Below are 72,089 nucleotides of genomic sequence, written 5' to 3'. Positions count from 1 at the left end.
GGAAACTTAGCTCAAATGAAAACAGGTTTAGCTTTTTAGGGTCCTTGAACTCAGATTTGGGATTCAACAAGGTATGCTTATATTTGACCGGAACCAAAGCTAGTTAAGGCCTGAGGGATGTTAGGGGAGTGACCAGGGTGAATATGGGGTGGTTTGGTGTAGATCTAGGTTTGTCTCGAATCTTCAAATGAAGATTCGAGAAGGTGGGAGAGGATTTGAGGCTAGGGGGTAACAGATTTGGGTTCGAGGTGGTGAGATGCTTCAGGGGTGTGAAGGGGGTGGTCACCGGCGTTCATGCCGCCGGGTTCTGGTGAAAGGAAAATCAGGGCGGCTGCTAGGGTTTCGGGGGGGTTCAGTGTTTGGTGAAGAAGATGAGTAGAGGGGGGTTCAGATAGGGGGGCGTGGGGTACGACATAAGGCTTATATACGATCTAGGGGTTTAGATCCTGGCCGTTGGATAAAATGAGATCTATGGACAGGATCTATTCACTTAGGGAAGACGATGTCGTTTGGGTGTGATAGTGGGTGAGACCGGGTAAGGCTGGATCGGGTCAAGATTTGACGGGTTTAGGAGGAAGGCCTGGGTCCGTTGGATCAAAAGGGTTAGACGGCTCAGATCAACTTGCCTGAAACGGCATCATTGAGGTGAAATGAGCAACCTGATCAGGACCGTTTGTTTGAGTCCGATCAACGGCTCCAATAAGGACGCTGATACGGCGTCGTTTGAATCAGTGTTTGGGTAGGCCTGACTTGGACTGGACTTGTGTGCCGGTTTTGGGCCTACTGTTTTAAATTTTGGCCCAATCCGAGTATCCTCATTTTCTTTTGCTTTTTCTATTTTAATTTAAACACAAAATTCTTAAATAAGACAAAGTAAATTATATACCCACAGATTAACATTTAATAAAAATCAACCAATGATAAGAAACATTTATGCATATATTTTTGATTTTCTTTTCTTTTGGAGTAATTCCCGTGAAGCAAAAATCACGTGCTTACAATTGTAAATGAAAATTATAGTCATCTCACATTTGTGAGTAAACCCACTTGCTACCTACAATGCAAAATGCCTCATTCTATAATCTAGTTGTTACATCCAACGAAAATAAGTAGTCAGTTTCAGTGCCTTGTACAAGTCAATAAGGTTACACTAGCTCAAACTAATAAGAATGTAGACACACCACAATACATACGTTACAAGAAGGAATCACAACCTAAGTCGAAAATGTATAGCATTTTACAACAAGTCTGGACACCTATGATCTCCACTCACTAGAATCATACATTTTATTGTCATAGCCATTGGTACCACCTTCTCTGCCTAGCGGTTGTTTCTTTCTTTGGAGCTAAAGTATGTTTGACTCAAAAGATATTAAAACCTTTTTGAATAAATCAATCAAAGAAAGTGAAGGGGTAAATTTTAGCTAAGTATAATAATCTCTAGGACAAAAGATATACAAGGTGACTATAAAGGGTAATACTTCTTGACCTTATCAAGATGAATGATCGAACAATAATGATATCAATTGTTTATGTAAACAAGTGCTACAACGAGTGTTCTTAGTTGGAAGAATGTCCCCAAAACCCCTACAATGTTGTTTTTACACTATATATATATATAAGGGACAAACCCCTTCTAAGCCCTAAAAGACAAATCATAGAGAATATTCGAAAGAATATTCCTAATGCTCCCTAATGGACCTACACTACTGCAAAAGTCATGCGGCCTCTTGTTCGATCGTCTGTCGTTTCCTACAGGATGTCGAGCTATGAGGATCTCGTCGTTTGTTGTACTCATCAAAAGTCGTGGTCGTCCAAATTTGGACCCATACAATTAGTCCCTCCGCTTGTCGAGGTTGAAACTTGGTGCGTCCTCGATGAACGGACACCACTCGCTCTTATGGAGAAATTTGGTCTTACGAGGCGTTACGTCTTGGCCAATAATGGGCGGTCAGCGTGCTCAGCAAGAAACCGGATAGTGTATTTTATCGGGAAATGGTGTCATCTCCACGTGCATCATCATTATGCGTGTTTTCGAGGCAGGGGTTGATGGCTTGTTGCTTCAATTTCGGTGCCACTCTGCAACCTTCCACTTCGATTCTGGCGCCACCCAATCCTATAAATAAGTGGAGGGTTTGTTTTTTCAAAAACTCTTGGCCATTTCATTTCCGGTTAGCCTTTCTCATCCCTCCCAAGTTCGTTCTAACAACCTTCTGCTTCTTCTTTTCCCATTCTTCGTTCACAACCTTCTCTGCTGTTCTAACACCTTTTTCATCAAAAGAAATGCCAAGAACACATCGATCTCGTGAGGGGGTTTCTGAGGCCGCCCCGTTGTCTGTGGTTCCCCCCTCCGGCGGTGAGGATATGATGGTGGAATATGGGGATAGTTTTCCCACGGTGGAGGAGTTGCTGCCGAGACACCCCATGTCTCGAAGCGACTTCCTCAAGGATCCTCCTCCTCCTCCTACCCCCGTGCTCTCTGAAACGGAACAAGTTCATATTAACGCTCTCCGTACAAAGTATAACATCCCCGCTCATGTTGACATGGTTCCAACGGGAAGGGATTTCGTGGAAGTCCATAGACCTGGGTACTGCACTTTTTACGGGTACCTTTTCACGATTGGTCATTCTTTCCCCCTCCTTCCATCAGCGGAGGAGTTCTGTAGATTCTACCAAGTTTTCCCGACGCAACTTTCACTATACACACTTAAGATACTCCTGCTGTTGACAAAGTATGCGGAGTTGGCGGGATGCGAGGTTACTATCCACCACTTGTTGCACCTGTTCTCGCCTAGCTTCCACTGGGGCACTATGGTGCATTTGAGGCACTGTGGAACAAAAAGGCTGGTGGTTGGGACCGACGACCGAGCAAGTCGCAAGTTTTGGAATAAGTACTTCTTTGTCAAAACTGAACACATTGTCTCTGACCCCGCCAGGTTCCCGAAGCAATGGAACGAGACTCGTAAGTGTCGTCACTTATTTTACTCTTTCTTTTCCTCTTCATTTATTATAGGATTTGTTTGCTTCTCGTTTGCAGCTATGGGACATCCACCCCGCCCTATTGCGGGTATAAGGGATTGGGTAGCCCGTCTGTTGTCCCATGTAGCGGAGACCCGAGAGCCCGCCTTCGTAAAACATTACGGCCCGAGAGTTTCATGTGGTAAATGTTCTCCCTTATATCACTTCGTCGGTTATACATCGTTGTCTATTGATATGACTTTTCATGATGACAGGTCGAGTAGCTTCCAGGCGGAGGGCAGCAGTCCTTGCATTCCGACAGGCTGTCGCTACTATAGGAATGCAGTTTATTTTGACTGAGTCTGTTCGAGGGGGTTGTCCTCAACCTATTCAAATGGAAGGTTCCTTGCGGGATATAGTCGTGAGAGAGGAGGCTTCTTCCGTACTGACCCCTCACCTCTTGGACGAATCCTTTTATGGGGATGAGTCGTTACTGAGAAAAAGGAGAAGAGTGGATCTTGGGAAGGACGTGGTCGTAGACGCCGGTAGAAGTAGGGTGTCGCAGACGGCACCTGTGCCCACATTTATGGCTGACGCCATCTTAACGGGGAGGTCTCCCCAAACGGAAGGGATTTACTCAGGAGCCAGCTCCGTGCACTCCGTTGAGGGTAGCGCGTCATCCAGCATTGGGGAGGCCTGCACGTCGAAGGCGAAGGCTCAGGTTCAGATGTCGACCCAGAGGACGTTTGTGAGTTTGTAGGGTGCCATACTCACGTGGAGGTCAGAGTGGAAGTATCTGATCGTCATATAGTTGTCCTGGGGGACTACAACCTGTTGTCGAACTGCGATCACGTGGTGTCTGCTTTAGCCCCTCTATGTGCTGCCCCTGAGAGCGAGGTGCTTAGAGCGATGAGCGACATGGAGTTGTCTCAGAACATCGCCGGCATGGCCTTGCGGGTAGGTGTCTTTCTTTTACTTTTCGTCGTTGGGCTTGCGTTGTTATTGTCAACTTGTCTTTTTGTCTTAACTTCTTTCTTTTTTTGTGCTAGACCCTTATCATGGAGACCGAGCGCGAGCGCCGGCAAAGAAAGAGGACGGCCATCTACGGGAAGATGTCTTCCAAATATCAATAATATCATGCTAAGCATCATGCAATGGCCGACATTTATAATCAGGACCCTGATTTTCAATTGTTCCGTAAGGGACTTAAATAGAGAGAGGACCAACTGGCGTGCAAGGTCGAGGAGCTAAGAGAGCAAGATGAGGAGCTTATGAAGGTTGTCGCCCGCAACAGTGAACTTGAGGCCTCCCTTAAGGTGAAGGAGGATGAGCTTGAGTTAAGTAGGGGGTGATGGCCGAGAATGTCGACTTGCAAGCAAAGGTGGCCAGTTTGACCGCTGAATTGGGTACGAAGGCGGTGGAGATTGAGGGGCTTAAGGGCGAGCTGAGAGTCCGTGTCGATAAGTTGGCGACTACTATTTCTAAAATGACAGCCTTGGAAAATACCCTTCGTGTATGTAGGTCGGAGCTGACCGAGGAGAAGGAGGCATCCGAGCTTAAGGTAGCGGGGCTTGAGGGGCGTGTTAAGGAGTTAGAGGCGGAGCTATCTATGTTGACTGGGCAAGTGGCCCCACTGAGAACGGAGGATGCGAGTTGACGCTCACAACCTTCTACATCTCGTGCCTCGGCCGATCTGGTCGTGCCTCGTCGCTTATATGAGTTGTGGGTTCATGCTGAGGCCCAGCTTGACGTGTACAAGGATCTTCATGATTAAGGGAGGCATCTGAAGCAGAACTTCAGGGCGTGCATGCCGAAGCTCGTACAACTCGTGAGGCATACGGGTATGACCCTCTTACACCTGACGGGGATGACATCAACTCTGATGATGCAAACCATCTTGCTTCTGACTCTTGGTATGAAGATGCGTATCCAACCGGGGATGATGTGTAACTTTTTGTTTGTACTTACTTTTTGCTTTGGGATTTTTCTAAGGGCATGCTTGAGCCCGTTGTAAAGATAGGTGTAAGTAATATTTTGTTGTAATGAAGAATTTGTTTTGTCGATTTGGTGATGATCTTTGGCAATGGTTTAAGCCTTTGGGATGCTACTTTTGAACTGTCATCGAAGTAGGATCCCGCCGTAGTTCGAGTGAGATCGAACTCATATTTTCGTTGATGGCCTTGGCCATTGGGATGTTACCTTCAAATTGTCGTCGAAGTAGGATCCCGTCTTAGTTCGAATGAGGTCGAACTCATATTTTCGTCAATGGCCTTGGCCATTGGGATGTTACCTTTGAACTGTCGTCGAAGTAGGATCCCGTCGTAGTTTGAATAAGTTCGAACTCATATTTTTGTCGATGGCCTTGGCCATTGGGATGTTACCTTCGAACTGTCGTCGAAGTAGGATCTCGTCATAGTTCGAATGAGGTCGAACTCATATTTTCGTTGATGGCCTTGACCATTGGGATGTTACTTTCGAACTAGCGTCGAAGTAGGATCTCGTCGTAGTTTGAATGAGGTCGAACTCATATTTTAGTCTATGGCCTTGGCCATTGGGATGTTACCTTCGAACTGTCATCGAAGTAGGATCCCGTCGTAGTTCGAATGAGGTCGAACTCATATTTTCGTTGATGGCCTTGGCCATTGGGATATTACCTTCGAACTGTAATCGAAGTAGTATCCCGTCGTAGTTCGAATGAGATCGAACTCATATTTTCGTCGATGGCCTTGGACATTGGGATGTTACCTTCGAACTGTCGTTGAAGTAGGATCCCGTCGTAGTTCGAATGAGGTCGAACTCATATTTTTGTCGATGGCCTTGGCCATTGGGATTTTCGTTCATACATTGGAGGTTTGATTATATTCCTGTAGGAAATACATGTTGACTTTGTACATACAAAGGAGATTTGGTTATATTCTTGTAGGAAACACATGTCGACTTTGTACATACAATGGAGATTTGATTATATTCTTGTAGGAAACACATGTCGACTTTGTACATACAGTGGAGATTTGCTTATCTATATCCAGTCCCTTCATTACATGGCCTGGAGATCATGTCAACGGGCGGGGTAATGAACAATACTTCGGACCTCGAGACGTCCCCTTTGGCGCCTCATTAAAACCTCACTGAGAAAACCCGATTGGGACAAAATCCGGATGAGGGAAAAAGAGTACGACTTAGGTAGCGCCTCCTTTCAGAAGTGGAAGTATTTGAGATAGACGACATTCCAATTGTTTGGAGTAGTTTTCCTTCCATTGTTTCTAACTGGAATGCTCCTTTGTTTGCTGTCGCCGTGATTTTATATGGTCCGTCCCAGTTTGTTCCCAGTTTTCCCTCATTAGGGTCTTTCGCTGCTTGTGTTTTAGCTTTGAGGATGTAGTCTCCGACCTTGAGCGGTCGTACTTTGGCCTTCTTGTTATAGTACCTTTCTACTTGTTGCTTTTGGTCTACCATTCTTACATGGGCCATATCTCTTCGTTGTTCGACTTCATCCAGATCTTGTAGCCTACTTTCGTCGTTGCTTGGTCCACTTTCGTTGCAGTATCTCAAGCTAGGTTCTCCGATTTTGACGGGTATAACCGCGCCAGTCACATAGACTAGTGAATATGGCATCTCGCCTGTGCTAGTTGTTGGCGTAGTGCAGTATGCCCATAGTACTTCTGGCAGCAGTTCAGGCCATAGCCCTTTTGGCGTCCTCGAGCTTCTTTTTCAATATGTTCAGTATCATTTTATTGGAGGATTCAGCTTGACCTTTGCCGATGGGGTAGTATGATGTGGAGAGTATTCGCTTGATGCGCCATTTTTTCGGAAAACTCGGTCGTTTTCTTTCCAACGAACTGAGGTCCGTTGTCACAACTGATTTCTTTGGGAATGCCGAAGTGGTATATTATATTTTTCCACATGAACGTGATAACTTGTTGCTCACGTACTTGAGTGTATGCACCCGCTTCCACCCATTTAGAGAAATAGTCAGTTAAAACCAAAAGGAAGCGTACCTTACCTCGTCCTGCCGGGAGGGATCCGATAATATCCATCCACTACTTTATGAATGGCCATGGTGAAGTGACAGAATGCAGGAGTTCTCCTGCTTGGTATATCATAGGGGCGTACTTTTGACACTGTTCACACTTCCTAATGTAATCCGCAACCTCTTTTTTCATGGTAGGCCAGTAGTATTAGGCGCAAATGAGGCATCGGACGAAGGCGCGGTTTCCCGTATGGGCGCCACAGTGCCTTCGTGTACTTTTTCTAGTACTCGCCGTGTTTGATTTGGTCCGAGACACTTGGCCAAGGGGCCACCGAACGTTCTCTTATAAAGATCACAGTTTACGAGGCTGTATATGGCTGCCTGTATGCGAAGCTTTTTGGCTTTTTTCTTATCTTGTGGGAGCGTTCCGTCCTGAAAATATGTTATGATACGATTGTGCCAGTACCAAGTTAGGTTTACAGAATGTACCTCGACCTGGTCTATTGAGGAATGGAGAAGAGTGACCACATTTTCCTTGTTGATATTTCTGGTGGCTGCCGCTAGCTTGGCGAGACCATCCGCTTCGATATTCTATGCCTTAGGTATCTGATCGAGGCAGCATTTATCGAATTCTAGCAGCAGTTTATGAATTTATGACTGGTACTTTTGCAGTCTCTGTTCTTTGATTTGGAAAGTCCCAGTGACTTGGTTCACCACGAGTTGAGAATCGCAGTGGAGAACGAGTCGTCGAGCACCATATTTGAGGGCTAATTTCAATACTGCAGTCACAGCCTCATACTCGGCCTCGTTGTTAGTCATCTCAGGCATCGTATAGACTGACGAATTACTTCGGCCGTAGGAACCTCGAGGACGAATCCCAGTCCTGATCCCGATGTATTAGATGCGCCAACGGTGTAGAGAACCTAGAGGTCGGAATGTGCGGAAGCGCGGAGCGCCTCCTGCTCTACTTTAGGCAATATTTCCATGCTGAATCGACGACGAAATCGGCGAGCACTTGCGACTTTATAGCAGTTTGCGGTTGGTATGTTATATCATGCTCGCTTAATTCTATGGCCCATTTGGCCAACCTACCCGATAGCTCGGGTTTGTGTAGGATTCCCCTGAGGGGAAGGTTATCACCACCTTTATGGCGTGACATTGAAAGTATGGTCCAAGCTTTCGTGAAGCTTCGACTAATGCCAGGGCTAGTTTCTCAAGGTGAGGGTACCTTGTTTCGGCATCAATTAAGGTTTTGCTGATATAGTAAATCGAAGATTGCGTATCTTTGTTTTCGCGGACCAAGACTGCACTTACCGCGACTTCGGAGACTGCTAGGTACACCAGCAGGCATTTGCTCGGGTCTGCCTTGATGAGTAGTGGCAGCGAGGACAGATACGCTTTCAGTTTTCTCAAGGCGTCAACGCATTCTGAATTCCACTATAGCTTGTGGTCTTTCCTTAGTACATTGAAGAATTTTTGGCATATGTCTGATGATCGTGAAATGAACCTCGACAGGGCAGCTATTCGTCCTGTTAATTTCTGCACCTATTTCTTGTGGCAATGTCACTTGGGATTCTTGGCATGTCTGAATGGGAAAAGGAAAACAAATCGTCATTGTTAGTTAAGAACTCATGTTACTTACCTTGTTCTGAGAGGTTGTGTCCGATATAAGCCTTTTTCGTGCTATCAGTGTTGTCCAATTGATCAGAGTCGAGGTTTTCTACGGTTGCCTTGCAGGCTTCTACGATATCCGGGTCTTTGATGGCCTCTATTTGTATGTCGGGTTTGGTTCCTGATATGGCTGATTGATATGCTTCCGCACTTGCCCCCTTTAGTTGTTGGGTGTGTGCGCAATCTTGGGCGATTCGGTAGCATTCTTGGTCGGTGCGCTGCTCGCCTCGGATGCTGAATATCCCCCATAGGGTAGGAAATTTGAGTACTTGGTAGAAACTTGACGGGACGGCTCGCATGACGTGTATCCATGGACGCCCTATGATGGTGTTGTAGGTTGTTTCCTGGTTCATGACGTGGAACGTTGTTTCCAGTGTGACTCCCCCTGCTAGAACGGGTAGCACTATCTCTCCAGAGGTTCGTTCCACTGCATTATTAAAACTCGTTAGTGTTATGCAATGCGGTAATATTTTATCCTCGAGCCTCATCTGTATGAGGACTCATGGGTGAATAATACACGCGTTGCTTCCGTCATCCACCATTATTCTCTTTACATCGGTATCCGTGATGCATAAAGTTATAACCAAAGCATTATAGTGAGGGAAAGACAAACCGTTGGTATCCGACTTATCGAAGATGATACTATCTTCAAGGTCGTCATACCGTTCGTGGGTGTCATGCCCCAACCTCGGGAGGTGCGACCGGCGCTCAATCGAGTAAACCCTAACTGAGCAAGCCTTATTCATACATTTCTACCCAACTCACTACGGTTAAGGGAACCATGCTTTCTTTTATTTAGACAATAGCAAAATCGAACATTCACGATATTAGTCCATTTTCATGTCACAAACCAAAAACCATGGTTAAATTTAAAGATTTTATACGGTTATAGTCTAGAAGAAATAGAGTACAAAGTTACCACATAGTTCATTGACCCATCTAACACCCTTACCTTACCCACACAAACGTCTACGGAGCCTCTAAGGATACAAAAGACAATAATGACAACGCCGACAACAAGGCCCCGACTATACCTCAAAAGTGGATATCTATAACAAAAGATGTACAACATAACCCCTTGAAGGAGAAAGGGGCTCACCAAGACTTTGAGAGGAGGAAGCCCCACTACGCGCAATCGACACTATCCGCTATGAAGCCACCTACATTCATTTAAAAATATAGCGCCCCCGGCAAAAGGGACGTTAGTACCATGGAATAGTACTAGTATGTATAACTAAACACCATCCAATTAGAAAGAACAACCATACAAGAGTACAAAGAAATCATAAGAAACACAAAGCTTCAAATAAGCACCACGTCAACAATTTAAGAGGTTCACATAGTTTTAACATGATTTCTGAAATTTGTAGATTGAAGCATTCCATATCGTTGCATCATCATCCACATTACCACCGCTTCCTTGGGCGGAGTCCGATCACGGCCCGATCGGCTAAGCCATCTTACCAAGATGTTACCCTTATTTCATTCTCACTTACCAATTTCAATTGTAAACATATTACCACCATGTGTGTATAACATGGCGTCCAATCATGGCCCGATCGGCTAAGCCGTCTTACCAAGACGTTACCCTTTTCCGTTAATCATCTCATTTCAATCTTTGGTTTTACATGTATTAGTTCCTTGGCACTTGGGGCCACAATTACCACATTCCGTAACTCACATTTCACATTATTCCCATTTTCAACATTGGCCTTGCCAATTAAGATCATAGGCACATACAAAAGCAATTTAAGTTATAAGCATAGAGAGCAATTCATCTAGTTCGGCATATTTACCATAATGTAACCTTGACTTGACATTTAGGCATTTAGCACATAGCTCATGTTTTCCACACATCCTCAATTTACAAAGAATAACACATTAAACACATGGAGAAGCACCTTTCACATACATCAATTCATTTGACATAACAAGTACCACATCAATCAAATTTCGGACTTACAACATTTGCACGGGCACCATGGAGGCTCAATTTCAAAGAGTAAAAAGACGGGGTTTTAGCCATACATACCTGAAATTTGCCCCTTAATGATACTACAATGATCCAATACACTTAAGCAACTTCAATCTACAATACAACATTCAATAGGGCCAATATTAGTAATAAATTCCATAACTTATGTCATTTAGGCATATTATCAAACACCTTGTAGATATAGATCTTTACATCTCATAACCGTAGTATTAGTTCATCCAACTATCACTATTAACCAACAATTTATTCCACCATCGTTCCTAACCAATTTATAACTTCAAACAACATATGTATGACCATCCATTCACACCCAACCATCAACCTTATTAATTAACCCATTTCACAATCTCTACAACACCAACACAACCTAGGTTAGGCACTTATGGCTTCCAATCACCATCCCATGTGTTCTAACGTATATATCATACATAAATAATCACCATAGAGTAGTTAGAGATGATAGACATACCTCTTGTAGTAAGAATCTTGAGAATCCCCACTTGTAGTGTTCTTGATCAATTTAGGGATTTCAATGGGAATCTATGGATTTTCAAGATCAATACTTGTTAATATAAGTGTTTAGGAGTAGTAATCAACTCAAAATACTCCAAAAACATTACCTTGGATCATAGGAGGGAAGTATGGGACGGATTCCCCTTGATAGAGCAAGCCCTAGCTTTAAAAAATGACTTAGAGACTCTCCATACCCGGTATTGGGGTATTTACAGGGCTGCTAGGCGCGCGACCATGGTCAAACCGTGCCCGAGATGTGGTAGCCGCGCTCGTACTGCGCTTGGGCAGCGCTGGGGAGGCAGAAACTCTAAATTTTCCTACGGTCGCGCCGCGGACGTGTATCTGACACAGGTCCGGTAAAATGGTCATAACTTTCTGTATACACCTCCAAATGACGAACAGTTTAATGCGTTGGAAACTAGACTCAAAGGGCTTTAATTTTATAGGTTGTACATCATACAATACCTTATATAAATGTATATATGCTTGTCCAAAGTGAGGTCTTGTGCGTACTCTTTTACAACTTCAGTCTATTATGAAATTTCCAACTTGGCTTAGACTTAGGCCTCTCCTTAGACCCCAAATAACTTATAATATGACTTATACACTTATTAAAATATCCAATTGATATCCATTATATCATGAACCCTCATTTGCACACAAAATAAAATAATTAGCCTACATTGGCACCACGAAATCTTAAATTACTTAGCAAAATTTTCTGGGGCTTTACATTCTCCCCCGCTTAGGATCATTCGTCCTCGAATGATAATTGGAGTCAATCCGCAAATACTTAGTATAACTTATCTCCTTTCTCACACATCTTTAACTCCCAAAGTTTGACTAACTCCCAAATGTTTTAGAAATTTTAGTAGAGTTTCCCTTGTAACTGGGCCTATCCACCTGTCAGAGAATCCCAGAAACACATCCTATCAACATATACATAATCCAAAGATGCAACATAATATAAAATGATGCCAACCGTGGCCCCATAAGCAATGCATTTCTAGAAAAGAAACACTATTATCATCAACTAACCATGTGATACATAATTCATAGAAGGTAAGCTTTCAACATCTTCATAGGATACAAATACTTAATTACATAGCTATCCAAACAAGTGAGGTTACTTCTTCTTCATTTCTTCCTCGGCTTCCCAAGTGGCTTCCTCACTTTGCTGGTTTCGCCATAACACTTTCATGGAGGCAATTTCTTTATTTCTTAACTTTCGGACTTGCCTATCAAGGATGGCAACTGGAATTTCTTCGTACGATAATTCTTCATTAACCTCAATAGTCTCAACTGGCACAATAGTGGACGGATCTCCCACTACCTTCTTTAACATAGACACATGGAAGACTGGGTGTACCAATGACATCTCGGGTGGCAGCTCGAGCTTGTATGCCACCTGACCAAACCTCTGAATGATTTTGTACGGTTCGACATACCTCAGACTCAATTTTCCCTTCTTTCCAAACCGCATGATACCCTTCATGGGGAAAACCTTCAAAAATACCCAATCATCTTCCTTGAACTCCACGTCTTTGCGACGAACGTCCGAATACGACTTTTGGCGACTCTGAGCAGTTTTCAACCTCTTTAATAATCTTGACTTTCTCCATAGCCTGATACACGAGGTACGGCCGTATCAATTTAGCTTCTCCAACCTCGAACCACCCAATGAGAGATCTAGATCTCTTACCATACAATGCCTCAAATGGTGCCATCTGGATACTAGCATGGAAGTTGTTGTTGTAAGCAATTTCTATGAGTGGCAAATGGTCATCCCAACTACCTTTGAAATCAAGAGTACAAGCACGCAAAATGTCCTCAATTGTATGAATAGTCCGCTCTGCTTGCCCGTCGATTTGAGGATGGAAAGTTGTGCTAAGATTTACCTATGTACCCAAACCTTGCTGAAATTTCTTCCAAAAGTTGGTAGTGAACTGAGCCCCTCGATCTGAAATGATTGAGACTGGAGTGCCATGCAACCTGACTATTTCTTTGATATACAACTGAGCATACTATTCCGCTATGTCGGTAGATTTAACTAGCAAGAAGCGCGCTGATTTCGTGAGTCAGTCCACAATCACCCAAATTGAGTCAAACTTGCGCAGAGTGCATGACAACCCTACCACAAAATCCATGTTGATCATCTCCCATTTCCACATTGGAATCTCTATGCTTTGGGCCAATCCACCGGGCCTATGATTTTCGGCCTTCACTTGCTGGCAGTTCGGACATTTTGCCACAAAGTCCGCCACATCATTTTTCATGTTGTTCTACCAATAAATTTCCCTGAGATCATGATACATTTTCATAGAACCTGGGTGCACGGAATACCTGGAAGTGTGAGCTTCTACCATGATCCTCTCCCGAAGACCGTTAACATCCGAAACACATAGGCGGCCTTGGTACCGTAGGGTACCATCATCCATGCTAAAGGAAACAACTGTGGTCTTGTGTTTATGAATCCCCTCTTTCAGTTGTGCTAACAATGGATCGTTGAATTGCTTCTCTTTCACTTCCTCCACAAGCGATGATTCAACCCTATTCTGCTCAATTACTCCTCCTTCATTACAGTCCGCAAGGCGAACTCCCAAGCTAGCCAACTGGTGAACCTCCCTGGACAATGGCCTCTGATATGCCTCAAAATGAGCCAAGCTCCCCATAGATTTTCGACTAAGAGCATCCTCTACAACATTAGCCTTTCCCGGGTGATAGAGAATATCAATGTCATAGTCCTTAAGTAACTTTAGCCATCTTCTTTGTCTCAGATTCAACTCCTTCTATTTGAAAATATATTGAAGGCCTTTGTGGTCCGTAAATACATCCACATGCACCCCATACAAATAATGTCGCCAAATCTTTAGTGCAAACACCACTGCCGCAAGCTCTAAGTCATGGGTTGGATAGTTCCTTTCATGATTCTTGAGTTGCCTAGAAGAATAGGCTATAACCTTGTCGTGTTACATTAACACATACCCAAGCCCGATCCTTGAAGCATCGCAATATTCCACAAATCCCTCGGCACCCTCTGGTAGGGCTAACTTTGTGTTGTAGTCAATCTTGATTTCAATTCTAGGAAACCCCTTTCACAAGCATCGGACCATTGGAATTTAACTGCTTTCTGCGTCAATTTAGTCAATGGAGAGGCAAGAGTAGAAAAGCCCTCCACAAATCTCCTGTAGTACCCAGCCAAACCCAAAAAACTGCGAATCTCTATTGGAGTGGTAGGTCTGGGCCAATTCCTCACTGCTGCAATCTTTTGAGGATCAACCATAATTCCTTCCCTGTAGACGACATGACCCAAGAACGCGACAGATTCAAGCCAGAGTTCGCATTTCGAAATTTTTGCATACAGTTGATATTGCTGAAGAGTCTGAAGAACTGCCCTGAGATGGTTAGCATGATCTTCTTGACTTCGGGAATATACAAGAATATCGTCAATGAATACTATCAAAAAGGAGTCTAGAAAAAGGCTTGAAGACTCGATTCATAAGATCCATGAAAGTTTTCGGGGCATTTGTTAGCCCAAAAGACATCACCATAAATTCAAAGTGTCCATACCGAGTCCTGAAAGTTGTTTTTGGAATATCCTGCTCCCTTATCTTCAATTGATGATACCCAGACCACAAGTCAATTTTTGAGAAACACGTAGCACCTTGCAATTTATCAAACAAGTCATCTATCCTTGGTAAAGGATATTTATTTTTGATTGTGACCTTGTTGAGTTATCGGTAGTCAGTACACATCCGTAGCGACCCATCTTTCTTCCTTACAAACAAGACCAGTGCACCTCATGGTGACACTTGGACGGATGAAACCTCTTTCTAGAAAATCCTTCAATTGTTCCTTTAGCTCTTTCAATTCTGCCGGTGTCATTCTGTAAGGTGGAATTGATATAGGCTCCGTGCCTGGCATCACATCGATCCCAAAATCAATCTCCCTGTCTGGAGGAATTCCAGGGAGTTCATCTGGAAAGACATCCGGAAATTTATTCACAACTAGCACGGACTCAAGGCTAGGCGCCTCAGCAATGGTGTCTGTAACTCGAACTAAATGATAGATACACCTTTTCTTGATCATCTTCGCGGTCTTAAGGTAAGAAATAAACCGACCTTTAGGCACTACATTATCTCTCTTCCATTCAACAACAGGCCCATTAGGAAATTCAAGCCTCATGGTTCTAGTCCGACAATCAAGTTTGGCAAAGCATGAATAAAGCCAATCCATTCCCATTATTACATCAAAATCAACCATCCCTAATTCAATAAGATCGGCCGTGGTATCCCTACCCCGTACCGCAACAACACAACCTTTATAAACTCGAGCAACCGTAATAGACTCACCTACCAGAGTAGACACCAAAAATGGCTCATGAAGTTGATCCGGTTCTATCCCAAATTTCATAGCAACAAAAAGGGTAACATATGACAAGGTGGAACCGGGGTCAATAAGTGCATACACATCATGAGATTGGACAGTCAGAATACCTGTAACAACATCTGGAGAAGCCTCTGCATTCTGGCGACCACTCATAGCATAAAACCGGCTGGGTGCTCCTGAACTCTACACACCACCCCTACCTGCACCACGCCCCGCAGGTGCTGGGGTACCTCGAGCTGGAGAGGGGGCTGAAGATGCAACAGCTGCTAGACTAGATGGCTGTGTTGTGCCCCTACCCGCTCCCTAGTAGGATGTATGACAATGCCTCTAAATGTGATCCCTCATCCCGCATCCATAGCATACGGGTAACTCCAAGTAGCAAATCCCTGAGTGCATCTTCCAGCACTTGGGGAACGGGGACCTCTGCTGCTGCTGGGATCTCTCTCCTGACTGACCCCACTGATAGGATCCTCTGTTGCCCTGACTAGGCCTGAAACGACTCCACTGTTGCAGCTGGCTGGGCCCTGATGGCGGTACACTGGCTGAAGATTGTGCAACAGACTGGGACGACCCTGATGATCCTCCCCTGAAAGCTGATCTTCCCCCACCGAGTGACTCACATATGTTGCCCATAGATCGGGTCTTTCTATTACCCTCTCTCTCCATTCTGTTCTTCAGTTTACGGTTTCTTGTGTCCTGAGCAAATGCTACCATCTTCCCATAATTCATGTTAGAATTCAATGCAGCCTTAAAAGCCTCATTATTAGTCAAAGGATTTAGGCCCTGAACAAACCGATGCACCCTGACCTCCATTATAGGCAACATATGGATGGCATACTTGGACAGGCGAGTAAACTCCATGTGATACTCCCACACACTCCTACTATCTTGCTTCAGATTTTCAAACTCTGCTGCACGGGCTGCCCTTGTCTCAGAAGGTAGGAAATGATCTATAAAGGCATCGGCAATCTCGCTCCACCTTGCCGGAGGGCTCCCCTCCTCGCAGGAATCTTCCCATAACTCAAACCATTCATAGGCCACCCCTTTCAGACGGTAGGCAGCCAACTCTACTCCCTCTGTCTTAGTTGCAAACCCTGAGGGTCTTGTGCATCTCATTAATAAAATCCTGAGGGTCTTCTTCTGGATTGGCACCCGTAAATACTGGAGGGTCTAACTAAAAGAAATCTGTTCACTCTGGAACTGGTGGAATCCCCCTGCTGGCTAGATGAATTGGGCGCAACATTCGACCTTTGGGCCTGAGAGGCCACTAGCTGAGTTAACATCTGAATAGCTCCCCTAAGATCCCCATCAGAAATATCAGAACCGGAAGCTGGGGCTGGAGGCGGAATAGGAGTATAGATGGGAGGGATAGTAGTACCCTCCGCAGGTGTAGGAGTTGGGGTAGTCTGCTTTGGAATAGGAGAACCAGGCAAGGTGATAGCAGGGCGCCTACCCTTACCCGCAGTACCAAGCAGTGATTCATCTGCCACTCCTGTGGTGGCATTGGCTTCTTGGCCAATTCTCGCTTTCTTCTTAGGTGTCATTTACTGAAAGATAGAACAATGCACTAATTAGGGAGGGAATAGTTTCATAACAAGTTGTCGCACGATCCAGAATATCAAAGAAGGGTGTTATTCCTAAATGCCCAAGTAGCCTCCAACTTATAGATGTGGTCGACTACACACCGATAAAAATGACTCTACTAGACACGGCTCCGAGACATCCTAGGACACTTCAAAACCTTAGGCTCTGATACCAATTTTGTCACGCCCCAACCTCGGGAGGCGCGACCGACGCTCAATCGAGCAGCCCCCAACTGAGCAAACCTTATCAAGATTTCTACCCAACTCACTACGGTTAAGGGAACCATGCTTTCTTTTATTTAGACAATAGCAAAATCGAACATTCACGATATTAGTCCATTTTCATGTCACAAACCAAAAACCATGGTTAAATTTAAAGATTTTATACGGTTATAGTCTAGAAGAACTAGAGTACAAAGTTACAACATAGTTCATTGACCCATCCAACACCCTTACCTTACCTACACAAACGTCTACAGAGCCTCTAAGGATACAAAAGACAATAATGATTGATAACTAGGGATTTTAACGTGTTTCATGCTCCTTCTTGCTTATGCTTTGATTATAAATTATTACAAAATAGTCCCAAAAGGCGCATAAGTTGTGCTTGATTGCAGGTTTGATCGACAAAGTGACGAAATGTCCAAGATCGGCTCAAAAGGAGTGAAACCTGCTCAAGTATCAAAGACAAGGCAATTTGAGAGCAAAAAAATCCTAGTGCGGTCGCATTCGACTTTGTGCGGTCTGCACTAGGTGGTTCAGAGAGTTGGCAAAAATGGGCTTCAGGTAACGCGACCGCAGTACACATTTCACGGTGAAGGCTCCGCAGCCGTGCTATCATTATGTGCAGTCCGTGGGAGAGAGATTCAGAGAGGTGAAATTTGCCATTGTTCAAGCTGCGCGGGCCGCAGTCATACTTGTGCGGACCGCATTAGAGATCTCCGCGGCCGCGGTCCATTTTATGCGGCCCGCGCTGACCTCGCAGGGGTATTTTTGTCCAGTTTTTCCAGCCTAGTATAAATAGAATATTTTGCCATTTTTAGGTCATCAGTTATTTCCAGAACGTAGCTGCGCTCGTGAGAAGCTATTGTGTAGCCATTTTTGGCATCTTAACTTAGATTTTACGATAGATTCTCTGTATTTACATTAGCTTTTAAATTAATATGACTTGCTCTTCATCTATTTCTTTATTTTCTCCTTCAAGCATGAGTAGTTAAACCCATTAGCTAGGGTTGTGGTTCAACCCTAATGTGGGTAATTGATGGGTGTTGCCATCTATTGTTAGATTGACTATGGGTGTTTGTTATTTGGGTCAATTTTATGGTTTAATCTATGAATTGGTGGTTGCAAACACTGGTGTGTGCTAAGTTGACTTGACTCTTCTTGAGAAAGAGAGCTTAAGTCTCCAAATTTGACCCAACAAGGAATTGGGATGGACTTAAGAGAATTGATAGTCCCAATTAAAGGGTTAAACCTTGAGAGAGTAATTACCCAACTTGAATCCTAGTTGCTTGAGCTAATTTGCCTACCTATTTGGTCTCGAGAGAGTCAATTGGGCAAAACCACTCTCTCTACCGAGAGGTGTGAGAGTGGGTAAATTGTGCAACGGTTATAGCATATTTCCCCAATCATGTCAATCAAACCTTAGAAGTATTTACCCGTCAATTAGCCACCTAGGTGAAAGTCACTACCTTAGTGTCTTTCTACCCATTAGATTCAACTCTAGCAATTTTCTTATTAGCATAATTTAGTTCTAATTAGTAATTGATAATATTAGTTTGCTAAAGAAAATTCAAAAGATGTTTGGAAGTGACATTTGGAACAATTACACAACTCTAGTCTAGATAGATACTCGACTCCATTCCTAGCTCCCTGTGAAAATCGATCCTGACCCTCATATCGGGTAAAAGCTATTGCGACCCTCTCTTTCTACTTTTTAGTAGTGTGGAGTTGGCAGCGATCACTTTTTGGCGCCGTTGTCGGGGAGCTAACGGTATTGGCTATCTATTTAGTTAGTTTTTTGTATTGTTCTTCATTCCTTCTTTGTTACTTACTTGTTTGTGTCATTACTCAGGTACCAACATGGCTTTAAACAACACTAATGATCCTCTTGGAAACGTGATAGCGGGGGAGGAGGTAGATGATCTTGAGCAAGATGAGGTGCCTCTTGCACCTCAAGGTCAACGGAGAGGCCGGAATGCCAATGCTAATCCAAATAACAATGTTCCAGACCCTCCCCTGGTTCCTCCAAGAGTGGCTCCTATAGTATTACCGAACCAGGGCTACGTAAGTGCTATTGTCCCACCCCGAATCTGGGCGGGCAACTTTCAGATAACCAATGTGATGTTGACCTTACTTGAGCAGCGTGGGTACTTCACGGGAGCTGCAAATCAAAAAGCCTACAAACATCTCAAGGGGTTCGTAGATACATGCTGGGGGAGCAAGTAGACGAATGTATCCGAGGATGCGCTGAGATTGAGAATTTTCCCGTTCTCACTTCGAGGAAAGGCATTGGATTGGCTCGAGAGACTCCCCAACCATTCCATCACAACTTGGGATGAGTTGGCGGATTAGTTTATTGCCAAATTCTTCTCTCCTAGTCATATTGCGACACTTCGAGATGAAATATTAGCCTGCAAGCAAGAGCCAACAGAACCTTTGCATGAAATTTGGGAGCGGTATAGAACGATGGTGAGGGAATGCCCAAGTAATGATATGACCTAGGCCATGATCCAACAAACCTTCTACCGGGGCATAAATACTACAAATCAATGCGTTGTTAATTAATTAGCCGGGGGAAATTTTATGAAGCTTTCTTATGAGGAGGCATGTGATGTATTTGATGAAATGGCGGAAACTTCTTCAGCATGGTAGAGTAGAGCAAATGTGCCTCAAGGTGACCCTACGGTTATCCATTTGCACAAGGAATTACATGATCACGGGCAAGCGATAGCTGAGCTTACAACTACTATGAACCAATTGGCTAAGGCGCAATTGCAACAAGTTCAGAATCCTCGCCAAGTGCATGTCATGGAGGGTGTTAGTATGCTTGTCAACAAGAGAAGGCAAATGAGGAAACAAAATCAAGGAAATTCTGAGCAATTTGTTAGATGAATATGATGGGTGTCAAAATGATGGTTATGATGACCAAAGTGAGGAGGTACAATATGTCAACAACTATCAAGGCAATAGAGGCAACTCTTCAAACCAACAATGACGACCCAAGGAAATTGGGGCAATCAACAACAAGGTGGTGGTAATTGGAACAACAACAACCAAAACAATAATTGGGGTAATCAAAACAACAGCCAAGGCAATTGGAATGGAAATAACAACAACTGGGGCAACAACAACAATCAAGGCGGGTGGAACAACAATGGAAACCAAGGCATCCGGGGGCAAGGCTTTCAAAGGCTCCCAATGTACCAACAACTGAACAATCCACCCCTTTCCCTTCTCAAGGTCCTAGTTCTCCCGGTAATGATATGGGTAGAATTGAAATGTTGCTCGAGCAGATAATGAAGAGGAATGCGGATTTGGATGCACAGTTAGCTTCTCACAACACCTCTATCCAAAACTTGGAAGTGTTAGGCCAAATCTCTCAGTCATTGAATACTCGCCCGAAGGGTGCTCTACCAAGTGATACGGTAGTGAACCCAAAGGGTGGGAACAATTATGTTATGGCGGTCACAACAAGAAGTGGGAGAGGAGGAGATGTGAATGCCTCTAAGCAAAAGCAAGTCATGGATGATGATGTTGAGTTGCAAGATGACCAAGTCCCTTTGGTAGTTGAAGATGTGGTTGATGAAAATGTGAACAATGAAGTGAGGATTGATATTGAATAAGTCGAGGTGGAAACCCAAAACGATGTGAACCCTTCTAGGGAACACATAATTGACATGTCGGAGCCGGTTGTGCCAAAAGCCAATGCTCCTTTGCCAAGACCACCTCCACCTTATCTTCAAAGGCTCGCGAAGCAGAAGAATGATAATCAGTTTAAAAAGTTCATTGACATGATGAAGAGCTTATCTATTAATGTGCCTCTGGTGGAGGCACTTGAACAAATGTCGGGTTATGCAAAATTCATGAAAGACTTGGTTACAAAGAAGCGTTCTATGGATTGTGAAACTATAAAGATGACTCACCAAGTTAGTGCTATAGTGCATTCAATGGCCCCGAAGCTTGAAGATCCCGGTGCTTTCACCATTCCTTGCACCATTGGGAGTGCGGATTTTACCAAAGCTCTTTGTGACTTGGGAGCTAGTATCAATTTGATGCTCTACTCAGTTTTCAAAACTTTGGGCATCGGGCAACCTAGGCCAACTTCAATGAGACTTCAAATGGCGGATCAATCGATGAAGCGACCTTTGGGCATTATTGATGATGTGCTTGTCCGGGTGGACAAATTCATATTGCCGACCGACTTTGTGATTTTGGATTGTGAGGTGGACTATGAGGTTCCTATTATCTTAAGCAGACCTTTCCTTGCAGCGGGGAAGGCATTGGTTGATGTTGAAGCGGGTGAGCTCACTTTCTGAGAGGGAGATGAAAAGGTCATTTTTCACGTTTGCAAATCTATGAAGCAACCCAATAGCACCGAGGTGTGCTCATTTGTAGACCTTGTCACAGCTGTGATTGTGGATGATACCAGTGTTATGATCAACGTGGAAGATCCTCTTGAAGCTATGCTCTTAAACATGGATGTCAATGATGACGCTAGTAGGGTGGAGTGTGTGAATGCCCTACATAGGAAGGACTCTTATTCTTATGAGCCAATGAAATTATCTTTGGATCTTGAAAATCAGAAAACTCCACCAACAAAGCCATCAATTGAGGAGCCACCGGTGTTGGAGTTGAAACCACTTCCTCCACACCTCAGATATGAATTATTAGGCTCAAATTCTACTTTACCAGTTATTCTTTCTTCTGGCCTTACTAACATGCAGGTTGAAGCCACCTTGGCGGTTCTTCAAAAGCGGAAAAGGGCAATTGGATGGACTCTAGCCGACATTCGGGGTATAAGCCCTGCATTCTGTATGCATAAAATTATCTTGGAGTATGATGCAAAGCCTTCCGTGGAGCATCAAAGAAGATTGAACGAGGCTATGCAAGAAGTGGTGAAGAAAGAGGTTATTAAATGGTTGGATGTCGGGGTTGTGTACCCCATTTCTGATAGCTCATGGACTTCTCCGGTACAATGTGTGCCGAAGAAGGATGGCATGACTGTGGTGACCAATGACAACAATGAACTTATTCCTACTCGGACGGTCATCAGGTGGAGAGTGTGTATGGATTACCGGAAGCTAAACAAGGTGACTCGAAAGGATCATTTCCTATTGCCATTCCTTGACCAAATGCTAGATCGTCTTGCGGGGCGTGTTTTTTATTGCTTTTTGGATGGTTACTCAGTGTACAATCAAATTTTAATTGCCCCAGAGGATCAAGAGAAGACAACTTTTACCTGTCCGTATGACACATTCGCTTTCTCTCAAATACCATTCGGATTGTGTAATGCTCCGGCGATCTTCCAACGATGCATGATGGCTATTTTCACCGACATGGTGGAGGATATTTTGGAGGTTTTCATGGATGATTTCAGTATGGTTGGGGATTCCTTTGATGAGTGTTTGGGAAATTTGGATAGAGTGTTGGCCCAGTATGAAGACACCAACCTTGTACTCAATTGGGAAAAGTGTCATTTCATGGTAGAAGAGGGTATAATGTTGGGTCACAAAATTTCAAAGTGAGAGATTGAAGTTGACAAAGCCAAGATAGAGGTGATTTCAAGGCTTCCCCCCCATTTCTGTCAAAGGGGTGAGGAGTTTTCTTAGGCACGCGGGTTTTTATCGGAGGTTTATAAAAGATTTTTCAAAAGTGGTAAACCCCTTGTGCAAGTTGCTAGAAAAGGATGCAAAGTTTGTGTTCGATGAGGGGTGTATGCAAGCATTTGAGCTTCTTAAGCTCAAGTTGACCACTACCCCTATCATTACCGCACCAAATTGGAGCTTGCCTTTTGAGCTCATGTGCGATGCTAGTGACATTGCGGTTGGGGCTGTTTTGGGCCAAAGAATCAACAAGATGTTTCATCCGGTGTACTATGCAAGCAAGACCATGAATGAGGCTCAAAGAAACTATACAGTCACCGAGAAAGAATTGTTGGCTATTGTGTTTGCTATGGAAAAGGGGCCAAAGTTATAGTGCACACTGATCATGCCGCCCTTAGGTACTTGATGACAAAAAAAGACTCCAAGGCAAGATTGATGAGATGGGTGCTACTACTCCAAGAGTTTGATCTAGAAATTGTAGACCGGAAAGGTAGTGAGAATCAAATGGCGGACCACTTGTCCCGTTTGGAGGAGGAGGGGAGGCCTTGTGATGGCCTTGAGATCAATGATTCATTTCCCAACGAACAACTCCTTGCGCTGTCAATGAAGGATATGTCATGGTTTGCCGATGTTGCCAATTACCTTGTGACCGGAATAATACCGTATGAGCTCTCTTCTAACCAAAGAAAGAAGCTCAAGCGGGATAGTTTGGATTTCTATTGGGATAAGCCATACTTGTTTAAGATTTGCACGGATGGTGTGATTCGTAGATGTGTCCCGGAGGAAGAACAATTGAGTATCTTAGAGTCTTGCCATTCTTCACCCTATGGTGGCCATCATGGTGGGGTGAGGACCGCCTCGAAAGTTCTTAGTTGTGAATTCTATTGGCCCACCTTGTTCAAAGATGCGGGCAATTTGGTGAAGAGGTGTGATGAGTGCCAAAGAGCGGGCGGAATTTCAAAAAGGGATGAGATGCCTCTTAATACCATTCTTGAAGTGGATATCTTTGATGTTTGGGGCATCGATTTCTTGGGTCCATTTGTTAGTTCTTGTGAGAATACTTACATTCTCGTGGCGATTGTCTATGTCTCAAAATGGGTTGAAGTCGTGGCTTTGCCTAACAATGAAGCCCGAAGTGTTGTTGCATTTCTTAAAAAGAGCATCTTCACAAGGTTTGGCACTCCTCGTGCAATTATTAGTGATAGGGGGTCTCACTTTTGCAATAAAGCTTTCGACACATTGCTTTCCAAGTATGGTGTCAATCATAAGGTTTCTACCCCCTATTATCCTCAAGCTAGTGGTCAAGTGGAAGTCTCCAATAGGGAAATTAAGAGCATCTTTTCAAAGACTGTCAATGCCAATAGGACCAATTGGTCGAAAAAGTTGGATGACGCTCTATGGGCTTATCGAACGGCTTACAAAACTCCGATTGATATGTCTCCGTATCAGTTGGTGTTTGGAAAAGCTTGTCATCTTCTGGTTGAGTTAGAGCACAAGGCCATGTGGGCTTTGAGGAAGTTGAATTTGGAATGGGATGTTGCTGCAAATCTTCGTGTTGAACAACTCAATGAGCTCGATGAGTTTAGATTCCATGCCTACTCAAGTTCATCCTTGTATAACAAAATGAAGTACTTTCACGACAAAATATGCTCGGGGTAAAAAGTTCAAGGTTGGAGATATGGTTCTCTTGTTCAATTCCCGATTACGTCTGTTTTCGGGTAAGCTCAAGTCAAAGTGGAGTAGGCCATTTGAAGTTGTGTTCGTGACCCCATTTGGTGCTCTTGATCTAAGGAACAAAAATGGTGAAGTTTTTTAGTTAATGGGCACCGGATCAAGCATTATCTTGGAAAATTTGATGACAGCCACGTGGTGGCACTTCTTCATCTAAAGTGATGTGATGGTAACATGCATCGTGCCGCGACGTTAAATCAGGCGCTTCTTGGGAGGCAACCCATGTCCTTTTCTTCTTGTTTTCTTTGATTTTCTTTGTAGTGTAGGATTGTTTTTTGAGCTAATTAGTTGTGAGATGTTGTAGGGATTATGTTGATACAGTGCAAAATATTTTGGAAAAATTGAACAGTCTCTGAAGTTGCCAGTGCGGCCGCATTGCACTTTGTGTGGTCCGCACTGGTGAAGGATAAATGGGATGCTCTCTGAAGTTTGCCACCGCGGACGCATGGCATTTTGTGCGGACCGCGGTGGACCTTCGCGGCCGCGGTCTGTTTTGTGCGGACCGCGGAGGTTGCCTTCTCAGACTTCTTCTGAATAAACCCAGCACGGTCTGCGGTCCGTTTTGTGCGGCCGCACTGGTAGGTAAGACTGGGTCCCACATGTTTTTCTATAAATAGACCACAGGGGTCACCGGTTACCCTTTTCGAAAAATTGACTCTCATAGGCCTAAAATCTACTGTTCACCCTCTCTTTTCACGTAAATCATTGCTTATATTGATTCCTTGCATTCCATCTCCACATATGGTAACATTTCACTCATTTTTCTTTGTTTGATTTTATAATTTCATTTTATTTTCATGTCCATTAGCCTGTAGCTTCTTCTTCTTCCCGTAATTCTTAAATTTCTAGGTTAGTTTGGTTTAACTGTTAATCTTTGTGTGCTTTGTGAGCGTAAGTGCTTTGTGAGCGTAATGAAATGGGTAATTGAGCAGGGACGTTAATTAGGCAAAAACAAAACTTGAACTAATTGCAAGATTTGAGAACCCTAACTCAGTGCCTTGATTTAGCACCCTCCGCGGACCGTGGTCATCCTTGTGCGGTCCGCGGTGCTGTGATGCGGTCCGCAGTAACACTTTGTGCGGACCGCGGTGAGGATTTTTCAGGAAATTGACCTCTTGCCCAGCGCGGCCGCATTGCATTTTGTGCGGTCTGCGCTGGCCCACCACGGCCGCGGTGCTACTTTGTGCGGGCCACGGTGGTTAGACCCAACAAGGAATTGGGATGGACTCAAGAGAATTGATAGTCCCAATTAAAGGGTTAAACCTCGAGAGAGTAATTACCCAATTTGAATCCTAGTTGCTTGAGCTAATTTGCCTACTCATTTGGTCTCGAGAGAGTCAATTGGGCAAAACCACTCTCTCTACCGAGAGGTGTGAGAGTGGGTAAAATTGTGCAACGATTATAGCATATTTCCCCAATCATGTCAATCGAACCTTAAAAGCATTTACCCGTCAATTAGCCACCTAGGTGAACGTCACTACCCTAGTGCCTTTCTACCCATTAGATTCATCTCTAGCAATTTTCTTATTAGCATAATTTAGTTCTAATTTGTAATTGATAATATTAATTTGTTAAAGAAAATTCAGAATATATTTAGAAGTGACATTTGGAACAATTACACAACTCTAGTCTAGATAGATACTCGACTCCATTCCTAGCTCCTTGTGGAAATCGATCCCGACCCTCATATCGGGTAAAAGCTATTGCAGCCCTCTCTTCCTACTTTTTAGTAGTGTGGAGTTGGCAGCGATCAATGACAACGCCGGCAACAAGGCCCCGGCTATACCTCAAAAGTGGATATCTACAACAAAAGATGTACAACATAACCCCTTGAAGGAAAAAGGGGCTCACCAAGACTTTGAGAGGAGGAAGCTCTGCTACACGCGATCGACACTATCCGCTATGGAGCCACCTACATTCATTTAAAAATGTAGTGCCCCCAACAAAAGGGACGTTAATACCATGGAATAGTCTAGTATATATAACTAAACACCATCCAGTTAGAAAGAACAACCATACAAGAGTACAAAGAAATCATAAGAAATACAAAGCTTCAAATAAGCACCACGTCAACAATTTAAGAGGTTCACATAGTTTTAACATGATTTCTGAAATTTGTAGGTTGGGGCATTCCATATCGTTGCATCATCATCCACATTACCACCGCTTCCTTGAGAGGAGTCTGATCACGGCCCGATCGGCTAAGCCGTCTTACCAAGACGTTACCCTTATTTCATTCTCACTTTCCAGTTTCAATTATCAATACATTACCACCATGTGTGTATAACATGGCGTCCGATCACGGCCCGATCGGCTAAGCCGTTTTGCCAAGACGTTACCCTTTTCCGTTAATCATCTCACTTCAATCTTTGGTTTCACATGTATTAGTTCCTCGGCACTTGGGGCCACAATTACCACTTTTCGTAACTCACATTCACATTATTCCCATTTTCAACATTGACCTTGCCATTTAAGATCATAGGCACATACAAAAGCAATTTAAGTTATAAGCATAAAGAGGAATTCATCTAGTTCGGCATATTAACCACAATGTAACCTTGACTTGACATTTAGGCATTTAGCACATAGCTCATGTTTTCCACATATCCTCAATTTACAAAGAATAACACATTAAACACATGGAGAAACACCTTCCACATACATTTTCACAACATCAATTCATTTGACATAACAAGTACCACATCGATCAAATTTCGGACTTACAACATTTGCACGGGCACCATGGAGGCTCAATTTCTAAGAGGAGGGGGGTTTTAGCCATACATACCTGAAATTTGCCCTTAATGATGCTACAATGAACCAATACACTTAGACAATTCAATCCACAATACAACATTCAATAGAGCCAATATTAGTAATAAATTCCATAACTTATGTCATTTAGGCATATTATCAAACACCTTGTAGGTATAAATCTTTACATCTCATAACCATAGTATTAGTTCATCCAACTATCACTATTAACCAACAATTTATTCCACTATCGTTCCTAACTAATTTATAACTTCCAACAACATATGTATGACCATCCATTCACATCCAACCATCAACCTCTTTAATTAACCCATTTCACAATCTCTACAACACCAACACAACCTAGGTTAGACACTTATGGCTTCCAATCACCATCCTATGAGTTCTAACGTATATATCATACATAAACAATCACCATAGAGTAGATAGAGATGATAGATATACCTCTTGTAGTAAGAATCTTGAGAATCCCCACTTGTAGTGTTCTTGATCAATTTAGGGATTTGAATGGGAATGTATGAATTTTCAAGATCAATCTTTGTTAATATAAGTGTTTAGGAGTAGTAATCAACTCAAAATACTCCAAAAATATTACCTTGATTCATATGAGGGAAGTATGGGACGGATTCCCCTTGATAGAGCAAGCCCTAGCTCAAAAAAAGACTTAGAGACTCTCCATACCCGGTTTTGGGGTATTTATAGGGCTGCTAGGCGCGCGACCACGGTCAAACCGCGCCCGGGACGTGGTGGCCGCGCTCGGGAGGCAGAAACTCTCAATTTTCCTGCGACCGCGCCGCGGACGTGCATCTAACACAGGTTCGGTAAAATGGCCATAACTTTCTGTACAGATCTCCAAATGACGAACGGTTTGATGTGTTGGAAACTAGACTCAAAGAGATTTAATTTGATAGGTTGTGCATCACAAAAAACCTTATATAAATGTAGATATGCTTGTCCAAAGTGAGGTCTTGTGCGTACTCATTTACAACTTTAGTCTATTATGAAATTTTCCAACTTGGCTTAGACTTAGGCCTCTCCTTAGACCCCAAATCACTTATAATATGACTTATACGCTTATTAACATATCCAATTGATATCCATTATATCATGAACCCTCATTTGCACACAAAATAAAATAATTAGCCTACCTTGGCACCACGAAATCTTAAATTACTTAGCAAAATTTTCTGGGGCTTTACAGTGGGCGATTGTACGTTTGAGTTTGTGTGTGGTGGTGAATTTCACATGGTTGATTACCGTATCATCGCTGCCGCCAATGATCATTTGTATGGTACGAGCTGGTGACGATGGTTTTGGAGGTCCTTGAGGTTGATTGCGTCCACGAGCGAAGTTAACCCGTCCTCGATCGCTCAGCAGTTCTTTTAGGTGTCCCTGGTTTAGCATTCTTACCACTTCTTGTCGCAGACCTATGCAGTCTTCGGTCTTGTGTCCCCTTTCCTGGTGGAATTCACACAGAACGTTCGATCTCCGGGTGCTCGGATCTGACTTCATCTTTTGCGGCCACTGCACCTTTGTGCCGAGCTTTTCTAGTGCATACACTATTTCTGAAGGAGAAACACAAAAGTTATGAGCAGATAATAGTGGAGGCATACCTCTTTCGTTTCGGGGTGGCGCGATTTGTCGAGGCGTGGTGTCTGCATGTCGTGGAGGAGGTGAGTTGGATGTTCGGATATAGGGTTGGTGCCTTTCTCGATTCAAATGGGGTAGTTGGTCCCTTCGACCATCGTTGCAACGATCTCTCCTTGTTTCAGTTTGGACCGATGTTAGTCGTTGGATCGGGCCATTTAGGTCATCTTCGTCTGCCCTTACTTCGGCGCAATAGGCATATGAATTTCTTCCCACGTGGTGGGAGGGTACTTCATGAGTCTGCTTAGCAACTTTTTGGTTGCTTTTGACCCGTTTCTGTTTAACCCATTTTGGAAGGCTGCTACCGTCATCCCTTCTAATACGTTTGGTAGGCTCATTCTTACCCTGTTGAATCGAGCTAGGAAATCCCGAAGTCCCTCGCATGTCGTCTGCCTGACGGCGAAGATGTCATTTACCCTAGCCTCTGCCTTTTTCGCTCCCGCGTGAGCGGTGACGAACTTATCTGCCATTTCTTCGAACGTTGATATCGATCGTACTGGAAGTTGGGAATACCACGTCAATGCTCCCTCTGTCAGAGTTTCGCCGAACTTTTTCAGCAACACCGATGGCACATGTTCTTTCGATATATCGTTGCCTTTTACTGCAGTAACGTAGTGGATTAAGTGATCTTCCGGGTCCGTGGTGCCATCATATATTTTCAAATATGGCGGCATTTTGAAGGTTTTCGGAATAGAGTGGGGAGCCGCCCCTTCACTGTATGGTTGTTCGACGAATCGGCCCATGTCGCATTTTGGTGGCAACTTTGAAGTGCCCGGTATTTTATCCACCCTTTCCTGATGCTCTTTCATCTGGTCGCGGAGCGTTTTGTTCTCATTTTCCATCACTTCCATTTTCTTTAAGATGGTCGCAAGTGCATCATTACCTGCATCATGACAGTATGAGTGTTACCTGTGCGTGGAGTTTCTGGCTCATCGACGACAGTTGCGGTTTTTGCGGGTATTGTGTCTCCAATATCTCTTTGAGCGGGTTTGTCGAGTATGTTGCTCAAGGTGTTTGTCAACCACTCTTCTAATAGCCTTTTCACACCTGTTGGTGCTTCTCCTGCTGCGGATGTTGAGGTTTCCCTCTCGCGCGAGACAGTCACGCCTTCATGAGGAGGGGGGGTGAGATCTCTCCCTCAGCTGTAGCACTTGGCGTTGCATTTTCATTGTCTTCCCTACCGGCCTCGTTGAGGGAATTCAGAAGGTTGTTCGTGACACCTACTATTGCCTTTAATCTTGCTTCTCCCTTTCCTGCCATTGTTGGCCTTTGCGAGACTGAGAAGAGGTAATTATTTCTTTCAAGGATCTAGACGAAACTAAGATCTCAGCTATAGAAATCCCCACAGACGGTGCCAAATTGTTTGACTCAAAAGATATTGAAACCTTTTTGAATAAATCAATCAAAGAAAGTGAAGGGGTAAATCTTAGTTAAGTATAATAATATCTAGAACAAAAGATATACAAGGTGACTACAAAGGGTAATACTTCTTGACCTTATCAAGATGAATGATCGAACAATAATGATATCAATTGTTTATGTAAACAAGTGTTACAACGAGTGTTCTTAGTTGGAAGAATGTCCCCAGCCCCCTACAAGGTTGATTTTACGCTATATATATAAGGGACAAACCCTTTCTAAGCCCTAAAAGACAAATCATAGAGAATATTCGAAAGAATATTCCTAATGCTCCCTAATGAACCTACACTACTGCAAAAGTCATGCGGCCTCTTGTTCGCTCGTCTGTCGTCTCCTGCAAAATGTCGAGCTACGAGGATCTCGTCGTTTGTCGTACTCATCAATGGTCGTGGTCATCTAAATTTGGACTCATACAAAGTAATCCTATCTGCGTGAGCAACGACCCATTTGCTTAAATCTGGGGAAGAAACAAGCTCTTCCATAGCCTTCTTTGTGGTGTCTCTAGCTAACTTATTCCACTCATCTTTTGAAAGTTTCTTTCGTTCAGAAGTGTTGTGGAATGTAAAATCGAATGTATCTGTCTCTGATAACAAGCTTGACGGCTTGATAGGAGAACATGCAGGGGGAAAAAATGTAAGAGAAGCTCCACCTTGCACTTTCACTTCATCTACTAATAACTAATTCAGTCTAACCTCGACCGATTGTGTCATTTCGATTTCTCTCGGAAGTCCTGGAACCATATGACCCTTTATCAGTGATGTGTAAGAATCCTGACATCTCCAGAGATAAAGCGTGTCTATTTGTAATAAATTCCTGCTTTGCATGAAAACGGCAGTGTGAAAATATGAAGTTACTGCAAAAGCAAAAGTCCTTCGCCTATATACATAACAATAGAATAAAAAGACCAGGCTGCATAAGCATCAACTAGAAATTATTGGGAGAAATGAGCTAAAACAATAAAAATAAAGGCAGACTCACTTGCAAAAGCGCAAAACATATTTGGGACGGAATAATCTCCTCAAGACTAGCAAAATCAGAACTCCACATATCAGTGCCTCCAAAACCAATAAAAGATCCAGAGAACTCTGAAGAAAAAATAAAGCTATGTAACTGCCCAATTAACTCCGCTAAGCTATGTTACTCGAACTCTAAAAGTGTTGTTGGGTGCGTGTCGGATCCTCCAATTTTAGTGCATTTTTGGAGGATCCGACACAGGTGCGGAGCTCTTTTGGAGAGTCCGAGTAACATAGCCGGTAAGCGCTACAGACAACCAAAAGTGTGAGAATTTTGGGGGATCAAATGTATAGGTGGAAAAAAAAAGTATTCCTAGCCATGATGGAAACCTGAATGATCAATCCCGAAGCAAAAACTCGAATGGACCAACCGACATATTGAGATACTCCGATGTCAATGGATCCATCTTCTGCAAGTACAAATTTGTGAACAACCCAAAACCCCAACCAAGTTCCAGCTAAAAAAAAGGGCAGCCCGGTGCACAAAGCATCTAGGGAAAAGCCGCACTCTAAGGGATGTGATGTAGACAGCCTACCAAGCATTAGTGGATGCTTCCACGGTTCGAACCCGTGATCTGGTCACATGGAGACAACTTTACCATTGCTCCAAGGCTCCCCTTCCCAACCAAGCTCCAGCTATTACGAGGAAAAACAGCAGAATTTGCAACTGCAAAAAGTGTTCAGTGCATCACCCAAAATTCTCTGGAAAGCAGAATGCTCAATGCCGAAACCAAAAGGTAGATTGCACTTCGAAAATTCAATTATCTTATCATGAAAAAAACAACAGGAGTTTGCAACATACACTTTTTTGACATTAATTTTGGACATTAACTAAAATAGAGGCACTGAATATCAAGCTATCTGAGGTAGATTTTCATTGGCATGAGGACCCTTAGAAAAAGGTTTTCCTAACACCGATATATTGAACGAAACGAATGGATAGAGCCTTAGTTCCAAAATATAAGACAACTAATAGAACCAACAGTAAGAACATACATATAGGGTTATACATGTCTTCACCAATACCAATCTCGTTAAGTATTGAACGCAACAATTGTGACACATAGCGCAGAAAGAAAGATCCCACTCCAACCTAAATGAAAGAAACTAGGAACGGTTATTACGAAATTTAAAAAGAATGACATAAAGAATAAACACTAGGATTGTACTTATAGTAGAAAAGATTCCCACAATGGATGAATACAAGAATATTGCTAGTGAATTCTTCCTACCAGTTGGAAGAAGCTTCATCCCTTGTCATTAGAAGCACCTCAATGTCAATCAGAAAACTTCAACATTAAAACATGATATATACTTGCATGCATGGTATACAGCTGCTATGCATATAGCTCAAACATAAAACATTGAGCATGTACTTTTTTTGGGCCCCCGAAATTTTTCGGTTATTAAAAAAGAAAGTTTATTCTGATTAGTTAACATTGATATAAAGTTTATTCTGATTAGTTAACGTTGATATGGATGATATACATCATATGATTCATTTGTTAGTTGGAGTAATGTTTCTAATGGTAATGTCCAAATTGTAAATAGGGCACCCTAAATTTCTAGATCGGCTCCAAGATCAACTTATCTTTTTACTAAGCTAAACTACTTGAACAAATAAAACTCTCTTAGCAAACTTTAACAACAAACATATTCCCACAAGTGGGGTCCAGGAAGGCTAGAATGTACGCAGCCTTACCCCTACCTTAGAAAGGCTTTAAGGGATCGTTTGGTATGCGAACTAGATTATCCCGACATTATAGTCCTGACAGCTGGGAGGTGGGATAAAATAATACCAAGTTTGATGGGATAAGATGAGATACCTAGGATTAAGTTGGTTGACGGTATAAATTTATCCCGGATACATTTATACCTCCAACCAAACATAATATAAATTTAGTACCATGTTTTATCCCACTTTATCCCGCGTACCAAACGACCCCTGAGAGACCTCTTGTACATCTCTAAAGGGCAGCCCGGTGCACTAAGCTCCCGCTATGCGCAGGGTCTTCCTCGTAGGAAGGGCCGGACCACAAGGGTCTATTGTACGCAACCTTACCCTGCATTTCTGCAAGAGACTGTTTCCACGGCTCGAACCCCTGACCTCCTGGTCACATGGTAGCAACTTTACCAGTTACGCCAAGGCTCCCCTTCACTTGGGTGACTTTTTCTTCTTATAAGAGTTGGGTGAATTTTTGCAACTTATACATCCATCTGCTGTTCACACATAATTTGTTGTAAGAACACAAAGCTTTAACGGTGCTACTCGGCCATTTGTTGTGCAAAAGATTTCTTCTTCTTCTTCTTTTTATGTTTTTTGGGGATAAGGTAATACTTTTGTTGCAAAACATTTCTAATTTTGAAGAAAATTTATTATCTTAGGCGACACCATTAAAAAAGCAGTTTAGCTTTTGAAATCAACTAAACAGTTTACTTTGCAAAATTTGAACTACATGTCAAGATTTGAAACTGAAATAACAATCCCAGCAAGACCTTCCATGCTTCTTTGATATTTAAAACAGAAAGAATCCATCAATCCTAGCTTAGGGGCTCCTCTTTGCACAGAAAAGGAACAATTTTGCAAAAGTATGAATACTTCTTTGAGAATGCAAAGGTATGTAAGTTACCTGGAAAAGAAGTATCACAAGGAAAATGAGTGACCCTACTGCCATTGCACTGCCATAGTAAAATCCTAGAGACTTGCTAAGGAAGGATGCCAGAGTAATTAACAATATCCCCAGTACCAGAAAAATAACATGATAGAAACAAATTCTGCAAATAAAGAATATTAAGGTTACTTAATTGAGTTAATGCCAAAAGCAATAAAACTACAAAAAGAAGTAATTTCAGATTGATCCAGGGAAAACAAACCTTCATCCAGCGAGACCTGAAGAGTTTGCTTAGCCGAGCTGGCCATTCTAATATCCAAGAACTTGTGATCGAAAGGTGACATAGATCTCACCCATGAACCTTTGGTTAGTTTCATCCATTGGCCTGGTCGAACATCCCAATTTCAAGGGACCTATTTCTGCAAATTTGAAAAGGGCCCTTAATAATTTTATACACATCATATTACCTGATCAATTTTTTTTAATATATATATACATCACATTATCTTAAGACATTAAAGATGAACTGGACCACCTATACCTATATTATTTTCAAGAGGTATCCACCTTTTTAGTTGCTTTTTACATTCAGATGATATTTCAGTTTGGAGCTCAAAAGGCATGAATGTTGAAGAAAAAAGCAACTCATTAGACAGGTCATACCATGATACCAGTAGTGTTTTTTTTAGTGGGTCTTACTAGAAACTATTCACCCTCATCAGTCATCACCTTTGCTTTAGATATTATACTACACAACAGAAAGTTTATATCTCGAAAAAATGTTCCTCAACAATAAAGATTTGGCACGTGATAAAGCACCCAAATTTTTAGATATGCATCAAATCATTACAATTTTTTTACAAGGCAAACAGATACAACTTTAACGAATACTAAGAATTATAAGGAAGGTGGAGACAATTAACATACCATGTGAGTCAGAGCAATGATTTACCACATACTTGTGCTGAGACTTGAGAGCTGGGTAGGATTGATAGAAGAAGGATTATATATCATACACCAACGTTAAATATATGTTTGACAAAATCTTAATGCATTTGATGAAATTGTCAGATCTATATAAAAGACAATAATTCACCAATAACAAAAGCAGCCCATGAAGCAAATATATCAAGCTGCCAGCTATTCATCTATTATGATTTTTCAAAGCACAAAAAGTTATCATGCTAAACCACTTTCAATGGAATGCATGAAATAGACTACGAGAAGAATCAGACAGAGTTTCCTCAGTTCTTAGAATTTAAATAGCAGAGAAACAAAGGACAAGTGGCCAACCTATGGAAGCAGACCTCAGCATTACGGCGGACGCCCACTTGGATTGATATATGATACTTCACCTTTACTGAATGGGCATACTTCCTCAGATTTTTTAGCCTTGACAAGCCATGTGTTTGAACTCTCTCACAAATGACTTTAGTTTCTGGCTAAGAGCCAGGAGAGTTTTCCGCCACTATTCCTGGAGATATCTGTAGTGTGGTAGATTGAGATACAGCTGCCGAATACAAAAAAAAAGAAGGAAATTATATAAGGTTTAACCAACATCTAATAGTTGAAAGAAAATCTACCATTTCATGGTATAAACACGTTATAGGAGCTCATGCTTGGATCTATGCTCTACTACCAACTAGTCAAAAGGGAATGCTAAAAACTCCATGCAACACTTTTACACGTAAGGATCACCTCTTACCAGTCAGCCACATATCCTAAATGTTGGATTTATGCAGGGGCACCAAATTAAAATCGAGATTGAACATCAAAGCAAACTCAATAAGAGATAAAACACAATGTGCAAGTACTTAACTATCAAGTAAGAGAAGTGAAAGTGCTCTGGGAGTATGCCGAAGCTTATAGATTATTACCTCTTTGAGAAAAATGTACCAATAAATATTTCTACCACTAGGTGGTTATTCTCCGTGCCAGTACGGGCCCAATATTACTTAGTTTTGTGTGAAAGGGCTGATAATAAAAATTGATGCATGTAAGTTAGTATCTAATTAGATAAGCAACACTACAGGCACACTAATTGCTGGATAATATTTATATACATTTTGGATCAAATATACATTCTTTATCTCTATGGTAGCATCATATTAGTAGATTCTTAAAGTCCAAAATGTACATTCCTTTTCAGATTCTTGCAGGCAGCTGAAAATACTTTTCGGCGGAAGCTCAGTGCCTTCTTAATTTTTTTTAAAACCAAAAATCACCCGAAACAAAGAAGCAAGACAATAAACATCTGTCAAAGTGAAGGTGTCAAGGTGGAAGAAAAGAGGACACATTTAAATGGTAGCAGCCTTCATGAATCTCAACAGATTCAATTTGGAAAAAGCAAAAAGACAAAGTAATTTAAGAGAGTAAAGCATAACGGAGCATGCGAAATACACTATCAGAACCTTTTCTGAGTATTTAACTCAATTAATTCTATAAGATCAATAGTTTCACCAAATCTAACAATGTTTGGACAACAGAAGATATAGTTCATCTATGTGCAGGCAAATTCAAACAGACACAAGTACCAGAGACGGTGTGAAAGGAACCTGCTATTTATATTTGTTCAGCCTTACCAATCTATCAAAATCACAATTCTGGCCTTTAAATACTGATTTTGTAAACCATTAATTGGTTTTATCAAGCCAAAAGCTCTCAATCTCAAAATGGGTAGAACAATGTAAGAGTAAAAGAGCTTTCTTGAAGGAAATAACAAAGAGCAAAAAGCTTAAGCTTTTGCACTACCCTTACCTCCTTGTTAGAGCTAACAAATACTCACAATCTTGAGCAGAAAGGATGAAATTTGACCAATAATCATATAGTAAACCATGATAGCTCCTTTTACCAAGAGGAGAAGAGTAACAAATATTAACTATGGTACTCTTAACCTTACAAGAGAAAAAATTATAATAAGAAAATACAAAAAGACACAGAGAAAGGGTGTATAAAGCTAACAATAAAGTGAAGGAAGTGGAGGAATAAAATGCTTTCGAATTGAAGTGTTTAGAGATCGACTGATATTTGTGCCTTTATTAGGTTAGTATTTTTCACTTTTCTAAACTGCTGCTTTAAGTTAGCATTTTTGTGGATGAAAAAGAACCTTTTGTCAAGTACTCGCACTTCATATAGAGAGAATACCTTGATGCTACCATAAAAAAACAGTCAAGAAGAGCTTTTCAATGCAAATCCAATAGCTCTTTACAAGCTGATTGATTACGCTGTTATTGTACAGAGATATAGCGACGGGAAAATGGCAGACCCACAAAAGAGCTGCTAGCATACCCCTTTCAACCCCTAGTTGAATAGTTGTTTTCAAGGGATATTATGGTTTGATTATGATACTAAATATCTTCAGTAAGACTGCTCGAAACTAAAGCCAGAGAACACAGAGCATATACAGAAGGAAACAAAAATGAATGGACCTGGATCTTAGAAGTTAAAAGTACTGAAGAGTTTGATGTGTAACCAGCTGGACTAACCTAATAGTACAACAACAAAAAATGACTGTACAGCATCTAGAAAAAGAGCAACAAAAGTAGTTCCACCCGCATCCAGAACAACTTTAAAGGTGTTTGTAGTAACATCCAAGAAGCAGCAGCATAAGTGGCTTCAATTGCATCCAGAAACATCAGCAAAAAGTGGATCCAGTAGCAACCCAAAATAGTAGCAAAAGGCCTTTCACTGGCGAGTGGCGACCAAACCAATAAATAACATTCAATCGAAGTATCTTTTCTAGATTGACTTACCTTGTTGCAACCTTGCTTTTTGATTATTCAAAAGTGGAAGATTGAACCTTGTTCGTAGTAAATCTTCTCAGATATATTATAGGCATGTGATTTTTGTAAGACTGTATATCAATGGTATATCCAAGGAGAAACATTGTATATTCAGCACAAGGTGTGTGACACCTGCAATACCAGTTATGGTTTATCATTGTGTAAGACTGTACATAAAAGGTGTATCCAGGCACAATAAATAAAAGTTGTTTCTCTTACTTCGAATTCTGATTCCCCATCTCTAAAAAAAGGAAAATATGCGGAGATACGGAAACACTTATATCCTAATGAACCTTATGACTTGGACTCAGCAAAACACTTATATCCTAATGAATCTTATGACTTGGACTCAGCATGAACTCTTTCAGATAATATCCCCGTACAAATTTTTTAATTGGAAAGTGCAGTGACTATTATTTTGACTCCAAACTTTGATGTGTCTGTGCAACATATTCATATGCCAGTCATTCCCATCAAAAGACAAAAGAGCATCAAAGTTTTAAGAATATTATACAAGAATATGCATCAGAAAATTCAGTTTTTGCAATTATGTTGGTAATGTTCCTGGCATATAACTTAGGACAAAATTCCATGGTTACAAAAGTGAACATTCAGTAAGACTATTCTACTAATCCAGCTTATAAATAATTAAAATTTTAATAGATGTAACATTTTAAGTGAAAGAAAGTTTATATGCACATAAGTCTTCAACTTCTCCAGCGAAAATATAATCGTTATCGATCCTAATAAAATGTTATATACAAACTTCGCTTTGTAGTAAGTACTGACTCTCTTGTTGATCCTGTCGGGTAAATGACATTATTCATAAGTATATTTTTGGCATATTTACTTCATAATAGGGTAAACTAATTAGGTACTATATTTTATCCTCTAGTAGCTGTTGTAAGCATGTAGGCTTTGCACCTAATCGTTCATACATTAAATACCAATAGTTAATATACTATTCTGATGGTAATAAAGACATCTGTATTTATAATTGTATGCTATCAAGAATTATACGTTGTCAAGGCATATAACTTATACTCATACAAATTGAACTTTTGACAAAGAAGTTAACGTATTTTTAACAGGCAATCCTTATTCTTTAGATTAATTATTTACTTTTCATTACCGATTACCTGTAAATTGTCTTCTAATTGTGACGGGCAGAGTGACAGTCAATATAGAATTAGAGACTTTTACGAAGTACTTTTGGGTCTTACTTGCTATAGTAGACACACAAAATGCTAATTTGAATTATAGCCATTATATTAACCAGGGCCAGCTTTTAATTTGTGTTTGCAGGGGGAAGTGCGTGCATCTATCTGAGCGAATTGATTTTCACAGCAAATTGAGTTCTCAAGTGACCAGTCAAGGTCGCTGTTTTTCGTCTCCATAGGCAGCAATGGCTCCACCAACAACTATCTTAAGCCTATATTTTATGACCCTAGCAAACGTTACTCTCCTGGATCTTTTGCTAAACTTCTCACTGATACACTTTCTCAACAGTTTCAGGCAAGCCCTTCTACATTTGGAAATCGCCACCAAATCTAAGTACAGAATCCATCCTCTATTCTCTGAAGATTATGGAACTACATCAAAGTTTGAAATTTTGAATTTGGATATTTAAAGTATCCTGACCTGTTGTTTTAGATGAAATTAGCTAACACAGTCAACCAAAAGATTCCAACCATAATCAACAGAGATACATGCATTCCACAATCAGAAACCCAAATAAGCCTGCTGCATAGTCCTGACTAAATATAGAGGAAAGCAAACACTTGAGACGGAAAGAAAGGAAAGAGAGAAAGTTCACCTTTGCTTCCGGTGAAGAGCTATAAATAGTCTCTCCTTCCTGACTTGCACTCTTCTCCCTCATGCCTTACTATCTAACCCCAAGTTTCATATCAGATTTAAAGAGCATCAAGAACAAAATGAATTGGAGTATATCTTTGAGAAACTAAAGAGAAGGGAAACAAACGAAGGAATAAGATACGGCTAAGTAAGAAATGAAGATGTGTTGGCTGCAAAAACAAAAGCCACCGCAGGAAGCAATATCAACTAAGTAATTGAAATGTAAATTGCCCTCAGGTTTGAATTAAATTCCACGAAGCACACACGTCGAAACCTAGCTCTTCTAATATATAGAAATAACTTATTCCGGCTTTAACTAAATACCTGCAGTCTATGGTACTCCAACTAAAGGACCAATATTAGAAGATTCATGTACAGTGAAGAACTGATCTTTGTTCAGGGGCATAAGGCTCCAGTAAGCACCATTATTGTCTATACAACAGCTGTGCCATTTGATTTGGTAAGAACCCACAGGAAACACAGAAACATCTAGCAAGCAGGTTGAAAATCCTTGCCCTTTCTCATTAGGATCAAAACACACAAATTTATCCACAACTGAAGTCCCTTCAGCACTTCCCATAGCATGTAATCCACCCCTCTTGGGAGACCCTGTTGTAAAGTGCAATAGCTTGTCATTAAGGTCTACCATGTGATTGCTTTTCCAAGCCTGACAACTGGACTCTGGTACTTTCTTATCCTCGCTTTCACTAAATATTTGAAAGGATGTTCGTGAGTGAAGGATGCAGTACAACTTCGACACGCGAGACAGCTGATCTGGCGATATATTTTTTAGTTGAATGCACAGAGTTAGAGGGAGCTGAAAGCCTGACAAGACAGATATATTATCTATCCTTTTACCAGCTTCATTTGTTATGAAAAGCTCAGCAGAAATGGGAGGCCTGCCATTTCACGGTTCATAATTAGAATACTATCAAAATTAAAGAATGCAAAACTCTAGAATCATTATATTTTAAAGAAGAATCCACTATTATTTTAGATGATCTGTTGTTACATATTCCCACTGGAGACAATTTTAGATAAAAAGGGGACGATGGCATCTGAGCATGAGTTGGCTACCATATGAAATATAAAACAAACTAACAGCAGTAGAATATCAAAATATTTCCAATAATAGCTCCAGATCCTCTTATTGATTGCAAAGTCCACGTAGGAAACTTCAGTTACCTCAATCGAAAAAAGTGTTTGGGAGTCCGGAAAGGGATCTGTATCCACGAGAAAATAATGTTGAACAGCAACTGCAAAGCATCACGGGGAATTTGGGATACCCCAGTATTGACATGTACGGTACTCGCTTGCAAACTAAGAAATCTCTGAACAGAATATCTACAAAGTTTAGTAACATCTCTTGCTTCAACACTAGTGGAAGAAATTTCATTTTGGAATTCTTGCATGGAACAGCTCCTAGAACTTCGACGGAAATCCAAAAGCTGCCGTAAATTTTTGCTAGTCTCCAAGTCTATATAGCCCAGTCTCCTTAATAAATCATGAACCAGCAGAGTATGAAATTGCTCCTCTGAGGTTTCAAGACCATAAATACTACAATCTTGTTTACCATGGGAACTGACAAAAAGAAATGTTAATCCAGTACTAAAGGCTAATAGTGAACAACCTAATCCAAAATCAGAAACTATCTTCATACTTTTTCTGTCCATGCCAATGAATGACGCTCCTAAGAGATCAAATTCTCTTGCTAGCCTCATGAGCTGAGAAGAAGCGTGGGCAAGCAATTGCAACAAAGAGCTGAGTCCTTGTGAAGATTCCGACTGTTGAACCAAAATCCTTTCCCCTAGTCGTTCAGTACTTCTGGATGCTTCTTCTGAAAATGAATTTGTGCTCAATAATTTAAGTACATCTGCTACCGTTCCAACAACCTTTGATCTTATAGTAATAAACCATCTCTGGAAACTAAAAGCACGACCAGAAACAGAGGTACCAAAAGCTTCCTCTAAAGAACAAAGTTTGTTGGAGGCCCCAACAACATTTTCAATTTGATTAACTGTCGTAGTTTCCCCGGCAGTATTTCCAGAAAGAGTAAGCCTGAACAACTGGACTTGCCTTTCTAATTCTGAAAGATGGGATAAGGATTTCAACCACAAACAACAGATATCAGATCGAACCATAGGAATTAGATCCCCAAATATGTAAGCAGCTACCAACCATGCGCCATGACATGCCGCATATTTTCCAAGCTTATAAGACGACCAATAGTCTTTTTTATCCAAAATTTCCTTCACACAGTCAATAATGAGACTTTCATTCTGGGATAGGGAACCATAAGCTGAGAGAGAACTACAACGAGATAGACGAAAATTTCTATTAGAAACCGTATCTTCCCCTATCTTCAGCCACATACAGTGATATCCAGCATGGTAGTGCAATAAAAAGTGATATATTACGCGGATGTAAACAGGAAGTAAGCTGCACCGGTGCACATGCTCAACCAAATGCTCCATTCTGTTAAAGACTTGGGTGGCACCAGCAGTGGAAACTTCCAGCATTTCAAAGCAAGTTATCAGAATCTGGGATAAACAAACCAAAACTCTCGATGCAGTTGATGTATGGTCCTCTTTGTCGAGCTCTGTCATATGATGATCTTCTGAGCCTGAATTCTCCATGCTGGTAACTTCATTGAGCATGCGTACCAGATGTTCGATAACTATACAGATCTTATCCAGTACAATACCAGAGAGATCTCGATGCCTTTCGACCAGATTAACTAAAATAAAGAGTAAACTCTTTACCTCCTGCTCCGCCTCTTTGTTTGGATGAGGATTATCAACCACTAACTTTATTAGTTGGGAGATACGATCGATGGTGAAAGTAATCATGCGAGATGCAACAATTGAACCAATTCCACCAGCTGCATCTTTCGGTATTCCTAAAAGCTTGTAAAAAATACTAGCTAATACATGAACAGAGAAAAGCCTCTCTGAGATAATTGAAGAATGTAGTCTGAACTCAACAATTTGTAAGAACTTGGAGAAACTAGTGAGGATCTCTGTGCATGGAATTGTCTCCAGGTTGGTCAGCGGCATCTGCAAAGTAAGAGAACGTAAACAGTAGGCGTGTGATGCCAATACCATAAATTTGACAGAAGGAAAGAAATACCTTGTATAAAGCTCTTAGAGCTTCAAACTGTAAAGCTGGTGGAAAATCAGACTGATTTATGACACCAAACAACTTTAGAGTCACATTTGAACTGGCATGGAAGTGATAAATTCCTTTGGCTAAAATGAAATGGAGGCATTTTAATGCCAAAGCTTGCAGGCTCAAACCTCTGTCCTTTGCCATAAATGAGAAAAGTAGTTCCACCTGGTAAAGAAAAGTAATTTCATCTGTTACCAAAATCCAGTAATAAATATGCAAAAAATCAGGTAGAAAGTACAATAGATGTCCCTGATTTCGATATTATATAGTCTATGATTCAACTAGCTTGCAGAGACCACCTCAGTCATGATTAATATAGTAATATCGCATGGCTTTACATATTAAACCAATCAATCAACTGTACCTAAATCCCAAGCTAGTTAGCCTAAGTAAATATGATTCTTCTCTATAAATTGTGCTTTATTCAGGCCTATTTCATTCTAATATTGGTAAAGAATTGGTCTTTTAAATTAGGGGTTCTCTAAAGCTAGAGATTCCCTATACTTAGCACTTATGCTTACTCTGGCAGAAGCTTCTCTAAAACCAGCTTCATGCCTAAAATGATATATTTGGAGGTCCACATAGGAGATGATGAAACCATCTTAGGCAACCTTCTCTCGTTTCCGGTTATGTACTGATTTTTATCGACTTATGACATTGTATAATTAACCTCAAATTAATATCATAAATTCCTAACACCAGCTATACACACTGTTTACCAACATATCCATCTTGTAAGATTACATAAAACCTTAAAATATGGTAGTTGCTCTTTTGTGCTTTTTGGGTCTTAAGTTTCATTTCAAGAAAATTAATTTGGCTCCATCTTATTTCTCTACTTCCTTTATCATCATTGCAGTTCTTTACCATTAATGATTTAGGACTTTGAAACAACACTTAGCTTCTATTTCTTTTCTTATTTTCCTTAACATTTTTGTAGTTCTTGCCTCTCTCTTTGCACATTTGTTGGCAATAGAGAACAATGAAAATCAAAATAAATGAGTAAAATTATATACCTGTATAGGAATTAAAGATGTCCATTTAGAAGCAATTTTGGAAAGTGAAACTAGCATCACCAACGAGAAGTCTTCTTCTGAAGATTCTAGGATAAGCTTCATACCAGTCTGCAATATCAGAAAGGTCCACTTTAGCGCTGCAATAGAAATTTGAACTCACTTCTGCATGTAAGCAAGTGGTTAGAAAATACAGGTGTACCTGGTATCGTTAAAAAACCTATCTTATTGAAGTTGTAAGTCGCAACAAGAAACTATTGCAATAGTCATTAATAGATTATAACTAGCATTTCATGCATACAAAGGAAAAACATTGCATTCACCATGCATAAGGTTGCCGTCTCTATGACTGTTAACAGTATGGTTTCTGAAAAATGTTTTGTTCGAAAAGCAAGCACTTTTGGAGCAAAACGAAAAGGGAAAGAAGGATAAGGGGCCTGGGTAATGCGCCAAAAAGTGTAATCAGAACGCCTGCATGTGCTTGGTGGCAGAAACACATATTGAAGAGAAATACTGAACCTTATGAGCTCTATCCGCTAGTACAAGTGAGCACCACATTTTAGCAAAAGCACGTCCTCCTGCTAACCTTATAACCCTTGATGTTTCAGATGACATCAGCAGACCTCCAAGCATTTCCAGAAATACATAAGCAAAGTCGTTCGCCAATTCAGAAAAGCATCCAGCTGCAAACAAAGAAGCCTTTGCCTGTAGATAGATGCAAAATGTTTGTATCAGTTATGATTCATGCCAAAAGTTAGACGCAAACAGAAACAATATGTAGTTAGTGTTACCTCAACCTCTGGACTACAAACAAAAAGAATAGCAACGCAAAATAAGATGGTCAAGTATTGGCGACAAAATGAAAAAGCGAAGTTCTCTACGGACAAAGGAGACAATGATCAGAGTGATACCCCTTTCACATTGATTAGGAATATCAGACAGATGAGGAGGGCAGTGGGGACAATAGCGAAGAAAGGAACCACGGGAGGGTCCATAGAGGATGAGATTACCTAATGCTTGATTAACTCCTTTTGCCCCTTAGAATTTTGATCATGCTGAAACTTCCACAGTTAGTTTAATTGCTAGAGGGAGATTATCGCCTCGGAGCATAATTTTTCATAGGAGGTAATATGTTCAGACCTTTTCCAGGGGCCCAATGATCCATCCATAATGCGGTAATGGGATTAAATCCCTAATGCTTTTTCAAGACTTAAATTTTTTTAAATCTACTAATCACCTATCTTGTGTCTGTCTTAAGAGCCTTTGGTCAGTAAAGACAAGATTGAAGGATTTAGGAAAGAACTTGGTTTTGCCATTGTTTTGATAACATAAAGGGGAAACTGTGAATATTTTTGGACTCCTATTTTGAGTATTAGATCAAACAAACAGCATGTGAGTATTCAGCTAAAACACTCTGAATATAAAACTCTCCAGTTTGTGTTACTTGCATAGTTGCATTTATCACAAATGCACAGCTAGAAGGAGTTAGCTCTAAGGGAGCAGACTAGAGCCTCAGCAGAAAATTCAGAAGGTCCACGGCACATAGAGGGAGACTTTAATTTTATATTTTTCCCAGAAGAAAATTTGAGAGGACTGCTTCATTCCAAAGTCTACTTTTTCATGTGGAGGGTTTTGTAAAGTTATACGTGGTACCATTCAGATTTCCGATTTTTTGGCATAATGCGTGAGCGTGGTACACGTTCCACAGTACCATGGAGAACTTATTTATGACTGGCGAGCTAGCTGCCAAAATCTGGAGACTATTCTGAAACATATTTGGGGTAAAATGGCAGGAAATCTTGATCATTCATATCCTACAATGCTCTTCAGCACACTTGCTCCAAATCATCCCTATAATTGTGTATTGGGAACTAGGAGCCATGGATGAGCAAGCAGATTTTCCAAACAAACGTGTTATGGACAGGGGGAAACATCTTGTACTCCTACACCTTAATAAAGTCTTCCCAAAACTGAATCTTAACAAGCAGTGGATAATCTGTTGTGACATACAAGCCCCATATGGACTGTAAAGTCGTTTACTGGGAAAAAACAGTCAGCAATATTGGGCTAATACAACAACAACAACAACTATGCCTTATTCTCAAACAAGTTGGGGTCGGCGATATGAATCGCTGACCACATTACTCCATCTAAACTCATCTCATGCCAATATTATGCACATATAAATAATATGAATATCAGGTAAATAATGTCAAAATAATATGTAGTGCTGAGTAATATGAGCACGTCTTACCTCCAGAACATGCATAGACACCAAGCTTGAAAGGATGAGGTATCTTACATCAGCACTATCTTTTGCAATATGAGCCCAACAACCAAATAGAGCTAAAGCCAATGCTCTCTCTTGAACGTCTCCAGTGTCGAATACTATCTTTATTCTACTTAGAAGTTCTCTATAGCTATCTAATTTATCCTTCGAAAGGATCCCCTTATCTTTTCTCCCCTTGCTCCTCAATCGCCTCCTCTGCTTGAGCTCGGACAAGAAAATCTTCACAATGCAAAGCTTCATATGTTTATCCCCTGACTTAAATGCATCTGCAAGCCTAAGGAGGATAGTATTTGCAAATAGCTTATCCTCCCCAGGAATTAAGCCGAATACTTTGTACTCAGCAGCACTAAGATTTGACTCTCTACTCCACCACTCAAGTTTTGGCCCAATATCTAGTATGGCTTCTGCAGATTTACCTAACCATCATGAGAGAGAATACACAAGTATCACTCAGAAACGATAAAGTTATTGCAAAATGGATTAAACCAAACAATGATTCTTCACAACATTTAAGAGACATTGACAATCAAAGTGGAATCATTATTGAAAATTGTAAGAGCAAAAGACGTTCTTATAGAAAACGACAAAGAGGGTGTTTGGGTGGGCTTAAAAGCTGTTAAGCACTTTTTGGCTTATTTTGGTGTTTGGTAAACACCAAAGGTGCTTTTAAGCCAAAAGAAGCCATAAGTTGTTCACCCCTCGCTTATGCTTTTCAGTTTACAAGCTCTTTGAGTTTGACCAATTATTTTACTATGTTATCCCTTGAATTTTCTTATAATCTCCAAAATACCCTTCAATTCACACTCCTATTTATTTTTGTTTTTCTGTTCCGGAGAAGTTGTGGTTTTCTTTCTCTTCAAAGGCCAACACGTAACTTATAATTCCATCCCTTATAATATGTATTACCATTATCTACAAATATCATCTTGCCATTTGACCAAACATCCAGTTTGAAACAGATTTTTAATTGTGCCGATATTAGATATGAAATTTGCAAGGCTCCCTAATGAAAACTGCAAAACTCAAATGGATTTGCATATCCATTGCATTACGTTATAAATTGATCGAATGGTGGAGATAAATCATCCATTGTATTTTAATGTGCTCTTTTCTTCGAATTTTAGACTCATTTTGTATTATACTTTTTAATTTAGGCATACATTTGGACAAAGTAGGCTTTGTATTATACTTTTGCCTGTGTGATAGTGGTTTAAAGTTTTGTCATCCTCCAAAATCAGTGAATTGTGCAATTCAACTGTATTTAAGAAGAGTAAATTGTAAAGCAGAGAGATTTTCTATAATGCAATAGCATAAACATATACTTCAACTAGGATTACCCAGGATATTAATTATTTTCAAAAGTCTATAATTATATGCCTGTGATACAATATTTTCATGGAAATCAAGACAGCATAACTTATCGCATAAATATAACTTTAGGATTAAAGTTTTCGTAATAATAAGCACCTTTTAGTGTTAACAGTTTTAAGAACACACATCAACTCCTTATTTTCAGCTTCTAACACTTATATCTAAGACGTCACCATTTTTTTATAAAATCGCTCATAGAAGTAAAATCCTAGATCCGCCTCAGCTACTAAAACTTAAAAAGTAATTTGCAGCACTTGGTACTTAAAAGCTACTTTTATTCAACTAAACAGAAGGAACTCTTAATTTAATTAACAAAAGTATTACTCACCAGGTTTATTAGAACGGAGGCCCTTTTCAAGGTCAATGCTCCACTGCATCGCACAAGCCGATGGAGTTCTCTCCATTCTTATATTCGTCTCTAGAGGACAATGAGCTTGAGAGGGAACAAAATTTGTCTGAACTCAATCAGTATTAGCACTGCAATAGCTTTGTAAAGTCGAAGAGAGAAAAATATTGTAACTTTATAAAATCGGAAAGAGAGACAACAGGCATCAGAAGAGAGGGAGAGGAAAATTTTGTCTATACCTGGGACTTACAAACTCCAGTTTGCTCAGCGAGGGCCGTGGGAAGAAGAGGAATGAGCGGAAACACTTCCCAAATTAGGATTAATATTTGTCAAACTTTGGCAAAAAATAATGTACTCTCAAGGCTCAACACTCAAATAATTTGGATTGATTTCAATCGTAAATAGGAAAATTATAGTATCACTTTTATCTACGAGCTAAAGAAAAGATAAAAACAAGAGAAAGATCTTTCATGTATTTTTCGCTCCGATTAGGTCACTGACAGGAAATACAATAGCAATAGCAGTAGAAGAAAGGGGGGAAATTGAAACAAAGAAGAAAAGGAAAAAGATGGTTCAAAATAGGCAGGCACCAATCTTCAGTTAAGCACTTCTTGAACTCCCAAAATTCGACAATTTCAAACAAGCAGTGGTGCGTGAACTCACACTCTGTTGAAGTGGCAGACAAAACCAATAAAAAAGTTACATGTCAGCAACAAATAAAAAGAGAGACAAATTTTGTTAATAAAAAAATCTGATCAGAAAATAAGAAAGAAACAAACAGAGGTGGCCGGCTGACCGTTCGTGTATTGTTTTCTGGAAGTATCAAAAAATTAAAGTTTAGATATTTCTTGAAATGGATTTAAACATCCTTGCAACTCAGCAAGCGCTATTGGATATCTTCAATGTTAGAGGAAAGTGACATAAATTTCTTGGTACAGTCACAAGACCTCAAGAGGCAAGGGAAAAATGACTATGTGAGGAAGTGTCATTCTTCCTTGGCCAATCCAAAATCCTGATTAAGGTGTAATCTTGATTTGCTGATTATTGGTAGAAGAAAGGAGCTTTTCTGGTTGTGTTAAGTTGGGTCTTTTGGTTGGAGGAGGCGAGGTGGTGTGGTGGTGCAGCAACTGATACTGAGAAAGAGAAGCTGATGGTTATGGTGGCCGTTGGCCAGATCTGGGAATGGGAGGAGGTGGTGGTGAAGATGGCTCGGCAAGTAGAAGAAAATAGGTTGAAAATAAGCTCAAAAGAAGCTGTCACCGAATTCCGGTAATATTCCGGTGGAAAATATACAATGTTGGCTTCTTACGCGCTGATAAGACGTGACATACACGGAATTTACATGTCAGCAGAGTGTGCTCAATAACACATTTTGGAGGGCGTTCAAGTGTTCAATAGTAATAAATCTGCTTGAGGTGTCTAACTGAAAAATAATGATAACTTTAAGGGTCTGCCTATATATTTGGCCTTCAAAATACCTCTCGGCCGGTTAAATCCTTCTCCAAAAAACTTTAAAACGACAATTGGCACGCCCTAGTTGCACTAAAATAACCTGCACCATTTTTTATTCTATTTCATAAACCCCACCAGACCCAACTTCTTTACCCACCTCCATCCGTAATTTGTATCCCCCTTATTGCAGCAAATAATGCACTTTTTTTGGAGAAAAGAAATTAGAAATAATATGTTGTATTTCAAAATACTAATACTTCAACTTATTCACACACACACACAAAAAAAAAAAGAATTTAAACTTATCCCAAAGAATGATGGATGGGAAATATGAGAATTAAACTACACAAGAACATCGCTTACAAACTGATAATTTCATAAGTAGATATTTATAAAACTTATTTTCTTATATTTCTTGAATTAAAAAAAATTAAATCCAACAACGAAAAATATATCTAAATTTAAATTGCTCAAGTCTTTCTGCCTTTGAAGGTACTGAAAAACATTCCACATTAGAGCATCACAAACCCAAAAAAGCATTGTGGAATTTCTTGTCATGAAAAGGAGAATACCAAAGCTTTAATAAGAGCACTAATGGATAGTGAAAACAAAGAAGAGGAAAATCAAGAGAATCTTCTTTATCATCAGCAGCAGAAGAAGAGTTCATTAAGGAGTAAAGCAGCACACTTTGTATCAGATGTTGCTACTATTATTTTGAATCATCACTGAAATAAAACAAAGATAATAAGGGGGTGAGAATAATTTAAGTATCGGGGATTCGGATGGGAGTAGCTGGGTGGGTAAATAAGTTGGATTAGGTGGGGTTTAATAAAAAATGGGCCGGGTTATTTTAGTGCAACCCGGGCGCGCCACATGTCATTTTTAAGTTTTGAGGAGGGATTTAACGGGTGAGAGGTATCTTGAACCCACAAGCATAACGATAGGGGTATGAATATTAAGAAAGTAAATGTCACGATCCCAAAATCGACCCGGTCGTGATGGCGCCTATCGTGAAACTAGGCAAGCCTCAACTTAACAATCAACCCGATAATGATAAATTTGAAAATATTTACAGAAACTTTTAACAGTTAAAGAACTATTTGAAACATAAGAAATTCCAAAAATAGATACAATCCAGCCAAAACCGGGGTGTCACTGAGTGTATGAGCGTCTAAGGAAAATACATAGTCTAATATAATGTCTAAGGGAACAACTAAAATACAACTGGAAAGTAAGGTGGAGAGCCAATGCCTGCGAACGCTATGCAGCTATCTCAATAATATCCTAAGTCAGAAGCCTCGATCAACAACCGCCACTGGATCCAAAAGTACCTAAATCTGCACATGAGGTGCATGGGGTAACGTGAGTACACCAACTCAGTAAGTAACAAGTCCAACCTTTGGACTGATAGGTAGTGACGAACTCAACCTCATCAAAGGTAACAGAAATAATGTACAAAAGTGTAGGCATGCTTTCAGTTAAATAAACAGCTCGAACAGTAAAACAGAGCAAGTATGAACAAGGTAAAAAATGTAACTTTGCTACATTTACATGTCAATGCATATGCTGTGTGAAATGCACCATGCTGAGTGTCTCATGTGCCCACAATCTCAAATGCTCGTCCACTCAGTACTGTATATGGCTCCTACGATCCAGGGAAGATGCATCCCAAAATATATACATCTCTGACAGCAGTCACTCAGTACTGAGGAAGGCCAATCCAGTTTGTGGAGAAGATCCATCTCTAGATAGTATCAATGATAACAACCTCACAGCCACTCGGTACTATATATGGCTCACAAGGCCTAGGGAAGATCCATCCTGGAATATATACACATCACATACCATCGGTCTCCAGTACCGAGGAACAGGCCAACTAGCCTCATAGAGAAGATCTATCTCCATATCAAGGGAAGATCCATCCCTGAATATAATCAATTGTGCTCACTGGGGATGTGTTACAGACTCTGGAGTGGCTTCTACAGCTCAAGCGCTATCACAAGCCAACGAAGGCATATATCAATAATTCGCTGCGGCGTGCAGCCCGATCCCATAACTGTCACTCACAATTAGGCTCCCGGCCTCGCTCAGTCATCACTCTCTAGTCTCACACACACGGGCTCACGATGTCATGAAACTAGCCCCAAATAATGATATGATGTGCCAAGTATTAATAACTGAGACTGAGACATAATATGATATGCATGAACAAGACTGAGTACAAAATATCAGCGAATGTAACGAGATGGCAGCAATAAACGACCACTCGGGTCTCAACAATATCGGCGTGAAGCCATAATAGGATATCTAGCATGTTTTTACAACACATTTACTTAATCACATGATAAAAACACATATATCAACAAGAAAGAGCTACTAAGCGGTGCCATGGAATGATCCAGGCTGCAATTCTCACGGTGCACGCCCACATGCCGTCACTTGGCATTTGCGTCACCTCAATAGTAATCATAGAACACATAGTTTGGAGTTTCGAACCCTTAGACCAAGTTTGGAAGCATTACTTACCTTAAGTCAAGCCAAACTCTAGCCCGCGACGCCTTCGCCTCTCGATTCGGCCTCCAAATTCTCTGAAACTAACCAAAATCAGTATATTATCATCAATATATGCTAAAGGAGTGAAACCCATACGAAAATTACCAAATTAGATAAACAATCTCAAATTTGCTCAAACCCGGCCCCCGGGCCCATGTTTCGGAATCCAATAAAAATTACAAGACTAGAAAGCTCATTCACTCACGAGTCTACCCATATCAAATTCATAAAAATTCGACATCAAATGGCCATCCAAATCCCTAAAATTAACTCTCCAATTCACCTCTACTTTTTCCCCAAATTCCCAATTTAGATGTTAAAAATCACGACACAATCACGGAATTTAGCTAAAATTAAGTGAAGAACACTTACCCCAATCATTTCTCTGTAAACCCCTTCAAAAATCGCCTTCTACCGAGCTCCCGCTTCCATTATATATTATGAACTCGAAACCGTCGTTTGGATCTTTTAAATCTGCCCAGATACACAGCCATCACGATCGCGAAGAAGAAGAAAAAGATGCCCTTGAATGACCCTACGCGGTCGCATAATAACCTTCGCGATCGGTTTAAGCACCACTGTCTGAACTACGCGTTCGCGAAACTGACCTCGCAAATGCGAAGAGATAACCCCACTGCCTCAGCTCAAACCCAGCACTACGCGAACGCATGCTCACCAACGCGAACACGATGCTCCATCTGTCATACCCTATGCGAACGAGGACCCATGTTCGCGTATGCGAAGAAGAAACAAGTAGCCTCAGACCTTTCCCTTACGCGACCGCGTCCTTCTCTCCGCGATCACGAAGAAGGACCTTCTGCAACAGAAATACCATAAAAAGGCCAACTTTTCAAGTTCAAATATGCCCCGTTAAGCATCCGAAACACACCCGAGGCCCTCGGGACCTCAACCAAACATGCCAACACATACCATAACATCATTCAAACTTAGTCAAGCCTTCGAATCACTCAAAACAATACCAAAACACCGAATCAACCTCGGATTCAATTCTAAGAACTTATAAACTTTCAAATTCCACAAACGACGTCGAAACCTATCAAATCACCTCAGAATGATCTAAAATTTTGCACACACGTCCCAAATGACACTACGAACCTATTCCAACTTCCGGAATTCCATTCCAAACCTATCACGACCCAAAATCCACTAAGGGTCGTGATGGCACCGGACGCCGCTATCAGGCAAGCCAACCATAAATGCTTAATTGAATTCTCGTTTTAGTGATTTTGAAAACTATGATTTTCCTTCAATTTTACTAGTAAAAGATAATCATTATAAAATAAATAAAAATGTTTAGAAGTTAGTTCAAAATACCCCATAATCATCCCAGAACCTAGTGTCACAAGTGCATGGGCATTTATTAGGGAATGAAATAAAATACAGTAACTGTCCAGAATACAAATTGGATAGAAATAGAAATACATTACAATACTCTGAAGGAGACTTTGCTGACTGCAGGTTGTCTCGATAAATACAACTCACCCAAGTCTCCGTATCAACCATGTCGCTGCGCTAAACTAGGTCACTAGACACACATGCACCTGTGCAACAAAATGCACAGTAAGTGTAGTATGAGTATAAAAATAATGTGTACCCAGTAAGTATCCCGCCTAATCTCGAAGAAGTAGAGACGAGAGGTCGACTTCGACACTTACTAGTGGTCCAATAATAATATACCAATAATGTAGAAAATCGAGGATTTTCATAAGAATGGTTGTAATTCAATAACATGAAGCAAGAAATCAGTTCTTTTATTAATAGGAAATTTCCAAAATTCATTTTCATCATTTATACATTTATCTCAGGCCAAGGGGAAACAAATATCAACACCTATGAATCTCAAGGCAAGCAATATAAGCATGCGCAAATCATGCCGAGGTCGTATGGCCCGATCCAACAATATTTAAATTATGCACTGCCAGAGGGTCGAATGGCGCAAACCATAGATGCATCTATTACCCCGCTCGCGAATCATACATGTGAAGCGGTCAAATATAAATAAACACAACAATCAGTCAATCAAGAATTCATCTAGGAACAATTATCCAAAGAATAGCCAATTCTCTTTTAATAATTCAAGAAAACGAAGTTTAATCTTTTTAGAAATTTGTTACTAATTCGATGTGATTTAAGCAATTCAAACTGTCAATAAGATTACAAATATTCCAAGTATAGCATGCTTTTGGGTCCTAGACTACCCGGACTTAAACTTAATAGTAGCTACGCACGAATAGGAGCACAAAATCAGTTAACTTACCTATGGGGACAATTCCCATTTACAAGGTTAGAAAGGAGACTCACCTCGCTCTGAAGATCCATCAACGACATTCCACGTCCTTTCGAAGACTCAAATTGATGCACAACGCTCCAAAACTAGCCAATAATTATGTAAACCCATTAATATATGTTCAATTACTCATTATAATCCAATTTATAACAATTCCTAACCCCGATCGAAAAGTTGACAAAAACGCTCTCGGGCCCACGTGCCCGGATTCCGAAATTTTTCGAAGATAAAGTTTACACATAACCTCACGAACTCAAATATATAATTTACTCTCAATTTCATGACCAAAATCGTGGTCAAAATCCAAGAATACTAATTTTCTAGGTTTTCCCTCAAACCCCAAGTTTTCCACAAGTTTTCATGCTCAAATCCATATACAATAATGTATTTAACTCAAAACTAACATAAACCACTTACCTCATGCTTGGTGGTGAAAATGACACCTCAAAGTTGCTCCAAAATCGGCTCCAATGGAAGAAATAGGGTAGAAATGAACTCAATACTTGATTTAAAAGAACCTCACTACCTCTAGCATTTTCACACATGCGGTCACTTGACCGCTTCTGCGGTTGCGCAGGTGCGACCCACTAACCGCTTCTGCGGTCCTCCTCCAGGCCCCCAACTTTCGCATCTGCGTCCTTCCTTCCGTAGGTGCAGTCCCGCTTCTGCGGCAAGATGCCCAGCCTAGCCCAGCCACTTCTGCTTCTGCAGCACCTAGGCCGCTCCTGCGGCCAAAACCTTGCAGGTGCGGTTACACCAGATACCAGCTGCTTCAGTCCTTCTTCAAATTATCCGTTAACCATACGGAATCCACCCGAGGCCCCCAACCAATCATACCAACCAGTCCCATAACATAATGCAGACCTTCTTGAGGCCTCAAATCATATCAAACAACACTAAAATCATGAATCGACCTCCAATCCAAGCTTAATGAACTTTAGAATTCCAAACTTCTACATTCGATGCCGAAATCTATCAAATCCCGTTCGATTGACCCCAAATTTTGAACACAAGTCATATTTGACATTACGAACCTACTCCAACTTCTGGAATCGAAATCCGACCCAGATATCAAAAAGTCTGCCTCCGGTCAAACTTATCAAAACCTTCAAATTTCTATCTTTAGCCAAACGACCTATAGACCTCCGAATTCACTTCTGATCATGCTCCCAATACCAGAATCACCATGCGGAGCTATTCCTAGACTCGGAATCCCAAACGGACATCGATAACACTGAAATGCACTACAACCCAACTTATGAAATTCTTCCAAAAATGCTAACTTCCACAATAGGTGCCGAAACATTCTCGGGTCTTTCAAAATCCCATCCGGACATACGCCCAAGTCTGAAATCATTATACAAACCTGTTGGAACCTTCAAATCCCAATTCTGAGGTTGTTTACTGAAAAATCCAATCTTAGTCAATTCTTCTAACTTAAGGCTTCCGAATGAGAATTCTCTTTCTAAATCGACTCTGAACTTCCCGAAATTCAATTCCGACCACGTGTACAAGTCATAATACCTGAAATGAAGCTGCTCATAGCCTCAAACTATTGAACGACGCACTGGAGCTCAAAACGACCTGTTAGGGTTGTTACATTCTCTCCCACTTAAACATACGTTCGTCCGCGAACGTGCTAATAACTGCGCTGGAGTTGTCCAAAATCACTATTTAACGCCTCGAGTACCTACCCGTGCTACCACAACTCAGTTGAGCACATTAGCTCGATCAAATCTGAAGATATTCTCTTTTATTTAGGCAAATAAGCCTTAGAGCCCAGTTTCAACATCCGAAATTCTCTGCCAGGCCTGTTTCCAACATACAATTTCCGTACCCAATCACTACACATTGTACCAAAACATGACTGCATACCTTTGCTGAATTCACACCATGCACCGCATTATTTACAAGACTATAACAACAATCTCTAATCTTAATAGCCGACATTTCCACAATTCTGATGCTCCCAATGCACCTCATGACATACACAAGTCTTGCTATAACCCTTACGCTACCGCCCCGATGGAAGATGCACATAGAAATTCATAACCAACTGCCGAGTCAAAAATCATTGGGTCTATACCCTTGACAAGAACCATCGTCTCCTTCGGATCCAAATAATGGTCTTTGCTACTTAATATACTTCATATAATCCGATTGCACTAATCCTAAATCCAATGATCTTGTCTCTCCCCTTACGAGCTGCTCAGGCAATAAGCCACCCCAGGCATGCCCAAAAGTCTCATATGATGCCATAGTGTGCAAATAGGCTACTAACTCGAACATGATACATAAGGAAAACGAACTCTGGAAGGGACTACTCAACTCACGAGGCCAATATGAACTTTCCGCAGAAAATGGGAAACAAGACATAAAAATAGAATATAGAACGATGTATTCAACATCACACTGTTGCGGCATGCAACTAGATCCAAATAACATACCGTGACGGCGTGCCGCCTGATCCATACATAAAATTCACGTAAGGAGATACACACCGAGCTAAATTCCTCATTACTACAAAATACCGAATATCGTCACTAACACGCTAAGTGCATAATACCAACTCTAGAGAAACATATAGCGTCATAAGTTACAAAACTCAAGCACAAATGAGGTGTGATATATGATCTTGAACCTCAAGAGTCATCCGGCTCACATAACACCATCGCTACGCGAAACCTCAACGCATAATTAATTCAGCAAGCCATCTCACAACTCACACGACGCAATATATCATTACATAAAATAGCTGACGACGAAATAACACCCTGACTACTCTTCTATAAGGAGCGCATTGCTGAAATGAACACATCTGGCCTGATATAGAGCCCATATTCACATTTAAATCCATCTACAGACCTCAAGTTGATTCTAATCGCACTGAACTAGGCTAATAACCTTTCAAAGGTCCATAATAACTCCTATAACTCCCAAGAACAACCATCATAACCGAAGCAATCCTCCATAGTCCATAACTCAATAAACCGAGTGCCTTCCAGGCCTAAATTCTCAAGTTAGCGATATTACCACAATCTTCATACTTGGTTTCAATCTTCAATCAATCAAGGGACTACATGACACACTTTATATGATCTTCCCGGGGGATACACTCCCGCGACCCTCTGCACCAGGTAACAAATCTGTACATTCATACCACCAGCCGTACAATGCAATAAAACCAATCAAGAATCCGCAAATCTATACACGAAGCCTCCCACACAAGGCACTGATCTCAGGTGACGCTGGAGACAACACCAACTTACTTTAAACTTCCAAACTCCTTTCTTGCTCATCCGAGCTCGCGACATCCTTGTCAACACCGAACCGCAACCTTGATCCTCACTTTCAAATTCCACACCACTCACTGCACCAAACACGTCAATATGTGATAGCACAAGAATTTCATCATAACTCCTGGACCACTAATAGATTAATACTTCATCGTATAAAAAATTTTCACTTAACTTATTTCAGGAGAACCATAGCCACACGTGAGTAAATTCTCATAACCGTAGAACATGCAAATCCTCCAGTAGTGGTCTAAACCATCATAAACCTTCCGAGATCCTCCTACACGTAATAGTCCATAATACTTGAATATTTCCAATTAAAATCAATTGCGGCGGCTGTCAAGCCTCGCACATACCGCCACAAATCACATGCATAACCCAACACGCTGAAGGAACTAGTCATTGCAACTACCATGCCAATCCAATCATGGCTAACCAATCTAACTTCTTCTAAATTATCCTCAATTGCCTTAGAAATAATAATAAATCCATTCAACACATAACACACTTCATCCGCACTTATCCCGAGTGACCTTGTAACACGAGACCATGATGTTTCAAATCCTACGAACCATTTCATACCTCCCTTGTGTGCACATTCGCATCCTTAACTGGTACACCCATTCTGATAATCCCTCTACGAATACGAAGTCATTTTCTCTCATTCCTCCAAATGCTACCCTGCAAGCCGAAAATATCATAGAATCATTGAGCCTCTTATCACAATCTGCTACCAAAGCTTGGTTCTTAACTATACCGCCGACTTGAAATCTTTAGGCACCGCATTTTAACCTTTGAATTCACTAGGACTATTATTGAGAGTTACCCACTCTGGCTTGGTCCCGAATATAATCAACTCCAAGGCTCTACTGGCACATAAACACCCATCTCCACGAAGCACCCGACTGAATCACTTCCCTTGTAAATCACCTCTATATGAAGCATAAATCCTGAATCTTCCCAAAGCCCGAACATGATCCAATAAGGCCAACTATAGCACACCTTTAACAATTCCTTCACTCAAATTACTACTTATGCTCTTTCCCTTAGTTGAAATAACTCACCAATATGTTGGTAACCTGAAACCCTACAAATAGACAACCATGCAATCCAACCGTAGGCGGTGGGACTCTCCCACTTAGCGTGAAGCCACTATTACACAACTCTGGAACCTACCAAGATTCTTTCTTCCCCGCTGGACTGATGTTGCACCACCAACTCGCCAAATTTCTCGAAATCTTTCCGTTAATATTTTATGAACATTCTGAATCTCTAGCAATATTCACATATTCGACCTTTTATCGGATAGCCAGTAAAATCCTTGGCAGAAGCTTTGCCAACCATACGACCGCTGACTTGCTCACAGGAAATAACCCACCTAAGCCCGTACTCATTCACCAGCTGCACAAGTCCATTCACTCCTCGTGGACATCAACTAAATGTACAACAATATCTTCCAATTCAAAGCTACGTTGCATCCTTCTCTATATCAAGCAACTCCCTTCTGTCACATCCAATCCCCTGCCGCATACTAGCCAATATTCCAAATTAAGCTCGTAGACCCAATCACCGTCCACTAAAATTCCAAAATTACTCCAAACTTTCCTCGAGGGTATAGTTATTCTACTACTGAATCCACGTGTTGCTCTTCCACTCTCCCACTTGGGCCAAACCCTCTTCTTTAAGCAACTGTTTGACTTTCGCTTCTTACACCGAGCTTTCTTAGAAATTTAACCACCGTGTAACACTTCCCACATGTCCTTCCTCATCCTTTGCTGCTCAGCTGATGCTTTAGATCAAAATCTATCTCGGTAGCACTTGAACCAATAGACCGCTAATAACTTTTAAAATTTTCCGAAGACCATCTTTCTCGAGCCGTCAGTATTAGAAATACACATTCAATCCTGAACCACCGCACCCCGCGATCTCTGACAGCCGCTTCTCCAATACTATCTCACAATATCCTACCCCAAAGGCGAATTGTATAAAATCATAACACCGATGAACTTAACATATTCAATCAAGGACGACGACACCACGCCGCAGATGAAAATTCCACCATACTTGAAAACACCAAGCCTCGTTACTCCATCAACCCAACATGAACACTCGTAGGCCAGTTGCCTTTCCTCCACCGGAAGTAAAATACTGAATCTCCAAATCAAGCACAGAGTATAACCGCCCTTCAAGTCATTCATTACCTCGTTGCATAGGCAAGCATCCTACCATTACGCAAATACTGTGCGATAGCAACGCACAAATCGTCATAACAATCAACGCCAAATCTTAAAGCCTTAGGTAATATTGATACTGAGCTGAAACGACAGAATAACCTTCCACAAGGTGACGACAATAGCCCAACTCGCTCATGACTCGTGAGACCTAAGGGAACCTAGTGCTCCGATACCATGGTGTCAAGACCCAAAATCCACTAAGGGTCATGATGGCACCGGACGTCGCTGTCAGGCAAGCCAACCATAAATACTTAATTGAATTCTCATTTTAGTGATTTTGAAAACTATGATTTTCTTTCAATTTTACTAGTAAAAGATAATCATTACAAAATAAAAAAAAATATTTAGAAGTTAATACAAAATACCCTATAATCAACCCAGAACCTGGTGTCACAAGTGCATGAGCATTTACTAGGGAATGAAATAAAATATAGTAACTATCCGGAATACAAATTGGATAGAAATGGAAATACAGTACAATACTCTGAAAGAGACTTTACTGACTGCGGGTCGTCTCGATAAATGCAGCTCACTTAAGTCTCCATATCAACCATGCCGCTACGCCAAACTAGGCTACTAGACACACATGCACCTGTGCAACAAAATACACAGCAAGTGTAGTATGAGTACAAAAATAATGTGTACCCAGTAAGTATCCCGCCTAATCTCGAAGAAGTAGAGATGAGAGGTCGACTTCGACACTGGTCCAATAACAATATACTGTTTACTGTGAAAATGGTAACGATAATTAAATTTGTAAATGGGATTTTAAAAATACGTGATCTATTTTTATGCTAGTCGTTAGAGCAGACGATGCTATGAATATGAAGTTTAATGATGAAAAGCAAGCTAAAACGAGGCAGTAATCAAACCGAGAGGCATGTTGTCCGGGCGTAGGACTGGTCGATGGGGGACCTCGGGGTCGACGTCTGGGTCGAGCTCGAGCTATCGGGGGCAGTCGAGAATGGGATAACAGTTAAGATATGATTAAACAAGGCTCTTTATGACCAATACCAAGTGATATAATGAAGAACAAGTAAGAAAGCAATAGATATTAAAGTGGCCTCGGGCCAGTGAGAGCAACCAAGTTAGAAAGAAGAGAGAGAGATATTATTGCACTTGTGGAGAAATAGTTGGAGTAACATTAGCCTATTACAAGGTAGTATGGGTTCCCTTTATATAGGAGGGGAACCCGGCTATTATACATGGGCACTAATTATAAAATATGGAGATGTGACGGCTAGATGCGATGCTTCTGCGTAGGCTCTGGATGGGTCGGCCCTATCAGACTTAGCCGTGTGCCTTGGGAGCTTCCCATTCTATTCTGGCTTCGATCATCGTCTCCTTTGAGTCGGGCCTCAATGAGCCCCAAAGGGGGGGGACTCGGTCATGGCTCCCCGTCCTTGGGGTCTCGAGGCATTCTTCCGAAATGACTTGATAGCGAGAAATTAAGTCCCCTAATTTTGCCGCATACAAATAGTCTTCGCGTTTCCCACACCTAAGTGATGGGAAATAATTCTAACACTTGACCCCTCGAGCTTCTTATGGTGACTATAAACCAATGATGCAACTTGTGGCGCGAACTTTTATGACAACCGGGGTTGCCCCATGAACTTGTACCAAGATGGATCAGGCGATTGAGCGAGAAATTTCAATACTGCGTTCGGTCTTGGAGCGGCCTGCCTAAGAAGCGTTGGGTGGACAAGAATCATGGTGAGGTTCTTTTACCACCTACGCTTTGTATTATGTGTTTCCTTCTGAGCCCTTAGCGAAAGCGTATCGTGGTTATTGTGCTGGCGCAGGTCTTGGCGAGAATATACAGATGAGGCCACCCCATAATGGTGAAGCAGGGGCCTTGGAGCCCGACACGAACAAGAAGAGGAAAAGCAGGGCAGCCGTTGCCCGTCTTGCGACAAAGAAAACCAGGTCACTCGAGTGCCAAGCCACTGTTGGGACTGCTGCTCTAGCCTCAGGGTCGAATCCTGATACCAAAGGAAAGGACGATGATGGAAGTCCGTTAAGGAGGAGAACAAGGTCCAATGCGAGAGACTTGTAGGCGTCCCGGTCGGAGGCTGCTGAGTTCGGAATGGCTGGCTCCGGTCGGACTCATGGGATGGAGGTCCTTGAAGAGGACATTGATGTAGCTTCAAATCGTGCAGCCGGATTTGATGCAGCTTCTGCTAGGGGGACCGTTGGCATTGATCCTGATGGATCGGAGCTCGGGGCCTTCCAGGAACATGGGTTGCCACTTGGAGAAATCGATGAACTGAACGACTTTATTTTAAACTTTCCGGTTTCATCAGGGGAACTGTGGATGCCCAAGGGATGATCAACGCCACGGCTGGGACTACTTCCAAAGGGGGAGACTTTATTGCCAACATTTTCGATAGCGTTATCGACAGAGCTAATCTCGTTATTCCTGGCACCGTCAAAGCGGCGGAGAAGTCCATGCAGCAGGTGATAGTCATTCCTCGCATATTTCTTTCATCCTCAGGCATTATTCGTCGCCTTTCTAACTTTTCCGTTGTGCCGCTGTGTAAGGAGATGTACGACCATGCCATCCTTCGGCTCCGCGGGGAGCTTTCTTGTCACGAAAGGGAGGGTAAGAAAATTGCTTCGGAGCTATAGGATTCGAAGGCTCGCTCTGTCCGGGGAGATAAAGAGCTGGGAGAGCTTCGGGCTGCTTTGGAGACGACGCTCCGGGAGAAGGCCAATCTTGGTGCTCAGGTATTTTGCCTTGCTCATACCCAGCTTTTTACCCCGTATCCATATACATTTTGTATTTGTATATTCATTGACTTGCCCTTCTCCCATAGGTCGAGCAGAGTGGCTCGTAGATTGATCGGTTGAATGCGGAGATCTCCGAGGTGAGAGAACAAAATGAAATAGTGGCCGAGGAACTGGTGACATCCCGATATCTTCTCACGGTCACTCGCAAGGAGATTGCTGCTTTGGCCGCGGCTAAGTCCGAGGCCGAACAAGATGCTGCCACTTATCGGTAGGATGCGACCATAACGCATACAATGGTTCGTGACATATCCATGGCAGCTGAGCAGAAATTAATCCGAGCTATCGAGCATGCCAAAGCGGAGGCGAAGAGAGAGACCATGGAGAAACTCGAGCCCAGAGTCATCGACCTGTCAGCTGATCTCGAGGAGGCTCGTGCAGCGGATGAAAGATTGACGCTCTTGATTTCCTCTGATAAGTGCGAAGACAATAGTGACGAGGAGTAGTCTCCGAGTCTTTTTTGTATGCCTTCCTTTTTGCTTTATATGTTGGCCTCTCCGGGAAATGGATAGTGTAAAGACGTCTTTTTTGTATAAAGGAGCTTTCATTCTGTCAGCCCTTCTTCTTATTTTTTTTGCTTTTGCATTCTGGCATCAGCCCTTCGGGGCCTTTTCTTTGGACAAACCGGGGCCCGAAACTAGCCATGTCCCGAGGTTGAGTCGACAGCTCCTCTCAAACCGATATTTATGACGTTGAGGGTCTCTCGAGGTCCCGCAGTTTTTTGAGTCATGTGGGAGCCGAAGTGATTCCGCCAGTACACTCCCCTAGGAGAGGGTGATGTCAACGCGGTTAGAATTAATTGGCCCTCTTGGGTAAGCGAGCAGTTGTTGTTTTGCCTCTATATATTTGCTCATCTGCCTCTTAAGTGGTGATTTTGCAGTTTTTGATAACCCTATCTCCTCTGCAGAGCCTGACGCTTTGTGCTAGTCCTTCCGTTTCCCTGTTTCAGAAAATTTGCCTGGATCCTCATATTCTCCCCCATATTCTGTCGTAGTCATGGCCACTGCTTCGATGCCCGATCCTCGGACGCAGGGGAGTCCCTCCTGTGCTCTATATTCGGTCGATACTAGCGATTCGCCTCCAATGTTGGGAGAGCGAGGCTTAGGGTGTCCTGCTTCGAGGAGGGTTGTCACACTGAGGAGGCCTCCCAATGTTCCAGGCCATCGAGAGCATGTGTCGAGGATTATTTTATCGGTGATGGAGGAAAAACTCGAGATGATCAGAAAAGAATGTGGATGGGGAATTTTGCAAGTACCTTCCCCCGAGGAGAGTGTCATGACATATGTTGAGGGATTCTTTAGTGTGTATATTCATATTTTTGCGTCGACCTCCCCGGACCGGGTCGTGCTTGATTTCTGTAGAAGATATCAAGTAATGTTGGCGCAGGTTTATCCCTTTCTTTGGAGAATAGTGCAGTCAATGAGATATTTGCTGACAAGTTCGGGATAGAATTCACCCTAAGCCACCTCGTGAGGTTATACCGGCCATTGCGCTATTAGGGCCTGATTGTTCTTCAGCGTATATCCACCCGAGCTCCTGTAATCGGCAGCGAGGAGGATGAGAACTGTGGATGGATGAATCGGTTCGTTCGAATCCGAACGACCGATATTATCTCTGGAGAATTTTTGCCGTTTGTTTCCTGAGAAGCGGAACTTCACACATAATTGCTCTGTTTGAACTGCCTTTATCTCAATATGAGGTTGGCCCCATAATGATATATGTCTGTTCTTTGTATATAGCAACTCACTGGTTCCCGGCGAGGTCCCTGATTTAGCCGAGTGGTCTTGTAAGTTGGCAGCTTGCTCGATTTATGATTGGTGCTGGTAGCGAGATTTATCAAAAGGGAGATGGGAGGCAAAACATCATGGTAGGTTCCTGGCGTTCTGCCCCCTAAGAGATGGCTTCTTTCTTGCGGCTCATCTGATTTATCTGTTGCAGGTGCCGGGAGTCCTTTCGAGGCGAGGTCAAGTCCTCCGGGGGAGGAGGAGAGATTGTTGGCCCCGGGGTCAAGGAGCGCTGGTAAAAGGAAAGATGCTCTAGGGTGCGAGAAGGCTTGTAGTGAGGTGACTTCTTTGAAGCGGTTAAGGGGAGGTGATTTGGTTGATCGACAACCTTCCGGGAGTAGTACACCGTCGGATGTCTCTTTGGCCTTCGGCGAGGCTCAGTGTTTTGGCCTTATAGTGAGTTTCGGCTGCTGTAAGAATGTTCTGGCCCTGCGCTCCCCCCCTTTTTTTATTTATCTGGCTTCCTTTCTTAGGAATTTGACAGGCTTAAAGCCGAACTGCTTCGTTACGAGGCCCCGTTGCGGGAGGCTCGAGATAAGGAGAAGTCCCCCAAGCTTCTTTGTGCGGCAAAGGAAAGCGAGCTCCTCTCTTTGCGGTGTAGGGTGGACCGGAGCCGGTCCCGGGAGTCCCTCTTAGAGAAACAGGTACCCTGCATTTCACGCCAGCCTGCATTACCTTTTTGTCTTGTCGCCTTGATGTTTTGCTATTTCAGTTGAAGGATAAGGCGGATGAGCTGGAACAACTCTGGGGCGAGGTCGGCAGAGCCAAATGCAAATTCACGGAGCTGTAGGCGCATGTGAATACCCATTTTGTGGCCAAACAGAGGGCTTAGGCTGGGGCTTCCGCTCTTGAGGCGCAAATTCAGACCGCCCGTGAGAATGATTCTGCTCAGTTGAAGATGATCGCAAGACTCTCATCCGAGTTTTCGAGGGGGAAAACCGAGGTGGTGAATGTCCGGGCCGAGATTGTTATGAATAATACTAGGGCGGGACAGAAAATGGCTGCTTACTCAAGAAGCATTATCGCTGCTAAAGGTGAGCTGAAGAAGATCTTCGATCGTGCAAACAATAGCAAGGAGTATGTGAGGTGCAGATCCCGGAGGTAAATCCTTGAGGAAATTCATGTTAGGGGCTTTGATCTCTCGAGGGAGATCGAGCAAGCCAAAGGAGAGGAGTATGATGCCAAGTTCCTTTTGTCCGATGCTGAGGATGATGAGGAGGAGACCACCGGGCCATAGTTGCCGAAAAAGGGGGAATGTCTATTCCCTGCCTTGTTCATTGTGTATATAGCTTTCATTATATGTCGTAGGTTGAGATTGCTCTCCATCGTCAATATGTAAAAATAAGAGGGGGAACACCGCAATTTGTATCTTCTGTATTTCTGCTCGTTAGAGTTTCAATTGAGTCGATTCGGCCTTGGATTGGCAGAAACCTCCGAACCTGCAATGTGGCCTCAATATATTTTTTAGGCTGGCGATATAAGCTTGTGTGCTTTAACCGTCTTTGGGTTCAGTCTCCGAGTCAGGATCTGCCTCGAGCTTAATTTACCCTCGAGTTTTGTGTTTGCATAGGCTGGCGATAGTGGCTCTTACGCCTTGGGTCGGAGCGACTTTCTCTATATATGGCCCTTAGGCATGTGTAGTTAACTATTTTGGATCCGGTCTCCAAATCGAGTTACGACTCAAGATCATTTTAATCCTCAAGTTGTCAATTTTCAAGCTGGCGATGATGGCTCTTATGCTGTTTGGTCGTTGAGACCTTTTAGTGTGTGGCCCAGAAGCTTATTTGGCTGGCGACAATGACTCTTACGCTTTTTGCCCGTGGGAATTTTGAGGCTTTGTATTCCTCTCGTTAAGGTTTTTTTTGCAATGTTTTTGCCTGACCTATCGTCGGTCTGGAGGAACCTCAATTTCAAGTCGTTATCGGCGATGTTTGAGCACCTTGGAAGGTTCTTAGCTCATAGGCTGAGTAGGTTGAAACCTTGTGATTTTGGAGCTGACATGGTCGAAGCCCATTTTTGCCTGTTGAGGGAAGCCTGTTTTAACCGATTCTTTTCGAAGTATATTCGAAGTAGTGGCCTGCGATTTTGTTTAGCGACGGTCGGGCATCCCCGAGTCGCGTTATTTTGGCTAGATCGGCCGTTTTGACCGTAGTCATATGTGTTTGGCCGGAGGCATTTTTGATCCCGAGTGATAGTTTAGGCATCTACACCGAGGGTATGCCCTTTCGGGATTCTTACAAATGCGACGTATAGCCTAAACTTTGGGATTTTTAGTTTTATGCCTGTAGTAAGGTCTTACAATTTGTCATGCCTGTTGAGGTCTTACACTTTTTCATGCCTGTTGAGGTCTTACAGTTTTTATTGCTATGTAGAATAGATCTGGTTATACCGAGTCTGCTCGCTCGGGGTCTTACAATTTTGGGTTTTCCAGTGCATGGCAATTGATGACAGTCTCTGAGTCATCGAGTTTGCTTGGGCTCGAAGGCCGCTATTCGTGAGTTCGGAGTTGCCTTGTTGGGGCTTTATGAGCCCGGAGTTCTGACCCTGGGGTCGTGCGGGTACCAACTTGTTGACGCTAAGTCTACGAGTATTTCGGGATGCATTCGGTGGAGGGGTCCCTGCCAAGAGTATTCTGAGATTTCCTTGTTTGGCATATGATATGCTGAAAAGATATTCTTTTATTGCTTGGCATAAACACATATCATTTCATTGTTATGAGCTCGGTCATTCCCCGACCCTTTTGAGCAGTCGGCATTTTTCAGAGAGACAGGGGGGTGCCCTTCATCGTTTGATTGTAGAAGGAAGGATTGCGATCTTGTCGGATCCTCCTCAAGGGGTACACTACTCCGCTAATAACTTTATTGGTGAGACCCTCTTTGGGGTGGAAGTCCGATCGAGGGAGAAGAGTGCGACAGGTCCTGTTAAGGCTTTGGGGTCCCCGGGTAGATTTAGCACTTCCGAATGCCCTGGCCAGATGCCTGCACACAGATTAGTGGAAAATAACGAAGGAGAAAGGTAGTTTTTCTTTATTGCAGGGTGTGTAGGCGATGCCCCGGGGTCTGATATGTTCATACTGCTTCGGAGTGTGGGTTCTAGTTCGGCCCTCCGTCGTGTTTAATCAGACTTTGCCGAAGATGTAGTTCGCTTACCCTTTGATTCTTTCAAGAGTGGAGATGTTGGTGCTGGCGGTGTGTCATGTGATGCAGAATTTCCTTTTGTCGCGCATTGCTTCCCGCTCACGGTTTTAATTCTGTCCCTTACGTGGAATTTCATCCGTCGAATGAAGTGGGGGTGGCACTGTCTTCGTGCGGTGTGCCCGTGGCTATTTGAGTAAGACGTCCGTGCCTTGCGTCCCCTTTATTGGTACAGGATTCGGCGTTCCCGTCTGAGCCAACCGTGCTATATTGAGAGAATGGTCTTTCTTCTTGCTGTAGCGATCACCATCTGGAATTTGTTAAAGGTTCGAGAGGTGGTCGTGTTTTGACCCGGCAGTCCGAGTTGCCCTATTAACCTCGGCCCGACAACGTCGATGTGTTGATCGGACCACATGAATTCATGAACACATATTTTATTTGAAATAGGTCAAATGAGGGAGAAGGTTACCAATGCATCAGTGTGGGGCCGAGGCGAAGTCTTAGTATTTTTTTTGTTGGATGTAAGGACGTCCTCCAGAATGTATCCCGGGGGCCATCTTTTCCTGGTAACGAGCATTTTTACTTTCCATTGTTTGAGTCCTTGGAGGGTGTCGCCGCTCCTCCACTATCATGACAATACGTCACGGCTCATTTGCTTCGTTCTTCCTGGTTGTTTTCCTCCCTCGGGGGTGAATTCAAGCTTGATCGCTCGACGGTACTTGGCGGCGATTTTTATTGGGTAGCACGGATGTTTTCCTCCTGAGCTGGCGGCCATTTTCGACCCCGTGGTCGTGCGCACCATGCGGTTCGTGCACCAGGTTGTGGTTTCTTTAAGGGGGATTCAATCGAATAGGTCTGAGCGTTTGGTGACCCTGGTTTCGCTTATGGTGAACACGATGTTTGGTACAGTGATGCTGAAATCGTACTCTGATGGGCGAGGTGCCCCTACCGGCCATGCCTCGTCGAATCTGGCTTTGTTGAAGATTCCTCGAGGATGTTGCCCTCGGGCCATTTCTCGATTGTTGCGAGGTAGATTGTGTGTTGGGGCGTTCCTCCTATCCGCTGCGTACGGGTGGTGCCTCCATCTATTTGGCATTAGTCTCTTTGTCGGGAACCTACTTGGGTACATTGAGCCCGATGAGGCTCTCGGATGGTCGTCCACGATCCTGACTCGATCCTTTTGGAGAGATCCCCAAGCATCTTTGCTATGGCAGGGTTAGTTACCGATCCGTTGTTGCTTGATCTCTCGGGCACTCGTTTGGCGGGGGGAGTTGTTTCCGGCATTATTGTGCTGGGAGTCTCCGGATGGCTTTGCAACTGAGCGATAGCCAACTGCTGTGCCTGCAACATTTCAAAAATAACATGAAGACCAACTTCCTATTCTCTCCGGCTGGGGCTTTTGGGCTTCATGTCGGTCACTGTGTCGTATGCTCCTGTCAGTGTGAGAAGTTTCGTCGACTTGTCGTGCGTCCTGTGAATACATCCACGTCTGCTAGAGTCGGTTCGGGCACGTTATAGGGATTCTATGGTGGCGCTCCAATGACCGGGACAGTCACGCCGTATTCCCCGTGGTTTTCGAGGTTGTCGTTCTCGGCTCTGTTTACCGAGCCAAACATTTTGACCTAAAATCAAGAGATCTTTGGACAAGAAAAAGTGTGAAAGATAACTTGCGTTTGTGCAATGAAACCAGCAAGAAAATAATCACTATTATTTTTAGCACCATGGTGGGCGCCAAACTGTTTACAGGTGAAAATGGTAACGACAACTAAATTTGTAAATGGGATTCTAAAAATACGTGATCTATTTTTATAATAGTTGTTGGAGCTGTCACACCTCCTTTTTCCGCACCCGCGAGGGTGCAAGGGAGTTTTTTCCAATTAAAGGACAATCGAAACGGGATTGGTTTATTTATTTTAGAGTCGCCACTTGGGAGATTTAGGGTGTCCCAAGTCACCAATTTTAATCCCGAATCGAGGAAAAGAATGACTCCATATTACGGTCTGCGTACCAGAAATCCGGATAAGGAATTTTGTTAACCCGGGAGAAGGTGTTAGGCATTCCCGAGTTCCATGGTTCTAGCACGGTCGCTCAACTGTTATATTCGGCTTGATTATCTGATTTTATACAAATATGAACTTATGTGCTAATTTTAACTCTTGGCCGCTTTTTTTATTATTTTTACGAGAATTGCAACGTCGTGAAAATATATCTCGAACCACGTTACATCAATGCACCCGTGGTTATTGACATATCTCGACTTGGTTGAGATTTGGATTTGGGTCACATAAATGTGCACCCGTGTTTAAGGAAATTAAGTTATTAAGACGCACCTAAAGCAACTAATGTATTGTTATTTTGGGGAAAACCGTAAAATTTGCTAAGCAGCCTGTCCCGAATTCTAAGTATTTTAATATATATACATCTAGAGGGCCCCGCAGCTTCTACATTTCTTGTTTGTCGAGGCTCGTCTCCCTTTTGTTATTAAAAGGAATTTACAACGTCATGAAAATGCATCTCGGGCCACGTCACAATCAATGTGCCCGTGACTAGAGACATATTTCGACTCCGTTGAGATTTGGATTTGGGTCACATAAATGTGCACCCGAGTTTAGGGAGATAAGATTATTAGATGCGCGCTTAAAGAGACTATCGCGTTATTATTCTGGGAGGGTCGTGAGATTTGCTAAACGACCTACCTTGGAAACTGAATGCTTCGATATATACATTTAACGAGGGCCCCGCAGCTTGTGCGTTTTTTATTTGTCGAGGCTCATCTCGTCCTTATTTTAAAAGGATATCCTATAGCAACTACGTTTCTTGTCGCGTTTGTCTCTACTAACTGAAAACAGAGATAGTCCTAGTTAATTGCATGCTTGGAGGTTATTTATAGCAGGATTCAAAATGCTTTTACAGAATAAGAAAACGTGGCTACACATACGGATAGCTGATCGAACATTATGGGCCCAAATCCAGCTCATGCGGGATGGGCCAGACCCGGGCCACTGCTTATCCGATGTGGGCTTGCTGGGTCTGTTTCGACCTGGGCTCGACCGTCGTAAGGTTGAGAAGTGCAGACTTGCACTGTTTGCTTTTAGAGCGATGATTTGCCAATGATAAGGAGGCAATTTATCAAAAGGAGCTGAAATCAACTAACATAGATAGTTTGATGCAGTTAAGGATATGCTGAACATAATTAGATGAAGTCTAAGCTACAACCTACTGCATTGGGAATATTTTATTTATCAGCCTACTTATACAGACCAACATTCAACTACTCTACATTGATATTTACTAGGCATGCAGGCTACTTCCAGTATCCTAACAGGGAAGAAAACTATTATACATTACATGATATACAACATAACAGTCTGTGTATAAAAACATTCTTCAGATCTTCTCTTTTGTATTCATGCTCAACTTTCAAATTACATTGACAGTGTATTAGTCGTGTACCTGGTATAGAAAAGCAAAAGAAGAAGAAGGAGAGTGATCAGCTGAGTAGTATGTAACAAACAACAGCAACAACAGACAAACAGCAACAACACAGCAACAACACAGCAACAATGCAGTAATAGTCCACAGGCAAACAGCAGCAGTTTCCACCACAAGGAAAACCCAATAGTTGGTCGAGGAACAGTCAAACAATCCCAGAAATAGAGTAATGAACCAGCAGAAACAAACAGAGTATTCAATGTAACAACACCAGCAGTTCAACAATCACAAGCAGCTCAACAGGCAACCAACAGCAATTGGCCAAGACAGCTTGACCAACTTGAACTCTTATGTAGTTTTCAGACAGTGTTCGGTTACAAAATTTTGAGACTTTATGTTTCTTGTTTTCTCTGAAGATTAAAAAATGTCCAGTCCTTTTTATGTTCTGAAAACAGCTTATTTATAAGCCAGCAACCCAGTGCAGTTAAGCTGCCTGGATTCTCCAATTGCAGTCTGCCCATACCCCTTAGCTTCCCATGCCTAAAGGCATTTTCTTGGAATCCTTCATCAGCCCCCCATGCTCTGTCTCATTACTCTAATCAAGGGTTATGGGTTCCTTTAAAGTATTAATTTTGAACCCATGCTCTTATGTCTTGTTCCCCATTGACATTAATTTAATCCTAATTCAGTACCCTATTTGTCAGCTCATTTAAATTAAGCTTTTCTGTTCTTTTCAAACCCCAGACTACCCCTGTTAATCCTTAATATTACTGTACTAACCCTCTGCAACAATGGGGTATTTTGAACTTCTGAAAGTTTAAAATCGAAGCTGCCCTAGACTGAATCTTTCAGTTGTTTTGTAATGCAGTTATAAGCTAAATTCAGGCAATGTCGAGCATCCAATTAACAATCAACGGGTTCGTTCACTTACGTGAAGTTGTATGAATTAGAATATTTGAACATTCAGTTGTAGGAAACTAATCGACGACGTTTATCGAGTCGACTATACTAATTATAACAGGTAATAATCAGTCGTTCATATAAACAATACGTATAGGGTTCTAAATGGCTTCAGACAACTTTTGTTCAATTACTGGGGACCTATATGGATTATTTATGCGACGACTATCCTAATCGAACATGTATGTCATAGAATACATTCAAAACACCCACAGAAAACCAA

At 41.9% G+C, this 72,089-nt stretch overlaps 2 protein-coding genes across 17 annotated transcripts; both read right to left on the bottom strand.

Moving 5' to 3' along the window:
* Window positions 1–30,529: 30,529 nt before the first annotated feature.
* LOC107795510 (uncharacterized) lies at window positions 30,530–49,287 on the bottom strand. 16 transcript variants are annotated; one of them, XM_075249531.1, is made up of 19 exons: window positions 48,723–49,287; window positions 48,166–48,592; window positions 47,909–48,035; window positions 46,174–46,625; window positions 44,439–44,624; window positions 43,923–44,030; window positions 42,868–43,071; window positions 40,924–42,794; window positions 40,063–40,637; window positions 39,701–39,773; window positions 37,855–38,016; window positions 35,396–35,612; window positions 35,030–35,080; window positions 34,365–34,521; window positions 34,121–34,265; window positions 32,487–32,583; window positions 31,821–32,157; window positions 31,456–31,562; window positions 30,530–31,290 (listed from the first exon to the last, which is right to left on the bottom strand). In XM_075249531.1, the coding sequence occupies exons 3-9, from the start codon at window positions 47,982–47,984 to the stop codon at window positions 40,070–40,072; spliced, it is 3,465 nt and encodes a 1,154-aa protein (XP_075105632.1). In that variant the 5' UTR covers window positions 47,985–48,035; window positions 48,166–48,592; window positions 48,723–49,287; the 3' UTR covers window positions 30,530–31,290; window positions 31,456–31,562; window positions 31,821–32,157; window positions 32,487–32,583; window positions 34,121–34,265; window positions 34,365–34,521; window positions 35,030–35,080; window positions 35,396–35,612; window positions 37,855–38,016; window positions 39,701–39,773; window positions 40,063–40,069. The 16 variants fall into 16 exon arrangements, with proteins under 16 accessions (XP_075105632.1, XP_075105631.1, XP_075105630.1 ...); XM_075249530.1 differs by having other exon boundaries at window positions 47,909–48,013; window positions 48,723–49,165; XM_075249529.1 differs by having other exon boundaries at window positions 47,909–48,013; window positions 48,166–49,226.
* Window positions 30,870–38,123, bottom strand: LOC107801505 (uncharacterized). The gene is made up of 10 exons (XM_075244328.1): window positions 38,104–38,123; window positions 37,902–38,016; window positions 37,531–37,587; window positions 36,860–36,996; window positions 34,121–34,265; window positions 32,487–32,583; window positions 32,090–32,157; window positions 31,456–31,562; window positions 31,170–31,353; window positions 30,870–31,079 (listed from the first exon to the last, which is right to left on the bottom strand). Exons 1-10 carry the CDS (start codon window positions 38,121–38,123, stop codon window positions 30,870–30,872), a joined length of 1,140 nt encoding a protein of 379 aa, XP_075100429.1.
* Window positions 49,288–72,089: the final 22,802 nt, after the last annotated feature.

Source organism: Nicotiana tabacum, chromosome 3 (assembly GCF_000715075.1).
Source record: "Nicotiana tabacum cultivar K326 chromosome 3, ASM71507v2, whole genome shotgun sequence".
NCBI classification, from domain to species: Eukaryota; Viridiplantae; Streptophyta; class Magnoliopsida; order Solanales; family Solanaceae; genus Nicotiana; species Nicotiana tabacum.
Note: the sequence above shows the minus strand (reverse complement) of the source record. Positions and strands in the feature narration are given on the sequence as shown.

Excerpts from the sequence above, each read along its gene's own strand:
- LOC107795510 (XM_075249537.1), bottom strand. The coding sequence starts at position 47,984 with ATGGAGAGAACTCCATCGGCTTGTGCGATGCAGTGGAGCATTGACCTT. Across the intron at positions 42,795-42,867 it reads CTCTAAGAGCTTTATACAAG|ATGCCGCTGACCAACCTGGA; the intron begins GTATTTCTTTCC and ends CTTACTTTGCAG. Across the intron at positions 40,638-40,923 it reads AAACACTTTTTTCGATTGAG|GCCTCCCATTTCTGCTGAGC; the intron begins GTAACTGAAGTT and ends GTGAAATGGCAG.
- LOC107801505 (XM_075244328.1), bottom strand. The coding sequence starts at position 38,123 with ATGGGGAATCAGAATTCGAA. Across the intron at positions 38,017-38,103 it reads ATGGGGAATCAGAATTCGAA|GTGTCACACACCTTGTGCTG; the intron begins GTAAGAGAAACA and ends CTGGTATTGCAG. Across the intron at positions 36,997-37,530 it reads TTTTAACTTCTAAGATCCAG|GTTAAGAGTACCATAGTTAA; the intron begins GTCCATTCATTT and ends TTCTCTTGTAAG.